The sequence below is a fragment of the Phocoena phocoena genome, chromosome 5 (genome assembly GCF_963924675.1).
Source record: "Phocoena phocoena chromosome 5, mPhoPho1.1, whole genome shotgun sequence".
Classification (NCBI taxonomy): Eukaryota; Metazoa; Chordata; class Mammalia; order Artiodactyla; family Phocoenidae; genus Phocoena; species Phocoena phocoena.
The window spans coordinates 103530232-103599944 of NC_089223.1; the positions used below are offsets into that span (position 1 = coordinate 103530232).

The following is a 69713-nucleotide window of genomic DNA, read 5'->3' on the forward strand; positions in this document are numbered from 1 at the left end:
AAAATTATCAGAAATGTTTTGTGATCGTGCCTTTGTCAAGAGCAACTGATGTCACTTTCCATCATATCGATTGAAAATGAGTGGCTAAAAGTATAAATTTTGATGAACCTAATACACAAATTTGCACAGAAGCAGCAAGGAAAATCTTATCACCAAGCTATCATGTTAATAAGCTATTATTTGTTGTATTATATACATTATGACACCAAAAGTTTATTTTTACAATTTGTAAGTGTATGCTGTTACTCATGTGTCACTATTGTTCTTATGATATTGTGTGCATAATAAAATAGTCTAAAGGGAAACACTTTAACTCTTTTAACTGCACTTTTTCCCTGTTTTTGAAACAAGGGGCCCCACATTTTTATTTTCCACTGGGCCCCACAAATTATGTAGCCAAGTGATGGGATGCAGGTGAAAAGCACTGTATAAACTGTAGTAAAACCAGAATTTAAAATGCATTCAGTTGACCCACTTAAATTTGGTGTGTTTTATTCTTGTCATTTTTATTTCTTTTTTCTGGTAATCCTTTTAACTGAATTACTAACCTGATGGAGAGTTCTACTCCTATTTAGAGACTTATACTATCTTATCTTTCTGTCATTAGGTTCATTTAATTTTTTATTATGCTTAGTTTGTATTATGACAGTAAATCCAACCTGATAGAGTTCTTTCAACTTTCCTAGGGTATTTATAAATTTACTTTGTTCTTGAAACACATAAATACTAACAAGGCATTCTATTTTATATTATTTTTGTTAAATTAACTTTGGAATAAAAAGTCATAGGAAACATCTGTAGTGAAATCATATATTTATTAACTCCTTGGTTCTGTGTAGTCTCCACATATTTGTACTTTTTAATTTTTCTCTCATGTAAGAGAATTCATTAAGAGAAGCAGGCAGGTGATGGCAAATCAACTTTTTAATGAAGTTCTAATCCTGCTAATTCCACTTTCATTTTGTTTGGATCATGGCGAGTAAGTACTTTAGGTCCCAGAATGCCAATAATCAGAGCTCCATTTGGAGCTGTGATCAAGATGGCTAGAAAAGCTATTGTCATCACATCCTTCGAATATGGTTCCAAATGGGGTGCACTGATTCTTGCTCTTTCTAGAGCCAGAGGACCTAAAACAGCCTACATTTAGAGGAGAAAAAGATGAGGCATAAAGAAAAATGTTAAATGGAGTTAACATATAATAAAAGTAAATAGCCCTGTTAAAACAAATAACACCTAGCACTAGACTACTAGAAAAAAGACAAGACAAAGTGTTGAAGAATTTTCATAAATTACTCATCAATCCTATGTTCTTCCTAGCAAATATATCTGGAAGGGGAGTGAAAAAGTGACAAACCAGTGTGCAGACATTTGGGGGCTGTTTTTGTTTTCTTGTCATCTCAGCTTTCCCCTGTTTAAATATATTTTTTGAGTGCTCACATTATTTTCAGAACCTTAGGAGTTTCACCTAAACCAGAGCTTTGCATATTTGCCTTTACCGTGTACCACTAGGTTCCTGGCTACAAGGAGACAACACAAAATGCTAAGGTTTCTTATGGTTCTTTAGGATTTTGTTGTCTGTCTTCTTGTTCTTACTACTGGGAGGCAGTGTGATACAGTAAAACTGACAAGAGGTTTGGAATCTATACACTGGGCACTGAGACGTTACAAAGTAACTTGCCTAAGGTTATAGGCAAGTAACATGGTATTCAAAATAGGCAGCCTGGTCCCAAGGACCTGCTTTTCTAACCATGACATATAGAGAGTTTTGTTGCATGGAAGCTCACAAGCTTCTGTTTTGGAATAACAATGGAGAAAATCTCAGGAAATCAAGACATTGTATTGCCAGGTTAAACAGTCTGACAATAAGTAGCAATACCTTATCACTGAATCAGAGAGCAAAACTACAAGGTCTGACTTTTCTCTCTCTTTCCTTCATTCATCATTCATTCTTGTAGGCATGCAATGCTTATTTATTGTGTACCTCCTGCATGTTAGGCACTGTGTTAAGTGCTAGGGAAAAAGAATAACAGAAAAAACAAGCACTGTTCCTATCCTTCCTATATAATCTAGCGGGGAGATTCAGTCATCAATCGAATAGTCATACAAATTAAATATATAATTAAAAATAATATATGTGCATTCATGTATGGTAGAGTGGGTGGCAGGCATAGGAAAGATATATTTTAAAAAGAATCAACGTCTCCAGTTTAAAATCATAACACTTAGCTCTACAATATTCAGCAAAATGTAAAAATTCCAATTTTCAGATATACTCTTTTTTTTAATAATCAAAAAAAGGTGTCTTTTTTTTAAGATTTAAACAATGATTCAAATATAATGCAAATCTGACACCTCACACTCTGATACCTAAAGGCAAAGCACTCCTCAGAGCATCCTACAGCCCCACAACCAGCTCCTCCCCATGCACAGATTTGCTGCTCCCTACCCCCCACCCCCAAGTTCATTCACTTTCAGGGGCTTCTTATGTGATTTTGGACTCACAAATAAGTTGTAAAAGTAATACAAAGACTTTCTATATACCCTTCATCCAGATTTCCCAAATGTTAACTCTTGTATGACCACAGTACAATAACCAAAAATCAGAAAATTAACACTGATATAATATATATTATATATATACACACACACATACACTAATCTAGAGACCTCATTCAAATTTCAACAACTGTCCAAATAATGTCCTTTTTCTTGGACCAGGAGCCAATGCCTGAACTAAATCCACTGCATTTAGTAAGTGTTTCCTTGGTCTCCTTTTATGGGAGACAGATCCTTAGTCTGTCTTTGTCTTACGTGACCTTGACACTTTTGAAGAGTACTGGTCAATTTTGCACACTGTCTCTCACTTTGCTTTTGTCTAATGTTTTCTCATGATAAGATTGACGTTATGTGTATTTGGCAGGAACGCCCAGAAGTAATGATGTGCCCTTTTCAGCGCATTCAGATATACTCTTATTTTATATCTTGGGAAAATAGAAAAATGTTTTTGTAAGTTTAGGAAGTATTTGTCATTAAAAGCACAATTTTCAATTTCAGAAAAATTGCTTTTAAAAGTGAGTTTCTTAAAGATTACATTAATTTTAATGAGTAGTTACGATCAATCAAACATTTTAAAAGTAAGGTTAATGGCCCATATTTTGTGACTGGATGTTTTTTTCATTTAGAATTTTTTTAAAAATCAACATTAAAATAATTAGAATGACTTAATATGTTCTTACTTGGACTGTAGCTTTGGGCATCCACGATAAAGCAATAAATATTTTCTCCTTAAAATTAAAACCAGCAAAAGACATCAATACAAATGTAAAAGAAATTCGAACCAATAATGCCAAACTCAGTGTAACAACACAAATGCCTACAACAGATAAAAACAAACATAAATAACACAATATTTGGGAAGTAGTGGTTCTTTATGCCTAGAGATATGATTTGTAAATGGGTTGAAAGCATTTTAGGGCTAGTGTCTCTGTATATCTTTATTTTTTTAAGTAAAAACAATAATCATAAAAATACAAATATGATTGAGGCTTCTATGTAAAGTGCAAGAGATAATATGATGTTGGAGGTATGATGAAAAATAAGATAAATTACATTTATTTAATTCTGAGCTAACAGACGTTGAACTTTTACTATAAATGAAAGTATTCAAAAGATGCTAATGGTATCCAATATTTCCCCTCAGAAAAATTTCTAATCTCCATTTCCCCAGATCACTCAGGGAAGATATTCAGGGTTGTCTTTGGTTACAAAGAGCATACAGGATAAAGGAAGAACAAATGTATGTTACACACGTACTTCTGAAGAAGGTCCTTGTAGCATTCAAAGACATGTTGTAAATAAAAATAAAAATTATTCAAAGTTTTCTTAAATATTTTCAAATCTTATATTTTTGTGCCTCTAATCATTCTTACCAATAGCATTTGATTTAAGAGATGTGACAGATACTTCCGCTCCAACCAAACCAAAAAGAAGAGGTTGAAAAATATTCCATGCAGTTCCAATAATTTTTTGGACTCTAATCTGTAGAAAAGGGTAATAACTTTTCAGTTATTGTGACACATATAAGTATTTGCATTTCAGAAGTTTAAAGTCTCTCTTAACATTTAATAAACTTAAGATATTTTATTTGTAGAAGAAATGTTAAAACAATAAAAATTAAATGAGTAGGTTAATTCTTTTATACAAACACCTAGGTAGAATTTGATTAAAAGAAATCTACAAAGCAATAAAATAAAAATATTATTTGGTAATTCTGTCATGGAACAAGTAAGGTCTTTGAAGTTCCACACATGTTCTGATGGTACAGTAAGAGTTCTACCTTGTGTTTGTAAGGCAACTGAACAGAGATAGAACTACATCATGCCTGATGAGAACATACTCAAGATCATTCAGACCTCTCAGCTCTCAAAAATGAGCTGGGAAGACCTCCACTAAAAATTATCCTGGGACCAAATCCCATGAAAGTGAATCCTGATAGGTCCTAAACAACTAGGAAAAAAATTCTGGTAATCTGTTAGGCCTGCTTCCAAAGGAGCCATATTGAAAACATCAAAGTTACTTTCTCCTTAAAACCAAACCAAAACATTTAATAGATTCTAACTTGATTGCCTGCCTGGCTTCCCTTTCTGGGAATGAATCCCCCCAGTGCTGCTTCCACAATTACATGGTTATAGGAAATGCCCCTAGTGATATAACAGTACTCTGGCTCTTTTCCAGAAATTTGGATGAAGAGATTTTAGTCTCAGTTTGGGTTTATCTTTTTTTTTACAGGTGGAGATACATAAAACTTTAATATCCTTTGTTTGAGGCATAAACTATCTTCATAACTACTCCCCTTATGACTAGGTTTTCTGGTTGCCGTTTATAAAAGTAAGTTTAAAAAAGGAAGTAACAAAAGAAAACCAATATAACTCTTTCTTCTTTGTAGCACATTATCCTAGTTGTTACTTTTAATCTTTAAAATCTATTTATTCTTTACTTTTTGATTTCCTTTATCATGTAAACAAACCAGTAGTTCTCATTTATTTGTAATTTATTATTAGTGATTTAATTTCTCTTATAATTATGAATTTATCAGAATGTTAAACAAAATGCCCATGTGATTTTTGGATAGGGAAGTTCTCAAGCTGATTCTAAAATTTATCTAAGAAAGAATATGGGCAGGAACAGCCAAGAAATAATTTAAATATAGGTATAATAAGAGGGAATCTTCTATATAGATTTTGAGACATAAAACTACAGTGATTTAAAATAGAGTGGTATTGAGCTTCCCTGGTGGCGCAGTGGTTGAGAGTCTGCCTGCCGATGCAGGGGACGTGGGTTCGTGCCCCGGTACGGGAGGATCCCACATGCCGTGGAGCGGCTGGGCCCGTGAGCCATGGCCGCTGAGCCTGCGCACCCGGAGCCTGTGCTCCACAACAGGAGAGGCCACAACAGTGAGAGGCCCGCGTACCGCCAAAAAAAAAAAAAAAAAAGAGTGGTATTGGCATAGAAATAGATAAGTTTAAATAGATTCCAGAAGTAAATTTATATATACATATATATATATAGGAGTTTAGCACATGTTAAAAGAGACACTTAAAAAGTCATTGAATAATTAATGGATTAATCAATAAATACTTTGGCAAAAATAGACGATACAATTCATATGCATATATATATTATATGTATGTATATATATATATGTATGTCTATGAATACATATATATAAACACACACATGTACATCCTTACCTCACATCATTCACAAAAATAGATTCCAGAGGGATTAAAGAACTAAATGAAACACAAAACAAATGACCAAAGTATTAGATGATAATATATAAGATGTTATAATGTTTATAATCTCATAATCTTGGATGAAAAAATTTTTCTTGAAGAAGATGCAGAACCCAAACCAAAAAGGAAAAACTGACAGATTTGACTATAGGAAATTTTACTGCCATACAAAAGACATCAAAAAAAAAGTTGAAGATAAGCAAAAATTACACGCAACATGCAGACAACAAAGAATTAGTAGCCCTAACATATAAAGAAACTCTATAAATTAGGAACAAAAAGGCTAATAAACCGATTAAAAAATGGGCAAAGAATATGAGTAAGTAGTTATAAAAGAATATATGGATAGAAGCTTACTCCACTACTAATCAGAGAAATATAAATAAAGAATAACAATGTAATATAGTTTTTTACCCATTGTTAAAAAAAAATTGATAATACCCAAGATTGTTGATGGGTTTAGGTATTAGAGACTCTCCTACACTGCTGGTAGTAAACAGTGTAAATAAAATCCTTTTTAGGTATAATTTGGCAGTACCCATCAAAATAGAAATGTACAATTTCTAAATCCAGCCATTCCACTTCTAGAAATCTATTCCTTCAGAAGTACTTATACATTTGCAAAACCACACATTAATAGGATTGTTCATGGAAGTACTGTTTGTAATAACAAAACATGGACGTGATCTGTCTACAGATAGAGGAGTGATTAGAGGAAATGATCTGGGAAGGGGATTTGATATTTGGCAATGGTGGGGGAAAGGGAGTCTTTTACATTGTATTCCATATGTGGGCCTTCTTATTGTTTTATTTATTTATTTATTTATTATTATTTTAAAAATAAATTAATTAATTTATTTATATTTGGCTGCATTGGGTCTTCCTTGCTGTGTGCGGGCTTTCTTTTAGTTGAGGTGAGCGGGTGCTACTCTTCGTTGCGGTGAGTAGGCTTATTGCGGTGGCTTCTCCTGTTGCAGAGCATAGGCTCCAGGTGCGCGGGCTTTAGTAGTTGTGGCACGCAGGCTCAGTAGTTGTGGCGCATGGGCTTTGTTGCTCAGCAGCATGTGGGATCTTCCCGGACCAGGGCTCGAATCCATGTCCCCTGCATTAGCAGAAGGATTCTTAACCACTGCACCACCAGGGAAGTCCCCTTCTTACTGTTTTAATATTTTATGAGCATATTTGCATGTATTAATTGTATAACTAAAATTTTAATAAATAAAATAATGAAATCAATAAAAGTTATATAATCCTATTGCATTAAACTTGGGAAAAAGAGAGAGGCCTGATGTGATAACTCAACTTCTGATTGCGTTGTAGTCCTTCTTCTAAATATTTTATTTCCTTGACTGATTCATTCACTGCCTTGAAGATACAAACTTATGGAACATCTTCCAACTAGAGTGCAATTTCCTAAAATGTCCATTATAGATGTAAGAAAAATGCAGTTATTTTATCTTTTAAAAAATGGTGTATTAAAAATATTCACCTTTTCTTTGGACCAACTTGTCCCTGCAATGAAACTCAATACTAGTGTGCATAATCCTCCAGCTGCATGCAAACCAACGCGATGGCTGCCTAAGACAGCAGAAACACACAGACTCAAAATAAGAAATGCTCTCTTCGCTGCAAGCTTTCCCTAGAATTTGATAGATATTTGGAAATTAATTTATGTTAAAGATATAATACAGTTATCATATTATCTATCATTTATTATTGACCCTTTGATACCATGTCTTATGTTGTATAAAATAATGTCTAAAATTTTGACTTTCTCACCACATATTTTAGCAAACTTGGTATCAAGTGACAAAATTTGCAATTACTGAGTTTCATCTTCTGCCATATCTCTGATACTAATGTCAGTAAAATGGTTATAATACTTTAACTGTAAGAGAAGAAGGAAAGAAAAGAGACCCATATAACCTGTAGTTCCATATAACATATCCAAAGAATTCTTAAAAATAAATGTCTGAATATCTTTTTAGCTAAGACAATAACTGCAGGGAAATTAAGATGGAAGTTACAGAAATCTAAGAGTAATGGGATATCCTTTAGGGCAGGAAAGGGTTGAGTTTGATAGTGTGTCCTTGGTCAAAGGGAGAGGGAGTGAATTTAAGTCAGAAAATATGCAGAGATAAATGGGAATATATTTCTCCAAAAGTGTTCAACGTAAAGTTTGAGGGAAAAAGACTTTTTTTTAAATGTCAGGAGTCAACAGGCAATTTAATGAAGAAAGGAGTGGGATGGAATGGAGAAGGTACTCTGAATTAAGTACATTTTTCTGATATTCCTTATTTGCCTAATCAGGAAGCAGGGACTTCAGTTAGGGCCACTGACCTGGATCAATCACAACTGTGCTCAGTTTTAAGCAGAGTAGGCACTGGAGGCCTCTTTTGGAGAAAGCGAACTAAATATTAAATTTATTATTTCATGGATCTTCTAAAAGTTCAAATTTTTGAAAGAAATGTCTTTTGAAAGAAATACTGTACTTCCAAACAATGGATTATTTTTTATTTACCTGATCTCTACTTGGAAAATATCGAGTAAATATTCCCAAAACAATTCCTACCAGCACACCAACAAGTATATCCCGAAAAGCAGACAGGAGGTTGCTAAGTACACCACCTGTAAGGGCACACAATAAGAAAAACATTTCATAGAGAAGTATTTTCACATACCCAACACATCGGAAAATCAAATGTAGGTGATTCATAAAGAAAGGTATGTATCATAGAATAAATATGCCAAAATGGACCTTTAATGTTCCAACACATGAAAACATATACACATCTACTTGATAAATTGAATATGTACTCTCCAATGATTTAATACGTATACACAACTCAGAAATGTTCATTGAATAAATAGAAAACAAAGAAAACAAAGCAGTAATAAGCCACAATGTGCTCCCCTTATACACCCAACCTAAAAGACCAGGTGAGGTAGAAGAACGCACAGAGACTGGCAAAGGAGAACCTCTGGCACCTAGCACATGGTTGGTAATGTTTTCCTCTGATATTCTATTATGATAAACAAATGATTTAAACATAAAAAGGACAATTTAATAACAACAACAACAACATAAAAAAAAGATTTAACCCAGGGTCAATCCTAGGAATATTCAAGGATCAACTGATTTTTCAATATAATGTCTCATGGATACATGTAGTTTGTTGTAATACGTCTGAAAAACTATCCAGAGTCACACAAAAAAGTTCAGCTATGCTCTGTGTATCCAACTCAATAAGGTATGTAAATATACATATTTTAGAACTATTTTCCCATTAAAAATAATAGAAGTGGAGGGTGACAACAGTAAGAAGGTAGAATGGGAACCCCAGAACCTTTGTCCCCTACAGAGACACCCATTTAACAACAATATACAGTCCAAAAGGCTTTCTGCTCATTTAAAAAATTATAGCAAGAGAAAAGCAACACATCATATATAAGAGAGCGCCCATAAAATTATCAGAGGCTTACACAGCAGGAACCTTATAAGAAGATAGGATGATATATTCAAAATTTTGAAAAAAAAAATGCCACCCAAGAATACTATCCCACAAAATTGTCCTTCAAGGTGAAGGCAAAATTAAGACTTCCTCAGATAAACAAAGGCTGATGGAGTTCATCACCACTAGACCTGCCTAACAAGAAATGTTAAAGGGAATCCTTAAAGTGGAAATAAAAGGATGTTAGACAGCAACACAAAAGCATTAAATATAAACCTCCAGTAAAAGTAAATAGATGAATTCAGAATCCTGTAATACCTTAATGGTGGTAAGGAAATCACTTTTAATTCTATTTTGGAATTTAAGATAAAAGCACAGGGCTTCCCTGGTGGTGCAATGGTTGAGAGTCTGCCTGCCGATGCAGGGGACGCGGGTTCGTGCCCCGGTATGGGAGGATCCCACATGCCGCAGAGCGGCTGGGCCCGTGAGCCATGGCCGCTGAGCCTGTGCGTCCGGAGCCTGTGCTCTGCAACGGGAGAGGCCACAACAGTGAGAGGCCCACGTACCGCAAAAAAAAAAAAAAAAAAAGCACAAAAGATAACTGTAAAACTATGTTAATGGATACATAATATAAAAAATGTAATTTGTGACAATGATTACATAAAGTGAGGAGGCTGAGAGGTAAAGGAGTAGAGGAGTAGAGCTTTTGTATGCAATTGAAGTTGTTATCATTTTAAAACAGATTGCTATAAACTTTAAGGACGGAAAAAGATATTCCATGCAAATGGTACCCCAAAGAGAGCAGGGGTGGTCATACTTATATCAGACAAATATACTTTAGGTCAAATACTGTCACAAGACGTAAAGAAGGACATTACATAATGGTAAAAGGGCCAATTGACCTGGAAGGTAAGGTTAGATCTCAATATCTACTATATTCCAAAATATAGATGCTTTGAAGATCTAATGTGTAAAATAAAACTTTAAAAGTCCTTAAACTTTTAAGAGACAGTTTACATAGTTATGTGGTGGAAGAGGATTTTTAAGCATGTACCTGCTTGGTTTCCATTTTTTCAGTCCTCCTCAAATTAGGTTTGGTCTCCTGTAGCATGTTCCCCTAGCATCTTATGCTATGTAATATTTATTACATCTGTAATTATTTGTTTAATATAAACCCCTTGAGACCATTGGCCACGTGGTCTTCTCTGTCTGCTGTGTCGGGAGGCAGGATAGAATAGTAGTTAAAAGTGTGGGCCTGGGGTCAGACTGCTAGGTTTGCATCTTGGTTCCCCTACTTATTAGATCTGTGACTTTGAGCACATTACTTAACCTCTGTTCCTTAGTTTCCTTATCTGCAAAATGAGCATAGCACTATTGTGACTATTGAGTCAAAACATCTACAGAACTTACAGCAAGTACAAAGCAATTACTCAATAAAAACTAATATTGCTGTTCACTGTTGATCCTCAGTGTTTGATACAGTAGCTGGTACAGTGGAAGAGGAGCACAAAAAATATTTTTTGAATGACTGATACCAGTCAAGGAAAAGGTGGCCAGATCTGACAATAAAAAATTTAGGACTTCTGAATGGCAGAAAAGAGATAAAGTTAAAAGTCAAATTACAAAAACCATAGCATATAAAACAAATGGTTATCATTCTTAATTTTGTGCAGAATCTTAACAAATCAAAAGAACAAATGATGAACACACCTATAGGATATAGGCAAAATATTTCAAGAAAAGCAATCTATTAAACATTCCAAAATGCTAATGGCCAATAAACACGAACATTTGTTTAACATCACTAGTATTCAAAGTACTTCATTTAAAGAGACCTCACTCTTCACCTGTCAAATTAGCTAAGCTAAAAAGGACTAGTAAATACCTAATTTTGAAGAAGGTGAGGAGAAACTGGCATGCTTGTGCACCCTGGTAGGACAAGATATTGTGGCAATATATTTCAAAAATCTTAGAATGTTATATACTTTTTAACTCAATAATTTCTCTTTTAAGATTAAGAAAATATTGGGACTTCCCTGGTGGCGCAGTGGTTAAGAATCTGCCTGCCAAAGCAGGGGACATGCGTCCAGTCCCTGGTCCAGGAAGATCCCACATGCTGCAGAGCAACTAAGCCCGTGTGCCACAACTACTGAGCCTTCGAGCCACAATTACTGAAGCGCAGGTGCCTAGAGCCCATGCTCTGCAACAAGAGAAGGCACCTCAATGAGAAGCCCACGCACCACAATGAAGAGTAGCCCCCACTCACCACAACTAGAGAAAAGCTTGCACATAAAAATGACCCAACACAGCAAAAAATAAAAAAATTTTTTTAAAGTATTAAAAAAGATTAAGAAAATATTAAGATTAGGTACAACTATTTAGCTGTTCAACCAAGCATTATTTTAATAGTAAATACTGGTGTCAATTTCAATTTTCAACATGTTAAGTAACCATGATGCAGCCAATCGAATACTATGCAACCATTTCAAATGTCATAGAAATATTTACTGAAAAGGACCATGTTTGCAATACACAGGTAAATGCAAAACAACTCAGGTTATAAGAAAGTATGGTTACTATTCAATAATTTTATAAGAATATTGGGAGGGAGAGAAAGAGCTAGAGATAGATGGGGATGGGGGAGAAAAGGAGAAGTCTGGGTGAATTTACATCAAAAGATTCACAATTATTATTCCTGGGGGTATAACTATTACATACTTTATTTCTATATTTTCCCTTTTTTCCTTCTTATTCATTTATATCTTATGATTTTAAGAGAAACTATATATATAACTTTTCAGCTTTAAGATGTTTTGGTGCTTTAATAATACAGAATATTGAACTTCGAACATTGGCAGATAATTAATGCATTTTTAAATGTGGAATGTTTACTTTCACAATTTCTGCCAAGTGACATTCAAGACCAAATATCACCTCGGGATTTAGAATTGTTGCAGGATCTTGTCCCATCACTACCAAAAAGACACACACTTGTCCACACTCTATATATTTAAGTTGGCTTAGTAACAGAGCAACCAGTTATTTATAATGATGGTCAGAAAGGTACATCTCCAAAATATCTATTCGATATATTAGTAGTACTAATAATACTGCTGCCTAAATTTTTCTATTGAAAACTGTGACAAAATTCCAAAGCAACAAGAGCAGATAAATGGTAATAATATGGGTTATCAAATTAATTGGAATATTTAGTTATTAAAAGGAAATCATTTGTGTTAAGTAGTGGTATCTTAACCCATTGAAATTCCTTCTCTGGTCTAGAATGAGCTGTCTATGAAGAATAAAAAGATGTTACATAGAAAAGTCTTCATTAATAAATGCAGAGGCAAAGCCACAAACCTTATTTAAAGAACCAAAAAAGCAATGAATTGTACGGTAGCTATTGTATTTTTTTGTTTACCTGAGGAGAAGACTATGCTGAAGCATGTATTGAATCCACTGATAGCCACGACATCATCCAAACTGCTGGCAGCTACTAATAAGGTTGGAATGCCTTTCTCAAAACCATATCCCTTTTCTTGCAAATGTAGCATGGAAGGGACAACAACAGCAGGAGAGACTGCACCGACTACAAAACTGAGAGAAAAATCTTTGAAAACCAACTTAAAAACATCCTTTTAACAAAAGTGTTTTATAGTAAATCGTACAACAAATGTATTAACCTTTACAAGGACTTTTTTATTGGAGTATAATTGCTTTACAATGTTGTGTTAGTTTCTGCTGTACAGCAAAGTGAATCAGCTATATGTATACATATATTCCCTCCCTCTTGGACCTCCCTCACCCCCCTTCCCACCCATCTAGGTCATCACAGAGCACCGAGCTGAGCTCCCTGTGCAACACAGCAGGTTCCCATTAGCTATCTATTTTACACATGATAGTGTATATATGTCAACCCTAATCTCCCAATTTGTCCCACCCTCCCTTTCCCCCTCTGTGTCCACATGTCTGTTCTCTATATCTGTGTCTCTATTCTTACCCTGGAAATAGGTTCATCTGTACCATTTTTCTAGATCCCACATATGTGTGTTAATATACGATATTTGTTTTTCTCTTTCTGACTTACTTCACTCTGTATGACAGACTCTAGGTCCATCCACATCTCTACAAATGACCCAGTTTCATTCCTTTTTATGGCTGAGTAATATTCCATTATATATATGTACCATATCTTCTCTTTACAATGACTTTGAATGCAAAAATTCTGCTCTTGAGTGAATGTCATTTAATGGTGGTAAAAATGTTCACACATTCTTTAGTGCTGGTTAAAACTCTGTAGAAATTTCATTCAAGATGTTGGGTCAAGCACAAATTGCAGCCTTTACCTCCATCTCAAAACCATTTGAAATGAAGACATGAAAATAATAGGAGAGGGAGGAACCAAGATGACGGAGTAGGACATGCTCTCACTCCCTCTTGTGAGAACACCAGAATCACAGCTAGCTGCTGGACAACATTGACAGGAAGACACTGGAACTCACCAAAAAAGGTACCCCACATCCAAAGACAAAGGAGAAGCCACAATGAGACGGTAGAGGGGCGCAATCACAGTAAAATCAAATCCCATAACTGCTGGGTGGGTGACTCATAGACTGGAGAACCCTTATACCACAGAAGTTCACCCACTGGAGTGAAGGTTCTAAGCCCCACGTCAGGCTTCCCAACCTGGGAGTCTGGCAACGGGAGGAGGAATTCCTAGAGAATCAGACTTTGAAGCCTAGTGGGATTTGATTGCAGGACTTCAACAGGACTGGGGGAAACAGAGACTCCATTCTTGGAGGGCACACAGAAAGTAGTGTGTGCATCGGGATCCAGGGGAAGGAGCAGTGACCTCAGGGGAGACTGAACCAGACCTACCTGCTAGTGTTGGAGGGTCTCCTGCAGAGGCAGCCGGTGGCTGTGGCTCACCGTGGGGACAAGGACACTGGCAGCAGAAGTTCTGGGAAGTACTCCTTGGTGTGAGCCCTCCCAGATTCTGTCATTAGCACCAGCAAAGAGCCCAGGTAGGCTCCAGTGTTGGGTTGCCTCAGGCCAAACAACCAACAGGGAGGGAACCCAGCCCCACCCATCAGCAGTCAAGTGGATTAAAGTTTTACTGAGCTTTGCCCACCAGAGTAACAGTCAGCTCTACCCACCACCAGTCCCTCCCATCAGGAAACTTATACAAGCCTCTTAGATAGCCTCATCCACCAGAGGGCAGAGAACAGAAGCAAGAAGAACTACAATCCTGCAGCCTGTGGAACAAAAACCACATTCACAGAAAGATAGACAAGATGAAAAGGCAGAGGGCTATGTACCAGATGAAGGAACAAGATAAGACCCCAGAAAAACAACTAAATGAAGTGGAGATAGGCAACCTTACAGAAAAAGAATTCAGAATAATGATAGTGAAGATGATCCAGGACCTCGGAAAAAGAATGGAGGCAAAGATCCAGAAGATGAAAGAAATGCTTAACAAAGACCTAGAATAATTAAACAACAAACAAACAGAGATGAACAATACAATAACTGAAATGAAAACTACATTAGAAGGAATCAATAGCAGAATAACTGAGGCAGAAGAACGGATAAGTGACCTAGAAGACAGAATGGTGGAATTCACTGCTGCAGAACAGAATCAAGAAAAAAGAATGAAAATAAATGAAGACAGCCTAAGAGACCTCTGGGACAACTTTAAATGCAACAACATTTGCATTATAGGGGTCCCAGAAGGAGAAGAGAGAGAGAAAGGACCAGAGAAAATATTTGAAGAGATTATAGTAGAAAACTTCCCTAACATGGGAAAGGAAATAGCCACCCAAGTCCAGGAAGCACAGAGAGTCCCATACAGGATAAACCCAAGGAGAAACATGCCGAGACACATAGTAATCAAATTGGCAAAAATTAAAGACAAAGAAAAATTATTGAAAGCAGCAAGGGATAAACAACAAATGACATACAAGGGAACTCCCATAAGGTTAACAGCTGATTTCTCAGCAGAAACTCTACAAGCCAGAAGGGAGTGGCATGATATACTTAAAGTGATGAAAGGGAAGAACGTACAACCAAGATTACCCTACCCGGCAAGGAACTCATTCAGATTCGATGGAGAAATCAAAAGCTTTACAGACAAGAAACAGCTAAGAAAATGCAGCACCACCAAGCCAGCTCTACAACAAATGATAAGGAACTTCTCTAAGTAGGAAACAAGAAAAGAAAAGGACCTACAAAAACAAACCCAAAACAATTAAGAAAATGGTCATAGGAACATACATATCGATAATTACCTTAAACGTGAATGGATTAAATGCTCCAACCAAAAGATACAGGCTTGCTGAATGGATACAAAAACAAGACCCATATATATACTGTCTACAAGAGACCCACTTCAGACCTAGGGATACATACAGACTGAAAGTGAGGGGATGGAAAAAGATATTCCATGCAAATGGAAATCAAAAGAAAGCTGGAGTAGCAATACTCATATCAGATAAAATAGACTTTAAAATAAAGAACGTTACAAGAGACAAGGAAGGACACTACATAATGATCAAGGGATCAATCCAAGAAGAAAACGTAACAATTATAAATATATATGCACCCAACACAGGAGCACCTCAGTACATAAGGCAACTGCTAACAGCTATAAAAGAGGAAATCGACAGTAACACAATAATAGTGGGGGACTTTAACACCTCACTTACACCAATGGACAGATCATCCAAAATGAAAATAAATAAGGAAACAGAAGCTTTAAATTACACAATAGACCAGATAGATTTAATTGATATTTATAGGACATTCCATCCAAAAACAGCAGATTACACTTTCTTCTCAAGTGCGCACGAAACATTCTCCAGGATAGATCACATCTTGGGTCACAAATCAAGCCTCAGTAAATTTAAGAAAATTGAAATCATATCAATCATCTTTTCTGACCACAACGCTATGAGATTAGAAATAGATTACAAGGAAAAAAATGTAAAAAAACACAAACACATGGAGGCTAAACAATACGTTACTAAATAACCAAGAGATCACTGAAGAAATCAAAGAGGAAATCAAAAAATACCTAGAGACAAATGACAATGAATATACGACGATCCAAAACCTATGCAATGCAGCAAAAGCAGTTCTAAGAGGGAAGTTTATAGCTATACAAGCCTACCTCAAGAAACAAGAAAAATCTCATATAAACAATCTAAACTTACACCTAAAGGAACTAGAGAAAGAAGAACAAACAAAACCCAAAGTTAGCAGAAGGAAAGAAATCATAAAGATCAGAGCAGAAATAAATGAAATAGAAACAAAGAAAACAATAGCAAAGATCAATAAAACTAAAAGCTGGTTCTTTAAGAAGATAAACAAAATTGATAAATCATTAGCCAGACTCATCAAGAAAAAGAGGGAGAGGACCCAAATCAATAAAATTAGAAATAAAAAAGGAGAAGTTACAACAGACACTGCAGAAATACAAAGCATCCTAAGGGACTACTACAAGCAATTCTATGCCAATAAAATGGACAACCTGGAAGAAATGGACAAATTCTTAGAAAGGTATAACCTTCCAAGACAGAACCAGGAAGAAATAGAAAACGTAAACAGACCAATCACAAGTAATGAAATTGAAACTGTGATTAAAAATCTTCCAACAAACAGAAGTCCAGGAGCAGATGGCCTCACAGGTGAATTCTATCAAACATTTAGAGAACAGCTAACACCCCTCCTTCTCAAACTCTTTCAAAACACTGCAGAAGAAGGAACACTCCCAAACTCATTCTATGAGGCCACCATCACCCTGATACCAAAACCAGACAAAGATACTACAAAAAAAGAAAATTACAGACCAATATCACTGATGAATATAGATGCAAAAATCCTCAACAGAATACTAGCAAACAGAATCCAACAACAGATTAAAAGGATCATACACCATGATCAAGTGGGATTTATTCCAGGGATGCAAGGATTCTTCAATATACGTAAATCAGTGTGATACACCATATTAACAAATTGAAGAATAAAAACCATATGATCATCTCAATAGATGCAGAAAAAGCTTTTGACAAAATTCAACACCCATTTATGATAAAAACTCTCCAGAAAGTGGGCACAGAGGGAACCTACCTCAACATAGTAAAGGCCATATAAGACAAACCCACAGCAAACATCATTCTCAATGGTGAAAAACTGAAAGCATTTCCTCTAAGATCAGGAACAAGACAAGAATGTCCACTGTCACCACTATGATTCAACATAGTTTTGGAAGTCCTAGCCACAGCAATCAGAGAAGAAAAAGAAATAAAAGGAATACAAATTGGAAAAGAAGAAGTAAAACTGTCACTGTTTGCAGATGACATGATAATATACATAGAGAATCCTAAAGATGCCACCAGAAAACTACTAGAGCTAATCGATGAATTTGGTAAAGTTGCAGAATACAAATTAATGCACAGAAATCTCTTGCATTCCTATACAGTAATGATGAAAAATCTGAAAGAGAAATTAAGGAAACACTCCCATTTACCATTGCAACAAAAAGAATAAAATACCTAGGAATAAACCTATCTAGGGAGACAAAAGACCTGTATGCAGAAAACTATAAGACACTGATGAAAGAAAGTAAAGATGATACCAACAGATGGAGAGATATACCATGTTCTTGGATTGGAAGAATCAATATTGTGAAAATGACTATACTACCCAAAGCAATCTACAGATTCAATGCAATCCCTATCAAATTACCAATAGCAGTTTTTATGGAACTAGAGCAAAAAATCTTAAAATTTGTATGGAGACACAAAAGGCCCCGAATAGCCAAAGCAGTCTTGAGGGGAAAAAATGGAGCTGGAGGAATCAGACTCCCTGACTTCAGACTGTACTACAAAGCTACGGTAATCAAGACAATTTGGTACTGGCACAAAAACAGAAACAGAGATCAATGGAATAAGATAGAAAGCCCAGAGAAACCCACACACCTATGGTCAACTAATCTATGACAAAGGAAGCAAGGATATACAATGGAGAAAAGACAGTCTCTTCAATAAGTGGTGCTGGGAAAACTGGACAGCTACATGTAAAAGGCTGAAATTAGAACACTCCCTAACACCATATACAAAAATAAACTCAAAATGGATTAAAGACCTAAATGTAAGGCCAGACACTATCAAGCTCTTAGAGGAAAACATAGGCAGAACACTGTATGACATAAATCACAGCAAGATCCTTTTTGACTCACTTCCTAGAGAAATGGAAATAAAAACAAAAATAAACAAGACGAAAAGACAACCCTCAGAATGGGAGAAAATATTTGCAAATGAAGCAACTGACAAAGGATTAATCCACAAAATTTACAAGCAGCTCATGCAGCTCAATAACAAAAAGACAAGCAACCCAATCCAAAAATGGGCAGAAGACCTAAAGAGACATTTCTCTGAAGAAGATATACAGATTGCCAACAAACACATGAAAGAATGCTCAACATCATTAATCATTAGAGAAATGCAAATCAAAACTACAATGAGATATCATCTCATACCGGTCAGAATGGCCATCATCAAAAAATCTAGAAACAATAAATGCTGGAGAGGGTGTGGAGAAAAGGGAACCCTCTTGCACTGTTGGTGGGAATGTAAATTGATACAGCCACTATGGAGAACAGTATGGAGGTTCCTTAAAAAACTAAAAACAGAATTACCATATGATCCAGCAATCCCACTACTGGGCATATACCCAGAGAAAACCATAATTCAAAAAGACACATGCACCCCATTGTTCATTGCAGCACTATTTACAACAGCCAGGTCATGGAAGCAACCTAAATGCCCATCGACAGATGAATGGATAAAGAAGATGTGGTACATATATACAATGGAATATTACTCAGCTATAAAAAGGAACAAAATTGGATCATTTGTTGAGACATGGATGGATCTAGAGACTCATACAGAGTGAAGTAAGTCATAAAGAAAAAACCAAATATCGTATATTAACGTATGTATGTGGAACCTAGAAAAATGGCACAGATGAACCGGTTTGCAGGGCAGAAGTTGAGACACAGATGTAGAGAACAAACGTATGGACACTAAGGGGGGAAAGCCGTGGTGGGGTGGGAAAAAAAATTCAAACTACCTCCTCATCCTCCTCTAAGTAAACATGGACTACTATTTAAGATTCAAAATTATTTCCTATTTAATGTTGTCATTTTTAATATTTAATTATTAGAATTGTGATGATATTTAATACAATTTTGAAATTCAAATCAAAAAACCCAGCATGTATGATATAACCCTAATTTTATTAAATATATATTATTTTAAAAAAAGAAAAGAAAATAATAGGAAAATCCATAACCTAGCTAGAAGACAAAAGAGGAATCCTCAATGGACGAGAAACTAAGTGTATACAGGAAGATTAGAGACAGACAGTTTAGGATTGAGAAAGGAAACCACAAGCCAAAAAGCGTATAAGATTGCTACAGAAGATATGGTGTACTCCTAAAAATGTCCCAAGCCCAGAAGGCAGATCCTGGGAATAGGAGGCACCTCTGAGGAAATCAAATGGTAATTACTTAGAGTACCACCATAAGAATGGCCAGTCAGATGTAGTCTCCACACCATTCCTACCTCTTGAACAAGTCAGTAAGGAAGACATCTGCCCAAAAGAAGGAACAATGAGTGTGGGCACCTAAGTCACAAAGGCAAATGAGAAAATTTCTGGGGTGGTTGATGACACCCCTGAGGAATGGGGAAATTCCTGCTCAGAATACCTTCTGTTCGTATATCCCATCCAGAAACTTGCCTTGTCTCTTCCACATTCACCTTCTAAATGCTGCAGCAGTGATGCGCGTGGTCCCCACCAGAACCCATTTGCCAGGCCAGTGTACGTGTGCCCCAGCTGCTGCTTGTTGCCTGCTAACCACTGACAACTGCAGCTTTCTGGGAGCCTTGCTCTGATAACAAGAGCTTACCTGTGGATGCTAAGGAGGTTCACCACTTCCCACTTCCAGACAGCTCCTGCCAATGACTGACTGATGTGAGGGTCTAACAGTTTAGCTTCTTTGCCTCTGGCTGTACAACCTCTCTGGTGCAGTTTATAATCAAGATTTCCCTAGGGACTCAAGAAGAACCTAGAATTCTCTGAAAACACGTATTTGCCCAGTTCAGTGGTTCCTGAACTTTACGGCACATTGGAACCACCTATTTATCTGCTGCTGCTTAACAAATCATGCCCAAATTTAGAAGCTTAAAACAACACACATCTATTATCTCACAACCTCTGTGGGTCAGGAGTCTGGGTATGGCTTAGCTGCATGCCTCTTCCTACCCAAGGTCTCTCATGAGGTGGATGGGAAAAGATCTGCTTTCAACTTTACTCACATGGCCGTTGATAGGTTCAGCCTCTTGCCATGAGGGCTTCTCTGCAAGGCTGCTCGCAACATGGCAGCTGTCTTCCCCCAAGACAAGCAATTAAAGAGAGTGCAAGAGAGAACAAGGAAGACAGAAGCCATTGTCTTCTTATGACCTAATCTTCTTAGAAGAAATATCCTATCACTTCTGCGGTATTCTGTCCATTAGAAGCAAGTCAGTAAGTCCAGCCCATGTTTAAACAAAAGTTTAAATATCAGAAAGCAGGGATCACGGACAGTGATCTTACCATGTACTTGGGATCTTTAAAAAATACTGATGCCTGGATTCACATTCCAAGACATTCTGATCTGATCTAGGATGAAGTTTGACCTGAATACTGGGATATTGTAAAGTTTTTTAAGTGTTGTAAAAACTACATAATATAAAATTAACTTTCTTTATTTTTAAGTGTACAGTTCAGTAGTGCAAATGATATTCACATTGTTGTGTAACATATACTTAGAACTTTTTCATCTTGCAAAACTGAAACTCTATACTCATTGAACAACACCCTTTTCCCCCTCACCCAAGCCCCTGACAACCACCATTCTACTTTCTGTTAACATGATTTTGACTACTCTAGACATATCAGTGGAATCATACAGTATTTGTCCCAGCTTATTTCACTCAACATAATGTCCTCAAGGTTTATCCATGCTGTAGAATGAGACAGGACTTCCTTCTTTTTTACAGCTGAATAATATTCCTCTGTGTGTGTGTGTGTGTGTGTGTGTGTGTGTGTGTGTGTGTATCCTACATTTTCTTTATCCATTCATTTGTCCATGGATATTTGGGCTGCCTCTACCTCTTGGCTATTGTGAATTATGTTACAGTGAACATGGGTGTGCAAATATCTCTTTGAGATCCTACTTTCAGTTGTTCTGGATATATACCCAGAAGTGGCATTATTGGATTAAATGGTAATTTTAATTTCAGTTTTTTGAGGAAACTCCAAACTATTTTCCATAGCAGCTGCCCATTTTATGTTCCCAAAAGCAGTGCACGAATGTTCCAATTTCTCCACGTCTGTGTCAACACTTGTTATTTTCTAGCTTTTTAAAAAATAGTAACTATCCTAATGGGTATGAGGTGTTATCTCATTGTGGTTTGATTTGCATTTTTCTAATGATTATAAATGTTGAGTACTTTCAGATGCTTGTTGGCCATTTGTATATGTCCTTTATAGAAATGTCTATTCAAATCCTTTGCCCATTATTTAGTTATTTTTTAAAATTTGTTGAGTTGTAGTTCTTTACATACTCTGAATATTGATCTCTTTTCAGATATATGGTTTGCAATTATTTTCTCCCATTCTGTGGGATGCCTTTTCACTTTGTTAGTTGTTTCCTTTGCTGTGCAGAAGTTTTTAAGTTTTATGCAGTCCCACTTAGTTTTGCTTTTGTTGCCTGTGCTTTTAGTGTCATATCCAAGAAATCATTGTCAAATTCAACGTCATGAAGTTTTTACATGTGGTTTGCTAGATATAGTATTCTTGGTTGGCCATTTATTTTCCTTTCAGCATTTTGGATGTATCATCCCATTCCCTTCTGGCCTGCAAGGTTTCCACTGAAAAATCCAACTATTATCTTAAGGGAGCTCTTGCTTTTCTCTTGTTGTTTTTAAGATTCTCACTTTCTGTGACTTTTGACAGCTGAGTACAATGTGTTTCAGTGTAGGTTTCTTTGGTTTTATCTTAATGGGAGTTTTTTGATCATCTTGAATTTGTATGTCCATTTCCTTCCTCAGATTTGGAGGTTTTGGCCCATTATTTCTTCAAATAGGATTTCTGACTATTTATTTCTCTCTTCTCTTTCTGAAACTCCCATAATGCATAGGTTGGCCCGTTAAATGGCATCCCACAAGTCCCTTAGGATCTCTTCACTTTCCTTGCTTTTTTTTTGCTCCACTGATTCTATAATTTCAAATAACCTGTCTTCAAGTTCACCGATTCTTTTTTTTCATCTGATCCAGTCTGCTATTGATCCCCTCTAGTCAATTTTTCAAGTTATCATATTCTACAGCTCCAGCATTTATTTTTGGTTCTTTTTTTCATAGTTTCTATATCCTTGTTGGTATTCTCACTTTGTTCATGCATCATTTTCCTGGCTTCTTTTAGATGTCTGCAACATCTTTGAGCTCACTGAGCATTTTTATGATAGTTATTTTGAATTCTTTGTTGAGTAATACATTTCCATTTGTTTAGGGTTGGTTTCTGGAATTTTATTTTGTTCCTTTGATTGAGCCCTGAGTCCCTGTTTCTTTGTATGCCTTGTTATCTTTTGTTGGAAATTGGATATTTGAAAAAACAGCCACCTCGCCTGGTCTTTATGAAATTCTTCACTAGGGAAAGACCTTCACCAATCATCCCAGCTAACGATTCTGGGAGTCTCTCAAACCTTTCTGGAATGTGCCTTCTCCAGGCTTTGGGGCATTATCTCCAGCTGGACTTTGGCTTTTTCCTACTCCAGAGTAACCCCAGGTATCTATCAGCAGTACTGCAATCAATATCTCTGGAGTAAAGCAATGCACAAGACTCGCCTTTGTTCTCAGTGGACCTCGGGCATCTAAAATGTGCCACTCTCTTTTCTGTCAATGTTCCAAGTCAGATGAGACAGAAACCAGTGCCTTGGGCAGCCTCTTTAAAAGCCAGAATATGAGACACATGTTCCAGCTTTTTCTTTTCCTCCTGAGGGAAAACTCAAAAATTGGGAGTTTCCTCCTGATTGCCCTTGCTCTGTAGGAGGGACGTGGGGTATGGTGGGTAAGTGCAATGGAATGTTCTAATTGCTCCATTGTGCCTCTTCTTGGCACTGTGCTTGCATGGAATGCTATATATAACCTCTCAAGTGGTTTCTGGAGTTACCATAAAGGTAGTCTGGTCCTCATATTGTTATGAGAGTGTCTCCATGTGGGAAAGTGAGCCTGGAGTTTCCTATTCTGCCATCTTGCTGACATCACTCCTCTAAGTTCTGGGATTTTCAAAAACTCCCCAGGTGATTTTAAGGGGTAGCAAAGTTTTGGAACCACTGACTTTTCCCACACTCCTATCTGTCTTTCTTCACTCAGAGGTTTCTACTGAGAGCTCCCTTAATAAATCATTTGCCTAAGAATCTTAGGGAATTCCCTGGGAGTCCAGTGGTTAGGACTTGGCACTTTCACTGCTGTGGCCCAGGTTCAATCTCTGGGTGGGGAACTAAGATCCCACAAGCCACGAGGTGTGGCCAAAGAAAAATCTTAATCTCAGCCTGAGCTTCTAAGGAAACTTGCTTGGTAGCATGACTGGCCTATTTCCTGCAAGAAGGCAATAGCAAACAGATAAAACAAAGCACAGGTTAATAGGAAGTTTCAATTTAAAAAATGAGTACCCATTAAAGTATCACCAAATATTTGGGGAAAGCCAACACTTTGAATTGAGGCACGATGTTCATCAAATGGAATAATTTATACCCAAGGAAAGAGATATACTAAAAAGAGAACAACAAGAACATGACTTCAGAATAACTAAATATCCTCAGAATCATGAAAGTATACTCTATCTGTTCATAGCATTTAACTATTGTTCTTAGAAATTAGCAATTAATTGCCAAAGTTAAATAAATAAATAGGTGATAGGGACATAACTGTAGAGTGAGTTAATAAGCTAGAGAACTGAGCAGAGAAAATTTTCCAGTGTGTACTGCAAAGGCAAGCAGATGAGAAATATAAAGAAAAACTTAATAGATATGGAGGGGGGAGTTACAAAAGGACATAATAAAAGAGAACTGAGGAGAGATAAAAGATATATTCAAGACCTGGACAAAAAAATGGATACACAATCCTTTGATTCAAAGATTCCACCAAATACTGAGTAGATCAAAATTTTTTTTAAAATCACCTAAGGATAATAAGAAATTGTTGTTAATTTAGTTAGAGAATGCCCTTATCTTTTAGAAATGCACATGGCATCCACTGGAATGGATAAGTGGAGGCAAAAGTTAAATGGATTGAAAAATGAAAAGAAGCTCAGGATACAGAGATAATGATTATAGACTATTATTCTGAGGAATTTGGACATGAAGGGAAATGGATGGTGGATAATAATAGTTGGGACATTGGATCTAGGAAAATAGTGTTTGCTGTTTTTTGTTATAATATCTACATCTATACAAAATATCTTTCATATATAATACATATATTATATATAATAGATACAGATTTTATATCTATGTACATACGGTATATAAGGAAGAAGTCATTAGATAGGTTAAAAATAGAGATAGATTACAGTATAGGAGGAAAAAATAAATTGATGACGTGAATTATCTTGGCATTAAGCATTTAGAGACTATGAATATTTGTTAAGGATATAGTAGATTTAGGACATGGTTCTGTTTCTGACCAACTGATTTCCAAGATTTTCTACCATTGTGAAAATAATTTTAATGATAATCTTGTCTATACAATATTCTGAATATTTCAATAATTTAAAACCATGAATTTTAACTGAATATTTTCATAGAGAAAAATGAGAAAAAGTTACCCTAATAGAAATCCCCATTGCCAGGGAAAATTCATAAGGAAGTGGGAAACAACAGCAGTTGAACATGCCTCTATGAGGCATGGACCCATAGACAATCTTAAACAAACTCCTTTCAAATGCTTCAAAGCCTGAAATATAAACATAGTCACATTTAGACAAACCTATACTGGGCAATAAGAAAATTAGTTTAAGCAAATATTGAAATACATTCCAGATGTCACATTGGGCTTTAAATGCTAATGCAGCTCATTTTATGTCATCATATATTAGATTATAAACTATTTCATAGTTTATAAAACACTTGTATTTTAATTATTAAAAATGACCTATTTCTCTGTGATTAAATAACTATTTCTACCTCCCTTAATCTTCCTAGTAAATAGTATAATGAAAGTAACCTGTAGGTTTACCTCCATCAGTTAACTTGTAGGGATGAACTGTTTGATTAGCAGTAATAATTATGCCAAAAGAGAAAATCACTTAAAAACTGCATAATTAACTGAAAGGGAAAACTTTAAAATTTTCTTATTGGTTCAAATTTTCTACTGGATAATACAATAAATTATCACTGTCTATAATTATTTATGCTCTTAAGATACTTCCACCAGTCTTATATATTTGCCACGTTTGTTATATCCTGAATAGCTGGTATATTCATGAATATCCATCTTTAAAAACCCCAATAGATTTATGATCCCTAGACAGTAATATTTTAAGAAATATTTGAAAATATTAGCTTTTACAAAAATGTAAAGATAATCAGGAAAAAGCTCTGTGGGAAAAAATCATGAAACAATAGTATTATTGAAATTCTTAATCATTCTGAGAAAACAAAACCAAAGCAATAACCTTTTACAGGATGACCTTATCCTTTGTTAACAGAAAAGTAAATAGTTCTTCACAGAAGAGCCACAACTCTAAAATGATACAAATGTTGCATAAGGAACATTTATCTCTATGTAAATAATTAAAGATTATCTCCAATAGAGATCTTATATCACAGAGATTTCTTTTCATATCAGTAATATAACCAGAAGTAGAAATTAAGGTGTCCATGTTTCTACAAAATCTTTGTTCTTTGTCTTAGTTTTGCTCTACCTGGAACAGCTGTAAGAAAAATTCTGCCTCTTTTTCTTTTCCACCAGCCTCTAATATTGAAAATAACTATACTCAAGGTATAATTGGAAATCTACCTGTGGATCGAGTCCAAGCCCAGCTTGCACTAGAATAATGGTAAGGGCAGTGTTTCTTAAAGTTGAAGACATTGTGTTACTAATATAGACGTGATCACTGAGGAATGGAACATTCCTAATGGTAAAACCAGCCAGTAACATCCCTTAGAAGAAAGAAAATAAACCATGTCTGATTCAGTTCATTTTCCCAAGAGAGAAAACAGAAATGTTTAATTTCCCTTCTTCAAACACACTATGTCTCTCGCTACTTTGGTGAAGGGCAGGTTACATGCAAGTAGAGGGAACAGCATAAATCAAGGAATGGATATAAGAAATGATATATGTCAATGGGGTGCAACAAGCAATTCAGTATTGCTGGAACATAAAGGAGTAGGATGGGAGTGGGGAATGGGCTGGAGGGGCCAGATCATGGAAAGCTACCCCTACCCTCTACCCTCCCCTGTTTTGGCAGAGTAAGGCACCATGGGAAAGTTTTAGGCAGGAAGTGAGATAATGAGTCTTGTATCTTCTATGTGATGGCCTTGGCAAATTAGATAGACATAAAACTGAAGGAGATACCAGATAGAAAGCTCTGCCATAGTCCATGGAATGGTTAGAAACAAAGAGGCTGAGCTAGGACAAAAGCGGAAGTTTTGGAGAGGAGGAAAAAAGATTCAGTAAATACTTGGGAGGTGCTGAATGGGTGTTTTGAACACAGAAAGGGTGTTAGCGTTAAGCGAGAGTGATTACCTCTATTGACAGTAACTAAATATTTGAATGTATTGAATACTTAGAAGATATAATGCACTTCTGATAGAAGTTCTTCCACTAATTTTCCTCTGCCTGGAGAATTATAATAATGGTGATGAAGAAATAGGGGGTACCATTGTTTAGGCAGGTGATGCATTGATGAATATACATAGTGGAGATGCTCAAACAGCTCACCCAAAACTATAAAACCTTTTGGTGCCCTAGTCACTATAACATTTGAATCTTGTAATTGTATTTGAATTAGGTTATCTACAGAAAAATTCAGTTTTTTTCAAATTTTTCCTTTTCTACAATATATGTAAAGTTAAGTAAAAAATGTCCTATTAAATGATAAAGCAACAAGAATCATATACTGAGTATATTTAAAGTATTTTAAAATATATTTCAGGAAAAATCTGTGTGTGTATAGAGAATAAATACTTCTATAAACAAGCTATATTTACACATATATAATAAGTACACATATAAAAAAGCTATATAGATCATATTACATTGAAATAGTTCTAAATTATATCTACTCTGACTAGAATATAGTCATAATTTACATGTGGTCAATGACAAAAAAATGAGAGCTAATTATTCACTTACCAAGAATAGGGGGAAGTTGAGGCACTGAAGGTATTCTAATGATTTCCAAAAGTTTCCCACCAATAACAGCACCATAAAAGATAATTAACAGTCCAAATAAACTTCCATCAGGAAGAACTTCAGGGCCTGAGAATGACCAGGTTACACACCATACCATAAAAAGTATAGCTCCTGAAATATAAAAAAGTGCATGTCTATATATCTACCTAGACATAGATATATACATATGAGAGGAATTTGATTTCATCGAATATATTAATAGCCAATCCTATATAATGATACATAATGTACACTAATGTTGCTTGCTAGTGTGGTTAAAGAAATGTCTGTTTAACATATATTCCAAAGTCCTTGTCAATCTAAAAAAAAGTATTTTTATTAAAAAATAGTTTTAAACTATATGTGAATCCTTTAAAGTGCTAAGCTTTCTCATAATATATGACATTTTTAAAATGTCATGGCAATATGAAGAGATTTACTTCATTTTATATTTTAAAGTAGATTTTTCACCAGGAATATGTTTTGTTGTGATGAGTTCTCAAATTTATTGAAGATCATAGTGGAAGTGTGCCACATTTTTTTTTAACATCTTTATTGGAGTATAATTGCTTTACAATGGTGTGTTAGTTTCTGCTTTATAACAAAGTGAATCAGTTATACATATACATATGTCCCCATATCTCTTCCCACTTGCGTCTCCCTCCCTCCTACCCTCCCTATCCCACCCCTCTAGGTGGTCACAAACAGTGTGCCACATTTTTTCATGGCAGCAGACTAAGTATTTGTATTGAAAGGATAACTCAGTTGATGTTTGGGTGTAAATTATTAAAGGGGACAAAGGCTGAGCAAAAAGTAAACCTGGTCTTTGAGAGAATGAAAAGTATCTTAGATTATGTATAGGAAGTAGAGGTGGACAGGATGAGTAATGATAAGGTAGTAGACATATTATTTCTGTCAACTAGGTACTAAGGAAAGTCCCTACTCACAGAGGGAATTCATAGGTTTCTATAAAGAACAGAAGGTGATACTGCAAACTGCCATCTGCAAATTAAATAGCTACCTTCATTTACTATGAATCATAATTTCTAATGATTTTTTTCAGGTCCTTGAAACAGCTTAAGTGTATTCTTTAGCTGTGACTCCTTTTTGGTGCACCAATCTGTCAAGGGTAAAAGAGGAGAATTTTGACAAACTCAAGACAGGAAGTTAGAAACAAGATTCTTGTCCCCTCCTCTCTGACTGTAACCACTCCACAAAATTGGAATACTTAAAGGACTGAACTCTTACTAAAAGAATGAACCAGAAATTATTATTCTACTGACAAAGGGAGAAGACAAAGCAGATTGTTTGTCTTAGCTGGTCTCTGGGTGGCAAAATCACTTCTGAGAGTTCATACAGGCCTCAACTAACTTATGTTTGGGGCTCAAATCTACATGATTTGTATGGTTTAGGAAGCCCCAAACCCTGAATTTGGAATAAAATGTATCTTCCCATGGAACTATGCCTAGGGCACTTGGTAGATGCTAGTTCAAAATATCACTAATAGACACTCCTGATTCCAGACTGCATAAAGTCTCAAAGACAAACCCCACTGAATCTGAATTTATAATAAAAACTTACAAAATAAGAAGTAATCCCCATGAACAAAAGTTGATAGATACAACAAAGAATGGGCTTAGATATCCAAAAACTTCAGCTAACAGAACCAGTAGATAGCCAATATAAAATATGTATTTTCAAAGAAACTCAAGACAATTAAAAAAATACTTAAGACATAAGAAAAGAAATACCTGGAAGCATTGTAAAAGACTCAAATACAACATTTAGAAAGAAACCATAAATAATTACTGAAATTTTAAAAATCACTAGATACCTTAAACAGCAGGCTAGATACAGCTGAAAAGAGAAATATGGTAAACTGGTAGATATGAGGAAATTACCTAGAATGTAGCATAACAAGAAAAATGAGATGGAAAATATGAGATATTTAGATTTTGGAAAAGATGTAAAATATATCTAATAGTAATTGCAGAAACAGAATAGAAAGAGTAAAAAAGAGACAATATTTGAGAAGAAAATTGGCTTAACAAATTTATAGAATTGATTAAAATCATAATCAATTCTGTATTGATTTGGACACAGGAAGTAAAATAAATTCTCACCAGGATTAAATAAAAATAAATAGATACTTAGACACAATGTTGAGAAACTACAGATCAGCAAAAACAAAAATAATGCCTTAAAGAATCTAGAGGGAAAAATATAGATTAGTCATAAAGAAATAAACATTAGAGCAGATTCTCAATTCTCAACAGCAACAACAGAAGCTGGAAGATAATGAAGTAAGGTCTTCAAAATACAGAGATAAAATATCCAATGTTGAATTCTGCAGCAAGTTAAACTATCATTCCAGAAAAGGACAAATGAAAGATATTGTCAAGCAAATATATCTAAGAATATATTCCATTTTTACTGGCAGAAAAACTATTAGAAGATATGCTTTAGGAATAAGGACATAGGACTATAAAGGAAGGAAAAATGAACAAAAAGAATTGTAAACATGTAGGTTGGTCTAAACAAGTGTTTGATTGTATAACAAATACCCAATCAAAATTGCTAAATCAGGGGACATAAAAATAAGTTGGATATAGGATTTCCAACAATGATAACATGAAGAAGTTGACAGTTTATTTCAATTAAAAAGTCTACATATAAAACTGTATAAAATAATAAAAGCAACCATTTCAGGACCTTGAAAACTGACCAAAGGCAGTTATCAAATTGAGAAGCAGTTATTCTTGAAAAAAAATGCTAGAGTTTTGGGTAGGATCACTGAGAGTCTGAGGCCTTCCTGCTTGGGATTGCTACCATTCTTCTCACCCTTCTCCCCCACTTCAGCTCAGTTGGGAAAAACTAGTTATACCAGCATGGAGTTGGAAGTAAAAACCAGCAGCTTTCCTGCCAGAGGAGGTGGAGTGGATTTGATATGGAGTGGAGGCAGAAAACCCATGACCTTGCTGGCTAAAAGTGGCAGACTGGTTTGGGAATGGACAGAGAAAACATGCAGTTTTGCTAGTTTGAGGTTGCAGTCCAAGTTGAGGCAAGTGGCAGACCAGCCAAAAATGTGACTGGGAGATATTGGATATGAAAGAGGTATTGAATGGTTGAAATAAGTTCTCTACATATCCATGGCTAGTTGGGCAAGTATGCAAATGCAGGGAAGACTCAAGGAGTATGGCAAAAAGAGAAAAATGATGTGAGATCTGAGTACTAGCAGCAACTTTAAATGCATTCTTCAACCCACCTACAGATCACCTGGCAGAGGGTGGAAGACTTATTGGCCTGAACACAATGTCTCTTGAAAATCATTAGGTGAATACTAAGCTATGCAGACAAAAGGGAAACCGCTAGGAAGATAGGCTAACAACAAAAAAATAAACAAACAAAAAACTGGTAAGAACCATTGGCTGCTACAAACCATGGGGCAGGTTAAAATCCATAGTTTAAGTACACGTGAATTACCAAAATAACAATAATAATAACAAGAAAAACCCTAAAAAATAAAACTGAATTCAAAGTTGCAATAATGTGTAATTAAAATGTTTAATTTTCAACCAAATTTACTAGATGTGCAAAGAAACATGAAAGTATGATACATACTCAGGAAAAAAGCAATCAAGAGATATTGAGTGAGTCCAGGTGTTGGATTTACAAAGTGTTCAAAACAGCTATAATAAATATGTATAAATAATTAAAATACGATAAAAAGGTGTCATTTAATAGAGAATATCAATAAAGAGATAAAATTTACTTTAAAATGAAAATGGGCATGAGAGAAATGGGTGAACTGTTTTTGTTTAAATAAATTGAATTTTAAAAATTATAAGAGATTATCTAATGCAGCTCCATAACTTTAGGCAGGCCAACTTCCATTTTTTTAATAAAAGAAAATCTAGAATTGAAACGTACAACAACTGAAATGAAAAATTCACTGGAGAGGTTCAACAGCATATTTGAGCTTGTGAAAGAAAATATCAACAAACTTGAAAATAGATCAATAGAGATTAATCAATCTGAAGAACAACAAGAAAAAAGGAATGAAGAAAAACATAAACAGAGCCTCAGATAGCAATGGAATACCATCAAGAGTATTAACATATGCATAAGGGGAGTCCCAGGAGGAGAAGAGAGAGAGATAAAGGGGGAGAAAATATTTGAAAATATAATGTCCAAATTTCCAAATTTAATGAAACCAAAGACAGCCAAAGACAAAGCAAAAATCTTGCGAGTGGCAAGAGAAATGACTCATTACATATGGGGACAATAATACAATTAATAGCAACATTTTCATCAGGAAAAACGGAGGCCAGAAGGCAGTAAAGTGACATTTCAGAAGTACAGGAAAAAAAAAAAACTGTCAATCAAGAATGCTATACCCAGTAAAACCATCCTTCAAAATGAAGCTTAAATAAAGACATTCTCAGACAAATAAATAAATAAATAAATAAATAAAGAGAACTCATCTTTGCTGTGGAAATACTAAAGAAAATCTTTAAGTTGAAAGGAAATGACACAAGGTAATTTGAACCAATAAGAAAGAATAAAGGGCACTGAAAATGATAAATAAATGTCTAAGTATAAAAGATTGTGTATATGTTTTTCTCATTTCATCTCAATTTTTTTTAAAAAAGCTTAAGATTTTTAAAAGCAATAAGAATAACAAAATATTGTTGAGTTTATAGTATATAGAGGTATATTGGCTCAAAGCTGCTATATAATACCAAATTACGTCAATATTAAACTGAAGTAGACTGTAAAAAGTTGAAGGTGATTATGGTAATTCCTAGAGAAACCATTCACACTAAAGCCTCTAAAATACAGCTAAAATATTAACAGAGAAATTAAAATAATACACTAAAAATACTTGGTTAAAACAAAAGAAGCAGTAGAGTAAGAACAGAAAAATAAAAAGACATGACAAATAAGAAATAATGCAATGGTAGACATAAGTCTAACCATATCAGTAATTATGTTAAATGTGAATGGACTAAAATCAAAAGGCAAAGATTGTCATAGTGGATTAAAAAAATATCCAACTATATGGTGTCTATAAGAAACACACTTCAGGTGAAATGAACAGGCTAAAAATAAAAGGATAAAAAATATATACCATGCAAATGGTAATCATGAATTAAAGAGGTAAACGCAAGGGGATTACAACATGTCTTAAAGTAAATAAAAATGAAAACAGAATATATCAATGTTAAAGGAATGCGATGTGTGTAGAGGGAAATTTATAGGTTTAAAAATATATTAGAAGGAAATAAATAATCTAAAATTGACAATCACAACATCTATCTTAAAAAGTTAGAAAAAGATAAGAAAGCCAAATCAAAAGTAAGCAGGATGTATGAAATTAAAAAGATTGGAGTAGAAAATAATAAAATAGAAAATAGTAAAACACTAAAGAAAATCAATGAAACAAAAAATGGATTATTTGAGAAGGCCAACAAAATGGATAAATTTTTAGCTAGAGTGACCAAGAAAAGTGAGAGAAGACACAAACCACCAAAATCAGAAATGAAAGAGGAAACATCACTATAGACCCTACAGAAATTAAAAGAATGTTAAGGAAATATTATAAACAACTTCAAGCTAAAAAATTAGACAACTTAGATGAAATAAACAAACTCCTAGAAAGACATAAATTACCAAAACTAATTCAAGAAGGAAGGAAAAATCCAAATAGACCAATATCAAATGTTTGCTATTTAAAAAATAAGAGTACTGTATACAGAACAAGTTTAGTTACTATGTTACTGGGAAGAGGGAGTAAAATAAGATGGAATTCAGTTGATTTAAGATACAAAGATTCTTTGATTTTACGGTGTCCACCCAGATTATATCTGAGGTGATAGAGAAATTTGGGCTGTAAGGTTACTCATGAAATTGCAGCTCAATTCCTGAAAGAGAAAATAAAGGGGGTATAGTACAGGAATGATCTTCTAGGAGATGGATCAAAATTTTTTTTCAGTAAAGGATCAGACAGTAAATCTTTTCAGCATTGTGAGTCATATTGGCCTCTGTTACAAATACCCAACTTTGCCATTTTAGCACAATAGAACTTTATAAAACAAGTAGGGGACTGGATTTGGTCTACGGGCTGTAGTTTCCCAGCTCCCATTTTAACAGCTGAAGTAAAAAATTATACCTGGATGTAAGTGAAGAGGAGACTGCTTCAGGCAGAAAATTACTGTAAGGGACCTATGATGATTTCTCAGGTTCTATTCTTCCTAAAATCTTTCTTCCAGCTACAAAATTTTTCTCTGCCTCATATATTTTTTCCTAAAGTTAGTAATATTTCATGAAATTTTACTAACCAGATATTTATTAGCATAAATAAGCACATTGTTTGAAATTAATCTTTTTGCTGTCTTGCCCAACACCAACCTGAGAGCTGATAAACTAAATGAATGAGAGTTTTGATTAAGTGAAGGAAGAAAAGGACATAAGAACAAAACCAAGCTAGTTCAAGATGGCAGACAGGGCATATAAAGCTTAACTGAAATAAAAGTATAGAAATATAAAAAGGAAAAAACATATCGCCATGAAGAGAATTAGGGGAGAAGAGATAGTTGTTGTCACACACATCTGGGAGGTGAAAGCAGATAGGACCAGGTTGAAGGATGGAAACAGGTAGAGAAAGCTGCAGCCTTAAATATGCGAGGTACCTACAAAAGAAATCCATTTGACAATAGAAACTGGAGGAAAATCTGAACTTAGAAATAGTATACAGCTAAAGGAGGAGTGAGAAAAGGGGCCTAAAAAAGAGAAATTAATCAAGGGTTTGTACATGGTACAACAGCATCAGTCAGCAGTTCTACTCTCTCCATTCCTGTGCTTAGAAACTGCTAACATTTATCATACTTTTAGTCATTGAATGGATTACCTAAGGGACAGCTAAAGCTTTAAGAGTGATTGTTGGAGGTCCAGAGTGAAAACAACTCATTCTGGCATGTGGAAAGTCCACAACTTCATAGTCAGCTCTATGTCCATTCACCACAAACTAAAGCCCATCAGTCAATAAAGCTTTGTCCTGCCCTGTCCCAGGCAGAAGATGGTCTCAGAGGGGGGACCTGACAACAGGTCCTACCTTCACAACAGCATAGTATATCTGCATAAGCTATTGAGACCTTCCTTCTTAAGTATCAGACAACTGAGGATCATTAACATAAAACAAAACCCAGCAGCAAGAAAAGGAAAAGTCAAGCAAAACAAACTGAAAAACTTTCCTCAGAAGAAACCGATAATTTAGGGACCAGAATGAAATAAAACAAAAATTTTAAATTATATTCTCAGAGATTTTAGAATTTACATAAAATAAGAATAGAATACCATATGAAAGGAAAAATTAGAGAACAAAAAAGGGTTCTTGGAGATAAAATAAATATGATTGCTGAAATGAAAAACTGGAAAAATGAAAAACTGAAAATGAAGTAAAGAAATCTCCTAGAATGGAAAGCAGCATAAAGTGGTGGTAAGTATGAGATAAAAACCAATCCAGGTCATCCAACGTCTGACCAGAAAAGAGAATAAAGAAAAAAAAAGGAGGGGAGGGGGGAAATTATCAAGGAAATAATATGCAACTTTCTTAGTGTTCAGGTTGAAAAGGTCAACTAAATGCTCAAGACGAAGCATGAAAAAAGAACCGTACCTACACTTATCACTGTAAAATGTTGCAAAAGCAAAGATATAGAGAAGATGCTAAAATCTTCTAGATACCTTGAAAAAAGCCATTTCCAAATGAATCATAAACAGATTTATATACTATTTCTTAGCAGCAACTCTAGATACTAGAAGACAGCAGATAAACCCTTCCAAAATTCTATGAAAAATTATTTCTAATCTAGAATTATATACCCGACTAATCAAATGTGAGAGCAGAATAAAAACATTTTCATATATGTGAGGTCTCTGAAAGTTTAGCTGCCATGTATCCTTTTTTTTTTGGCACTTACTTGAGGGTGTATGCTAGCAAAACCAGGAGGAAACCAGGAAAGATGAAGGATTTTAATCTTGGAAACAGTGGATCCAAACCAAGAGGGCATTGAAAGGAAGCTCTAGGACGACAGTCTTCCACAGACCTAGAAAACAGACACATAGGTGGAAGCAGAAAAGGATGTCTCTGGGAGGAAAGTCTCCAGGAATAAAGAGGACTTCTTAAAGTTTATAAAACTATGAAGACAGTAAAAAAAAAAAAAAAAATCAGTGATTGCCAGGGGATTCCAGGAGGAGGGAGGAATGAATAGCTAAAGCACAGGAAGTTTTTAGGGCACTGAAACTATTCTGTATGATACTGTAATGGTGGATGCATATCATTATAAATATGTCAAAACCCGCAGAACACAAAGAGTGAACCCTAATGTAATTTATGGACTTTAATAATAATGCATAATATTGGTTTATCAATTGTAACAAATATACCACACTAATGTAAGGTGTTAATGATAGGGGAGACTGTGTGTGTGTATGAGGGGGTAAAGGGTTAAATGGAAACTCTCTGTACTTACCACTCATATTTTAGGTAAATCTAAAAAAATTGCTTTAAAATGCTATTAATTTAAAAAGAAAAAACCTATGAAACAATATGAAATGGTGTGACATATGTATAATTGAAGTCCCAGAAGAAGAGGAGAGAGAGAATGGAGCAGAATAAATATTTGAAGAGAAGATGACTTTTCAAAATTGATGAAAGACAATACACAGGTCCAAAAAGTCTAGTGAAGCCCAAGCAGGATAAATACAAGGAACAGTATGCCTAGTCACATTATAATTAAACTGTAGAAATCAAAGATGAAAAGAAAAAGTTTAAATCATCCAGAAAATATAGTCAAATTACATTTAGAGGGACAACAAGAATTATGCTGGCTTGTCATTGGAAATAAAGGAAGCCAAAAGACAATGAAAGAACAGCTTTAAAGGGCTTAAAAGAAACAGGGCCTGTGAACTTGAAGTCTATACCCAACAAAAAATATACTTCAAAAATAAAGGTCAGAAAGAAGAACAAAGGAGGTATCATGTGTGCTGATTTCAAACTATATTACAAAGTTATTATAATCAAATAGTATGGTATTAGCATAAAAACAGACACATAGATCACTGGGTCATTTGTTATTCTGGAGTCCAGAAATGAACTGATATATGGTCAACTAATTTATGACAAAGGAGCCAAGAATATACAATGGGGAAAGGACAATCTTTTCAATAAATGGTATTTGGAAAATTGAACAGTCACATGCAAAAGAAGGAAGCTGGACCTCTATCTACACTATACATAAAAATTAACTCAAAATGGATTAAAGACTTGAACATAAGAACTGAAATCATAAAACTTTTGGAAGAAAACATAGGTATTAAGTGTTGATATTGGTGATGAATTTTTGGATTTGACACCAAAAGCAAAGGCAGCAAAAGTATAAAAAAAAAAAAAAAAAAAAGGGTGGGGGGTGGGGAGTGGACTACATCAAACTAAAAAGCTTCTGCACACCAAAGGAAACCATCAACAAAGTGAAAAGGCGACCTACCAAATGGAAAATATTTGCATACCATATATATGATAAGTGGTTAGTGTTCATAATATACAATGAACTCATACAACTCAATAGCAAAAAAACCCCAAACAATTCGATTAAAAATTGGGCAGAGGATCCGAATAGGCATTTTTCCAAAGAAGACATACAGATGGCAAACAGGTACATGAAAAGATGCTCAGCATCACTAATCATCAGGGAAATGCAAATCAAAACCCAATGAGGGGGGCTTCCCTGGTGGTGCAGTGGTTGAGAGTCCGCCTGCCGATGCAGGGGACACGGGTTCGTGCCCCGGTCCGGGAAGATCCCACATGCCATGAAGCGGCTAGGCTCGTGAGCCATGGCCGCTGAGCCTGCGCGTCCGGAGCCTGTGCTCCTCAACGGGAGAGGCCACAACAGTGAGAGGCCCACGGACCGCAAAAAACAAACAAACAAACAAAAAACCAGTGAGATAACACCTCACACCTGTTAGGCTATAGTCAAAAAGACCACAAGTAATAAATGTTGGCAAGGATGTGGAGAAAAAGGAACCCTCATGCACTGTCAGTGGGAATGTATATTGATGTAGCCACTATGAAAAACAGAATGGAGGTTCCTCAAAAATTAAAACTAGAACTACCATAGGATCCAGTAATTCTACTTCTGGGTATTTTTCCAAAGAAAACACTAATTCAAAAATATGTAAGCATCCCCCTGTCCATAGCAACATTATTTACAACAGCCAAGATATGGAAACATCTTAAATGTTCATCAATGAATAAATGGATTAAAAATGGTAGATACATATACATATATATATAGTACTATATATAGTATATATATGTATATATAATGAAATATTATTCAGCCATAAAAAAGGAGAAAAATCTTGACATTTGCTACAACATAGATGGACCGACCTTGAGGGCACTATGCTAAGAGAAATAAGTCAGACAGAGAAAGACAAATACCATATAATCTCTCTTTTATGTGGAATTAAAAAAAAAAACAGTCAAGTTCATGGATGTAGAGAACAGACTGACGGTTGCCAGAGGCAGAGGGTAAGAGGGTGGGTAAATGGGTGAAGGGGGTCAAAAGGTTCAAACCTGCAGTTACAAAATAAGTCATGAGGAAGTAATATACAGCATGGTGACTATAGTTAGGAACACCGTATTGTATATTTGAAAGTTGCTAAGAGTAGATCTTAAAAGCTCTCATCACAAAAAAGAATTTTTAACCATGAATGATCGACTTATTGTGGTGATCATTTTGCAATATTTACAAATATCAAATCATTATGTTATGCACCTGAAACTGTTATATGTCAAATGTACTTCAATTTTTAAAAAGGCCAAATTAGATATTTTCAGACAAATAAAAGCTGAGAGAATTAATTACTAGCACAATTACACAACAAGAAACATTAAAGGAAGTTTTTTAGGCTGAAGGGAAAGAATCCCACATGGAAGCCCAGATTGCCAGAAAGAAATGTAGAGAACTAGAGAATGTAAACATGTGAACAAATATAAGGGAATTTTTTTAAAACTTAAAACAAAGACTTTTGTTTTTTTAAAGCAAAAATAATAAGAATGTAGAAGTAAAATATATGATGAATCTAGCACAAGGGCAGAAGAGGGATAAAGAAAGTCATACTGTTGCAAGACCTCTCTATGTTATCTTGATGTGAGCGATGGTTTTCGACAAATGTATACATTTGTCTACATTCATTGAGCTGTGTACACTTAAGATCTGTGTACTTTGTGGTATGTTGACTATAATTCAATAAAGTACTATTAACAACAAAAATTTTAGGAGATGATGGAGAGTTTGGAAAAAAACAGGAGTATGATACAACAAACAGTGTAAGCACCCCCCGCCCCCAAATTTTGGCAGTTATGGACAAAACTGCTATAAACATTTGTGTGCAGGTTTTTGTGGGCATAAATTTTTAGCCCATTTGTGTAAATAATATCAAGGAGAGTGACTACCGAATCATATGGTTAGAGTATATTTAGTTTTGTAAGAAACTGCCAAACTGTCTTCCAAATTGGCTGTGCTATTTTGTATTCTTAGCAGCAATGAATGAGAGTTCCTGTTGCTCCAAATCCTCACCAGCATCTGGTGTCAGTGTTTGGGACTTCTGGCCATTCTAATGGATATGCAGTGGTACTTTGTTGTTTTAATTTGCAATTCCCTAATGACATATGATGTTGAGAACATTTTTATATGCTTATTTGCCATCTGTATATTTTCTTCAGTGAGGTGCCTTTCAAGGTCTTTTGCCCATTTTTAATCAGGTTGTCTGTTTTCTTATTGTTGAGTTCTAAAAGTTCTTGGTATATTTTGGATAGTTCTTTATCAGTTGTGTGTTTTGTAAATAGTTTCTCCCAGTTTGTGGCTTGTGTGCTCATTCTCTTGACATTGCCTTTCACAGAGTGGAAGTTTTTAATGTTAAATAAGTTCAGCTAATCAATTATTTCTTTCATGGATTGTGCCTTTCCTGTTTTGTTTTGTTTTTAAGTAATCACCATAACTAAGGTCATCTAGATTTTCTCCTATGCTAACTTCTATGAGTTTCACAGTTTTGCATTTTACACTTAGGTCTATGTCCCACTTTGAGTTAATTTTTATGAAGGGCATAAGGTCTGATCTAGATTAATTTGTTTTGCATGTGTATATCCAGTAGATCTAGCACCAGACTACCTTTCTTCCATTGGGTTGCCTTTGCTCCTTTGTCAAAGCTCAGCTGACTATGTTTATCTATTTCTGAGCTCTCTATTCTGTTCCATTAATATATTTACATCCTGTTCACCAAATTATACTCTCTTGATTATTGTAGGTTTATAGTAAGACTTGTAGGGGAGTAGTGTCAGTTCTTCAATTTTGAATTTTTCTCCTTCAATATTGTGTTAGTTATTCTTGGTCTTTGCAATATCTATATAAACTTTAGAATGAATTTGTCGACACCATGAAACAACGTGTGGGGATTTTAATTGGAGTTGCATTGAATCTATAGATCGAGTTGAGATGAACTAATTTCTTGACAATATTGAGTCTTCCATGAATGTGTAAAATCTATACACTTATTTCGTTTTTAAATTTCTTTCTTCAGAATTTTGCAGTTTTCCTCATATAGATATTGTACACATTTTGTTAGATTTATATGAAGGTATTTCATTTGGGGAGTACTAGTGTAAATGGTGATACGTTTTTCATTTCAAATTCCATTTGTTCATTATTGGTAAATAGGAAAAAAAACCCTGACTTTTGTATACTAACCTTGTATCCTGCAACCTTATTATACTCACTTTTTAGTTGTTGCAGATTTTTTCCTCTAGATTCTTTAGATTTTCTACATAGACAATCATATCATGTGTGAACAAAGGCGTTTTATATCTTCTTTCCCGGTCTGTATGCCTTTTATACCCTTTTCTTGTCTTACTATATTAGCTAGGACTTCCAGTACAATATTGAAAAGGAGTGGCGAGAGAGGGCATCATGTTCTTGTCCCTGATCTTACTGGGAAAGCTATTTCCTCACAATTAAGTACGACGGCAGCTATAGATTTTTAATTGATGTTCTTTGTCAAGTTGACAAAGAACTTGTAATTTGCTGAAGTTTTTATCATGAATGAGTATTGGATTTTGTCAAATGCTTTTCCTGCATCTGTTGATATAATCATGTGATTTTTCTTCTTTAGCTTGTTGATGTGATGGATTACATTAATTCATTTTCAAATGTGAACCAACCTTGCATATCAAGGATAAATCCCACAAGGTTGTAAAGTATACTTCTTTTTATATGTTGTTGACTTCTATTTGCTAATATAGAGAATTACAACAAATTGAGAATTTCTGCATCTATGTTCATCAGAGATTTTGGTTCGTTTTCCCCTTCTAATGTCTTTAGTTTTGGTATGAAAGTAATACTAGACTCATAAAATGAGTTGGCAAGCTACCCTCTGCTTCTATCTTCTGGAATAGATTGTAGAAAATTGATATAATTTCTTTCTTAAATAGTTAGTAGAATTCACAAGTGAAATCATCTGAGTCTGATACTTTCTGTTTTGGGAGGTTATTAATGGTTGATTCAATTTCTTTTACTGGTATAGTCTTATTCAGGTTATCTGTTTCTTCTTGTATGCATTTTGGTAGATTGGGTCTTTCAAGGAATTGGTCCACTTCTTCTAAACTATCAGATTTGTGGACATAGAGTTGTTTATGATGTTCCTTTATTATCATTTTAATGCCCATGGAATCTGTAGTGATGTTCCCTCTCTCATTTCTGATGTGTGATTTATGTTTTCTTTTTTCTTAGTTAGCCTAGCTGGAGGCAATCAATTTTACTGATCTTTTCAAAGAACAAGCTTTTGGTTTCATTGATTTTCTCTATTTCTTGTTTTCAATTTTATTGATATCTGCTCTAATTTTTATTATTTCTTTTCCTTTGCTTACTTTGAATTTATTTTGCTTCTTTTTCTAGTTTCCTAAGGTGGAAGCTTGGATAACTGATTTTATACCTTTCTTCTTTTCTAATATATGCATTCAATGCTATAATTTTCCCTCTAAGTGCTGCTTTCAGTGCATCTCACAAACTTTGATAGCTTGTATTTTTATTTTCATTTGATTCAAAATATTTAGAAATGTCTCTTGAGGTTTCTTTTTTGACCCATGTGTTATTTACAAGTATATTGTTTAATCTCCAAGTATTCGGGGATTTTCTAGCTGCCTTTCTGTTAATAAATCATACTTTTAAGTCCATTGTGGTCTGAAAGTTTATGTTGACAAATCCACAAGCTCAGATTCTTTCCTCATCTGTGCTTAGTCTCCTAATGAACCCATTGAAGGCATTCATTTCTGTTACAGTATTTCTAGCATTTTCATCTCTCTGTTTACATTACCCATCTGTTCTTACATGTTGTCTACCTTTCCACTGGAGTCTTTAGTATATTAGTCAGAGCTGTTTTAAATTCATGGTCTGATAATTCCAACTCCCTTGTCATATCTGGGTCTGGTTCTGATGCTTTCTCCGTCTCTTCAAAATGTGTTTTGTGCCTTTTAATACATTTTATATATTTTTGTTTAAAGGGGAACATGACGTGCTGGTAAAAGGACCTATGGTAATGTGAAGGTAGGTTGTAGGGGGGAAAGAAGAGTTCTATAGTCCTATGATTAGGCCTCAGTCTTTTAGTGAGACTGTGTACCCTGGGCTGTAAATTTCACAAGTTCTTTTCAGGTTTTTTTTTCTTTTTTCACCCCCTTAGGTTGTATGGTATGGTTAGAGAGGGCTGGAGTTGGGTATTTCTCTTCTCCTTAGTTGGTTAGGCTAATAAAGTCCCCACAGGTTATACACTGATAAAACAGTTTCTCTTGAGGGCAGGTTTTATTAAGGACAGGATCTCTGTTGTATTTCACAGTGGTTACCATTTCTCTCTCCCTGACAGATGGCTCTTGGAGGTACAACTCACAAAAGGATGTCCCCCAACACCATGACTGGGCTCCTCCTACAGTTTTTAACTCTCAGACTTGCCCACACTGAGCTTCCAACTAATTGACAAATTTCCTACCCTCACTACTGGTTCCCGCAGAGGTTTCTGCTCTAACTTATGATTCTCTGTATCAACCTGTCTCTAATTTGGGGGGCAGTAATTTGCCCTGTGACCTCACTTCTTCGATGGAACTAAGAAGAGTTGATGATTTTTCAGTCTGTTCAGCTCTTTATTTGTTGTAAGGATGGAGTGATGATGCTGGACCAGAAACTGGAATTGTCTGGGATATTATTTTTGAGCTCTAAACTTCCAAGACTGCTTGCTTTATGAAACTAGTGGTAAGATTTTAATGGAGAAATTTGGTTCCAAGATTATTTGAAAATCATAGTTGGATGTATAATAAAGCTTCCCTTTCATTTATTTAAAGGAAAAATAACTTAATTGAAATAAGTTAGTACCTTTATTCAAAGTAAACTAAAAAGAAACAAAAAAGGAGCAATAGCCTAAAACTTAAACTTATTGTCCTAGAGTATCCATTTCTTTGTGATTAGGGAAGCCAACCTCCAAGTAAGATATAAACAGTGTGATTAAAAGTGATGAGACTGATTTCTACATGTGGTTGAAAGTTTAGATTTCTTATTTAATTTAACCTGTGTACACTGCAGGATTGCTGAATTAAACATGACTTGTTGACAAACCGCAGCTCTATTTCTTTCTATTATCCAGAGTATACACTCTTTTAAGAGTTTGTTTAGTTTGAAAATAGGGTGTGTATGTGAGAGGGAGAGAGAGAGACAGATTGAAAAACAGAGTACAAGAATATAGACCCCCAAGATAGAAACATGAAGCTCCTTTTTCCTATGAATTTCTCTAAATTTGCAAAATCAAAAATGAAGGAAAACAAAGGGGGAAACCAGTTATAAGTATCAAAGTTTGCTGTTATAAAACTCCTCAACTAGTTTCTGAGCAAACCACAGTCCTCAACCTCAATGGATAATCTTTGGTGACCAATACATTTCCCTCTCTTCCACATGCACCGGCCCTACTTCTAACAACTGCTGTATAGAAACTGCCCCCTAAATAAAGTCATGGGGATGTGTATGTGAGACCTATGTGCAAAAGTTATATTTACAAAGGAGTCCAGTCACTTACATTGGCAGACGTTCAAGTTTACTTTAGATTCAGGGCATTAAAAATACTGATTTTAATTAAAAAGCAACTTTTGCTAAATGAATTTACTACATCAATTAATAAAATTTTCAGTTTAAAGTTAGCAAGCAGCAAAGAAAAACAATGTAAACTTCAAATACTAATGCTTCATCATATTTTAATCTAATTTTTGTTTTCTGTGAGATCTGTACTTCTAGAAGTCAAACTCTCTCTCAAATTTAATCATCTAGAAATCTAGGGGAAAATAAAACCTTCTATAAATATTTGGTGACAATGAGATGCTTTAAAATTTTAGTGGGAAAGCAAATCCTACACAACTCTTTAAGACAGCATAAAATCTGGGGCTTAATTTAAATAAGAACCTTAATATTGGCAGAAGTATAATGTCCCTTCTAGCTACTTAAAACTAAATGTCAAAAGTAGGTTTTAAATAAAAATCTTTCTATCACTTCTGTTTCTAATTTCCAAAATTTAACATAAAAAGTCATGAAAAACATTAAAATATAGATCTGTTAAGCAATTATTATTTTTGACAGATTTAAGGAACTATTTCCTCTTTGTCCACCTATTGCTTGTAAATAGGGCTGCTCATCTGATCTGGAGTGTATAGATTAAGCAGTGTCTTTGTTGGCTTGTATTTTAATACTTATCAAATATATCTCTCATTTTCTATCCATTTACATATCTTATTTCACATACCACTTGTAATAGTTTTATTCAGTGTTCCTTGTGGAGGACAAGAACGCTTCTTTTCCATCTGTGGTTTTGTTTCCTCTGTGTTTGACAAGACAGTTTCCTTAGTTTCTTCATGTTCATTAGTATCACTAGCTTTGAGGATCTGAAGTAAAAACAAGAAAGTCTTTTAAGAAATATACTTGTACAATTTTATGAATGTAAGAGACAACCAAATTTCATAATTAAATTCATATTATTACTGTGAACATGGAGAATTATACATACAAAATAATATTCATGCTCTATATCAATAGGTATTTGGGGAGGTAACAACGGTGTATTTTGTAGGGCACCTTGATTTAGCCTTTTGTAGACCTGTCTCCCTGCCATATTCATTTGTGATTTATGTATACTGAATAAGTACGCCTGTAGTGCAGGCAGAATAATTAAAACTGTCCCTACTTAGTCTAACTCCCAAACATCATTCAGAAAAACTTTTGTAGAATTAAAATGCAACTAAATTGGAAAGGAGGTGAAATATAATTTAACTTGGATTCATTTCATTTAAAAATTTATATAACAAAGAAAAATGAGAAAAAAACAGATCAAGCTTTCAGAAATTCAATGTTCATGCTTTTTTCACTACTATTTATAGATAACATATTTAGATGGTTTATGGGTATACCTCAATCTTCCAGTATTTAATGGTAATTAGTCTAATAATGAAACTGCTGATTTAGGGGGAAAAAAGACACCTTTAGTTTGTGAGACTATTGAAAGGCTTCTCCCAAGGTAAAACCCAAACCAAAACAGAAGATTAAAAAGAAACAGAACAGAATAGTTAACCATGGAATAGCGATATTCAAACATCCTTGCTGTTATCATGATGCATGTGTGTGTGCATATGCATGTACGTGTGTGGACATGCAGGCCAATGCTTTGAGTGTATTGATAATATTTTTGAGTGCAGTGGAGAGAGAACATCACATTGTCACAAGAAATGGTAACAAAGGCTAGAGAGCTTGGACAGAATAAGGAAAGGAAGAGGAAGCATTTAATGACTAGGGAGACAGAGGCACCATAGCAGCTGGTGTAAACGAATTATGTAGCTCTTTAAAATCAAAGTTCTTTAAACCGGATCATGATTAATCTGTTGGAGTTCTGATATAGAGACCTTTTTCTGGAAAGTCTGTCACTATACAAAAGGTTCAGGGTAAAGACACAAAGGTGAGTTTTGATTAGGGTGGGTGAAAGGTCACATACAATAAAACCATATTATTTTAAGTTTTATTATTTCAGAATTTATAATAAATTTACATAGAGTAAGATGAAGTCTTTACAGATAAAGTAATTAGGATCAATGGTGAATATTTTAAACATTTTTTCAAAAGGACTTTTTTGGCCCTTAAGAACTGTAGAAACCTCTATTTAAAAAATAAACAATTTAGGGGCCTCCGTGGTGGCGCAGTGGTTGGGAGTCCACCTGCCGATGCAGGGGGCGCGGGTTCTTGCCCCGGTCTGAGTGGATCCCACATGCCGCGGAGCGGCTGGTACCGTGAGCCGTGGCCGCTGGGCCTGCGTGTCCGGAGACTGGGCTCCGCAGCGGGAGAGGCCACGGCATTGGGAGGCCCGTGTACCGCAAAAAAAAAGAGAAAAAATAAACAATTTATAATTCTAATTATGAGCAATTAATATTTAGTAAAACTAGGTCAACAAAAGGTCTAATGACTTACTCTACATACTTGCAAAAATAAAAACCTGGGTCTGCTTCGAATGTACAGCACAACATTTTAATTAATTTAGATTTTTCTTTACCTCTTTTACTCTAAACTACTAACTTTATTCTGGACATGGCAAGAAATAGTAAGCCAAATTTTCATTATTCCTAAAATCTGCCTCTTTGGTTCCAAAATAATCTATAGTCACCCCTTCCATGTTTCCATTCCTTTTGCCCATTTCTTGGGACATATTAAAACTAGTTATTTTTAAATGACCACTTTTTTTTTTTTTTTTAGCCTGAATCATTTATTTTTTAAATATCCAGATAACACATGATCATGTTAGAAAAACAAAAAATATAGATAAACAGAAAAAAATAAAGTCATTCCAAATCCCACTATTCAGAGTTAACCATTGCTAACATATTGATATATATTTATCTAGAAATGTGTGCGTGTATGTAAAAGAGAGAGGGAGACTGAGAAAGGGAGAGAGAACATGTGTGTTATTTATTAATAAAAATGTAAATATACTAGTGTTCCATAACCTGCTTTTTTACTTAACAATATATCATGGATATCTTTCACATTCAATAAGTATAGGGCTATGAATTCATTTTCTATGGTTTCATAGTATAAAATGACCACTTCTCACTTTTAAACCAAACATATAAAAAAACCTATTAAACTTTAAAAATAAATTTTAGCATCAGATTGTTTTCATGTCATATGTTACAATATAGTTTTAATATTTTACCTGAGGAGTTGTAGATGATTGGATGTTTTTATCCTCCAAATGTTCATTTTTTGGATCTGTGGTGTACATGCTAATGTTTAAAAGTAATTTGAAAGAAAGAAAAAAAAAGGACTATAAGTCCATCTGAAAACAAACACGGTTAAGTGGGATTAATTTTTAAATAATTTTTTAGCATAACGTTTCACCACAGTCAAGTCAGATATCTTTATAGTAAAAACAGTCCAAATATTCATTTTAAAGTTATTAACCAAAGTCATGTGCATAAATTTTAAAAATCATTATCACAAAACAATTTAATACTTCTCAGTAGTTCATAATCCTGGGCCGTATCTTAAAAGCATATATCAAAAAACTTAGTTCTTTATTTCATGCACTGAAATAATATGTTTGAGCTAATTTCCATCATTGATTTACTCTAGTCAGTCAACTCCTGCATGAGACTCCAAAAAAACTTTAAATGAAATGTGATCAACTACATTAAGACCTACATCTATAAGCATGCTGTCTTTATACATGGTCCATTAGAAAGGTCTGTGGGTTCAACATCAAGTAAAATAAAATAGGTTTTATTCTGAATAAGAACGAACTAGGAAAAAACAGTGAACTAGAACCATATCAAGAGGAGAATTAGTTCTGGAAACATTTATTTTAAAATATCTGTTGTTTCTACCTTCTCTGTGGTCTTTGCTGCCTTTGAGTAGAGGGAGAGTATCTTTGCCTTAAAAATATCTTTCAATTCTTGAGTTACTGTTGAAGACAAAATTAAAGATTTCAAGTTTTAATTTTTAAGTACTTGATAATAATGTGCTTCAAGTATCTATATTTTTTTAAAGGCAAGCAATTTTAATAATGAAAGTTTTTAATGAAAAGGTACATTAACATCTGAGTACCTACCATATGCTGGGTGCTTACATATATTGTCTCACTTTATGAAGTAAAATATTACTGTGTAAAATCCTATAAGGAATCATAACTGAATTTATGATATTAAAACAGAAAATAAGTTATTTTTAAAAATTTGATGAAAAAATGAGATCTCTAAGTCCTTTTAAAGTAAAACTCCATGTTAGTTAAAGGGAATATCAGAATTATTAGAATGACTACATGTTAGCTGTTAGACCAGAAGCTAAGTATTAGTAAGCCCTATGAACAAGGAATGTGGGTGAATCATGTAAGTTGTTTCAGGTTCTGAAGGGACAGGCTGAGGGTTAGCACCATTAAAAAATCTGAACTCCAGTACACAAGAGTCAGGGCACAAAGTTCACCCACTCAGTAAGTTCTGAATGCCTACTCTTCTGGACTCTGAAGATAAAAGCAGCAAAACAAAATGGGAATATAGGTTTCTACTCTCATGGAGCTTATATTCTTGTAGCGGGGGAGGGAAAGACAATAAACAATATTTTCAGACTGCAATTAAATACTGAAGAAAATAAACCAGCATGATGTCACAGTGGTCAAGGGGACATTTCAACTGCGACTTGAATGAGGACAAATTGTGAGTCATAACTAGGCAGATGGACTAGGAGCATGCAAACGTAACATCAAGAATCATACAAGGGGCTTTCCTGGTGGTGCAGTGGTTGAGAGTTCGCCTGCCGATGCAGGGGACACGGGTTCGTGCCCCGGTCTGGGAAGATCCCACATGCCGCGGAGCGGCTGGGCCCGTGAGCCATGGCTGCTGAGCCTGCGCATCCGGAGCTTGTGCTTCGCAACGGGAGAGGCCACAACAGTGAGGGGCCCGCGTACCGCAAAAAAAAAAAAAGAATCATACAAGGAGAGATATCAAGAAACCAGGCAGCTTATTTTAAGATCTGCAACTATGTCATGATTAGGATGGCAGGACTTGGGATCCAGGGGAGCAAACAGTGCATTAGAGCTTGAAAATCTAGATAAGAGGTCTGAATAATAAATTTAATAGGTTAGGAGCTATAAGAGAAGCTTGATACTGTGTCAAGCAGTATTTGTGCCTGGCAATTACTCAAAACTCTCTTTACATATTTGCCAAAAGTGGAATTGGTAGGTGGTAACTACCAATTAGCATAGTAACTAAAAGCAAGAACTTTGAAGCCGAGATAGAAGTGATTTACTTCCCTAGGCCTCAATTTCCTTATCTGTAAAATAATGATATAATATTGCTTAATTTATTGGTTATTGTGAGGATTAAATGATATAGTAACAGCTGACACAACTTGGACTGTTAAACACAACAGGAATTATCTCATTCGATTCTCACAACTCTACGAATTATTTACTATTATTATCCTTATTTTACAGATGTTGAAGCTGAGACCCAGGAATTTTAAGTAATTTTCCCAAAGTCACACAGCTGGCAAGTAGCATAGTTGGAATTTGAACCAAATACTCTTTAGTATTATTCAAATACTTATTAACCTTGGCATCATCTGTCTTTTTCCTTTTAGTTATTCTGGTGATACTGCATTATGGATTTAAGTTGCATTTTCTTGATGACAAATATATTTCATATATTTATTGGCCATTTAAATATCTTTTTTAGTAAAGTATCTGTTTAACTCTCTTGCCCATTAAAAAAAATGTATTGCCTGTATTGTTCTAATTGATTTGTTGGGAGTTCTTTATCTATTCTAGAATGGATCTTTTCTTGAATATATAAATAGCCAATATCATCTCCTGCTCTGTGGCTTGCATTTTCACTCTGATGATGTCTTTGAATGAACAGAAGTTTTTACTTTAATTTAGTCCAATTTGTTCTCTTCTTCCTTTATGGCTGGAGTTTTTATTGTTTTAGAAATCTTTGCCAACCCTGAGATCATAAAGATATCTCTTTACATATTCTTCTGGAAGCATTAGTGTTTTGCCTTTTACATTTAAGTCTATGATCCATCTGGAATTGATTTTTATGTATAGTGTGAGAAAAAGATAAAAATTGAGTTTTTTCCCATACAATATCTAATTGACTCAGCACCATTAATTTAAAAAGACCATCCTTTACCCATTGCACTTCAGGGTCACCTTTGTTGTAAATAAGGTGACCACATATATGTGAATTTACTTTTGGATTCTGTTCTGGTCCACTGGCCTATTTTTTTATCCTTATGCCAACACTACATTAGTGCTTATATAATAGGTGTTGATAGAGTTGGACTGACTCTTTGGCTTTTCGTATTTCCATATGAATTTTAGAATCAAGTTGTCAATTCACAAATACACACACACACACACACACACACACACACACAAAACCTGCTGGAATTTTGTCTGAAATTGTACTGAATCTACAGATCAATTTGGGGAGAACGTGATATCTTAATAGTATGTCAGTCCTTGAACACTGTATATCCTTCCACTTATTTAGATTTTCTTTAATAACGTTTTGTAAAACTCTAAACTGAATTTAGAGGTCTTGCACCTCTTTCATTAGGCTTATTTCTAGGTAGGCTTATTTCTAGGCATTGATGCTTTTCTGGATGTTACCAAAATAGTATCATTTTAAAAATTCATTATTTGTTTTTGCTGATATACAGAAATACAAGTAATTTTTGTTTATTTATTTTATATGCAGGCCTTAATAAGTTCACTTTATTCTAATAGTCTGTAGATTCTTTTGGATTTTCTAAGTATACAAGTTTTATTTATGCATTTAATCTCCTTTTCTTTCTGTACTGCACTGGTTGTAACCTGTCTTTATAGTTGCTCAATATCCTTGATGACCTTGGTATTGTCTGTTTTCAGTATTTCTTTTACTATAGATCTGTTGACAATAAACCCTTTCATTATTTATTTGTCTGAAATGTGCTAATTTCACCTTCACTTTTGAAGGGTATTCTCACTGGATACAGAATTCTAGTCTAGAAGTTATTTTCTGTAAGCATTTAAAAAATGTTCCATTGCATTCTGGCTCCCATAATTTCTGTTAAGAATTTACTTATCATTCTTACCATGACTCCTTTGAAGATAATATATTTTCCCTCTCTTTGACTGATATTATAGTTACTAAAAAAAATTTTCTTTTGATAAAATACGCATGACATAAAATTCACCACTTTAAAGTGTGCATTTCAGTGGTATTAAGTGCATTCACGTTGTTAAGCTACCATCACCACTGCCCATCTCCAGAACTTTTTCGTCATCCCAAACTGAAACTCTGTATCCATTAAACAATAACTCCCTATTCTCCCCTCCTGAAACTCCCTGGTAACCACCATTCTACCTTCTGTCTCTATGATTTGACTACCCCAGGTACCTCATATAAATGGAATCATACAATATTTGTCCTTTTGCATCTGGCCTATTTCACTTAGTATAATGTCTCCAAAATTCATCCATTTTGTAACATGTATCAGAATTTCCTTCCTTTTTAAGGCTGAATAATATTCCATTGATGTATATATCATATTTTGTTTACCCCCTTCATCTGTCTCTTTTTTTTAGTGGTTCACTATTAATAATTTAATGATTAAGTGAGATAATCCAGATAAAATATTCAGCATAGTCCCAAGCATGTGGTAAGCACTCCATAATGGTAACATACTCAGAAAGGAAAACAGAGTTGCCTAGCTAGTTAAAGGTAGAGAAGTCAGGAGGTCTAACCCCTGGTTGAGTGGCTTCCTTATGATTTAGATTCCCATCCAATATGTGGCATGGAGAATTCAAATGGAGAAAAGCGGTCAGTTGCAGGAAAGAATGCTGATTCTTTTATTTTTTATTTTGCTTAGAACAAGTTAGAGATTGTAAGGTTATAAGCTGGTAACACACTATAGTGTTCATTTACAATTTATTTTATATTCAGAACACATCTTGTTATTTATGTCTTTCAGATAGTTGTTGAAATCCAACAATGCTATGGAGCAATCTGCACGGTAAACATTTCTTTTAGGATTATCGCCTTTCTCTGCGCGCCCTTTTCCTCTTTTGCTTGTAACTTGTGCATTGTCCACTAGATGGCAATACACCAACATAAAATGCAAAGGAGACAGCCATACTGTAGCATCTTATTTACTCGGTTTAGTGGGAGATGATCGTTTTCCTGGAAAATTAGCCTGCAAGAAGTGGGTTAGGACTATATCCATGCTTCCTATTGTGGAATTAACACCAGTGTTGATGAATGAATAGATGCTGAATGAATAAATACAATCATATATTTAGTGCTTACAATGTACCAGACCCCAAGATAGGTACTACATACAGGATATGTGGCTGCTTTCCTCATATCACCACCCCTCCCCCCATTGAACAGATGAGGACTCTGAGGACTGGAGGGTCAGTGGCTTTCCCAGGGTGATACAACTAGAGAGAGATGAAGCCAGGACTGCTCAGTGGCAGGGGAAGATGATGAGTTTGAAGCCAGTGGTCACATCCAAGTACCAGAATGCAATGGAAACATGGAGTTCTACCTTAGGACTGGGCAAAAGCTATGAATTTAATCCCTTCATTTGTTGATGGACCTTTGGGTTGTTTTCACCTTTTGGGCTATTGTGAATAATGCTGCTATAAACATGGATGTACAAATAACTGTTCAAAGTCTGCTTTCAATTCTCATGCATATGTACAAAGGAGAACTGCTAGATCATATGGTAATTCTACGTTTAATTTTTTGAGGACCTGCGATACTGTTTTCCGCAGTGACTATACCATTTTATATTCACACCAGCCATGTGCAAAGGTTCCAATTTCCCCACACACTTGTTGACACCTGTTATTTTGGTTTTTTGTTAATAGCCATCGTAATGGGTATGAAATGGTATCTCAATGTGGTGTTTTGATTTGCATTTCCCTAATGATTAGTGATGTTGAGAATCTTTTCATGTATTTATTGGCCATTCGTATATCTCCTTTGGAGAAATGCGAATTCAAGTCCTTTGCCCATTTTAAAACTAGATTGTTTTTTGTTGTTGAGTTGTGGGGGTTCTTTAAATACTATGGCTATTAATCACTTATCTGTTTGCAAATACCTTCATTCTGTGGGTTGCCTTTCCACTCTGTTGACAGTGTCCTTCCATGAGCAAAAGTTTTTAATTTTGATGTTGTCCAATTCATCTATTTTTTCTTTTTGCCTGTACTTTGGGTGTAACATTCAAGAAATCATTGCCAAATCCAAAGTCATGAAGCTTTCCCCCTATTTTTTCTTCAAAGACATTTATAGTTTGAGGTCTTACAATCATAGCCATCTTAACATCTTCGTCTCCTAACTCAAAAATCTGGGTCATCTTTGAACATGTTTCTATTTTCAATTTTCTATCTTGGTGTGTGGTCATAAAGTATTGTCTAAAAGCTAGCATGGCTAATAATTTTATTGAAAACTTGACATGTATAAGAAATGATACAGTCTCCAAATGTTATCTTCTTCCAGAAATAAATGTGTGTGTGGGGGGGGAGTGCTAATCACTTTAAGGAAATCAGAGACTGAGCTCAGTTGAGGTAGATTTGTAACACTCAGTTTTACCTCAATTTGTTCTGGTTCCTAGGGAATAGTTCTCCAGGAATTTTGCCTTAGATGATGCCTCCGACAAATTACAATAACCTCACTCATTTTTCCCTGGTCAGAGATACATTATTTCCCCTTGGTTCACTCCCACTGTCTGTGCTTTTTCCGAGGTCACAAAGGTATAAATAAAGGAGCTGGGGCCAAAATCAGGCAGTTTGGCTCCAGAGCACACACTCTTAAAACTAAAGTGCTTATAATATATCAGACACTGTGTCAGACATAGACAAAGCTCTCACAGGGTTTAGATGCTAATGTTTAGAAAATGGCCATTATAACTTAAATCTGTTTTTAAAAAAAGAAGAGAAAATCTATCAAGTATCTATCTAACTTTTTGGTTCGTCCATTTTAGAAAAGAAAGTATTAAAAATAAGGGCCTTAGGAAAAACTTGAAAATAGGGTGTAAATAATGAATAAGTCAGAGAAAGCTAAGATTATTTAGAAATAGCTCATTGGAAATCAATTATAAAGGTGTTAAGATCCCTCTACGTGCCTCTTACCCTCCAACCCCTTTCACTGAGCACTCTGGAACTTCTGCTAGAATTATCAAACTCTCAACCTCTTCAGAGCATTCTCTCAAATTCTGTGTCCTATCTGAAACCAAGCCCTTCCCTTAAGCATACTACTTCCCCTACAGTCCTCTTTCATAAGAGCTGTTTACCAAGCCCTTCCCTTAAGCATACTACTTCCCCTACAGTCCTCTTTCATAATAGCTGTTTATTTGCTTACTTCCTTCTGACAACTGCTATTTATATACATTACTTTTTAAAAACCTTGCCCCTTTGAAACTTGTATAGTTTGGCAATACCGCTTTCTCCCTCTCCCAATCACTGTTATTTACTGACCTTATCTTGGTTCCTTTCCATTATTCACCAAAGACATGAACAGCTGACTCCCAAGTTTGTAATCCTTCTGAGTCTTAAACATACACTTGGGTGATTCATTTACTACCGTGGCTCCACATATAACCCCTCATTCTCAGTAGATAACCTTACCTCCAACTTCCATTACAAATCTTTCTCTCCCTCTTACATTAAAGGAAGTGTCCTTCCTCCTAAGGCAAGCAGAGCACTTGTATTTTGGATTATATTCCTTCTTGTATTCTCAAGAATTTTATATCATCAATGATCCTTCTCTGCCTGTTATCAACTATTCCTCCTCTCCCACTTCCTTTCAACTAGATCCCTCCCAATGACGTTTAGATGAGTTCATCTTAATAAAAGTTTCCTAGAAACCCACATCCCCATTCAGCTGCTCCTTCCCTTTACTAATAAACTTTTTGCAGAGCTGGTGGTTCTCACCACAGTCTTCTTTTCCTCACAAACCACTCACTCAGCAATATTTACCACTTGAGGTTCTACTCCTTTCACTCCACAAAGTAATTCTACTTAAGGTCATAAATAATCCACAAGTGAACATATGACATGATGAAACATTCTTCTTTTCACTCTTATTAAACCACTCTCTTACCCCACCCCCCATCTTCCTTCTTATTCCTTTCCTGTCTTCTTTGCAGACTCATTTTCTCTCATCAACTGCTAAAAGTTGGGGGTCATGAAGGTTCTGCCCTCAATCCTCACTTCAGTTCACTGGTTGAGTGCCCCAATACTCCTTACTGGCTTTAGGATAAAGACAAAAATATTTAACATGGCTGTGTTCAAACTACTACAACAAAGTACCAAATACTGGGTGGCTTATAAACAACAGAAATTTATTCCTCACAGTTCTGGAAACTGGATGTCCCAAGATCAGCGTCCCAGCATGGTTGGTGAAGGCCCTCTTTTGGGTTGCAGACTGCTGACTTCTCATTGTATCCTCATATGACAAAGAGACAGCTAGAGAGCTCTCTGGAGTCCCTTTTATAAGCGTACTAATTCCTTTTATAAGGACTCTACCATCATGACCTAATTATCTTCCAAAGGTCCCACCTCCTAATACCATCATTTTGGGGATTAAGATATCAACATATGAATAAACATCCAGTTAATTGCAATGATAATCCTACAGGATTCTGCACAATGTAGTCCATGGGTCCCTCTCAAGCCTAATTTCATACCATTCCCCATTCATTTTTTTCATTCCTAGCCACTCTGATGTTCTTACAGGTCCTTGAAATTGCTAGATTCCTTCTGCAGAGGCTTAATACTTGCTTTTCCCTCCAACTGAAATACTCTCCACCAACCTCCCCTTCATTTGGCTAACTCCTTTTTCATCCCTCAGCTCAAGGACCTCAGAGAAATATTTATGACACCACCACTGCCCATAGACTAAGTAAGGTCCAGTTTCTTATGTTCTTATAGAATGTTGATCATTTTTTTCACAGCAGTTTTCTCAGTTTGTAGTCATGTATTGATTAGAGTGACTGTTTACTGTGTTTGTCTCATTAGGCTGTAGACTCCATAATAGTGTCCCACAGGAGGTCCTTGAGGCTCTGTGCATTTTAGTTTTCAGTCTTTTTTTCACTCTGTTTTTCAGTGAGAATGATTTCTATTTACCTATCATCAAGTTCATTGATTCTTTCCTAGTTCATTTCCATTCTGCTATTGAGTCCATCCAGTGAATGTTTTATTTCAGATACTGTACTTTTTTTGTGTGTGTGTGTGTGTGTTACGCGGGCCTCTCACTGTTGTGGCCTCTCCCGTTGCGGAGCACAGGCTCCGGACGCGCAGGCTCAGCAGCCATGGCTCACGGGCCCAGCCGCTCCGCGGCATGTGGGATCTTCCCGGACCGGGGCACGAACCCGTGTCCCCTGCATCAGCAGGCGGACTCTCAACCACTGCGCCACCAGGGAAGCCCCATATATATTTTTTAAGACAATGACTAGCTGACATTACTATTTAATTAGGACAATACAAATCTGGACACTACTACTCCAATTCAAATGGACTCTGCCACTATTAAAATTATTATAGTATTTAGTATTTGTTCTCATTAATCTCATTAATAAAAATTGAATTTTTATTCTTTTCAGGTGCCTAGATTTTGTTTCCACAATAAAATGGTAAGGTATTCCACGATTCAGAGCATGTTTTATATTCTTGTCTTTTTCTTATTACCAAACACAATGGCTTTTCTCACCCATAGAATAGTTACTAACAACTTGTCCAGAATCCAAGGTTTTCCACAACATGGCATCAAACCATCTTGTCAGCTTCCTCTGTAGCTCTCTTGACCCTGTATTTCAGTCAAATTAAACTGTTAACTGCTCTCCTATGCATTATTTGTTTTCTCTTATTTGCTTGGAATACCTTCCCACTGCATCTCTTCTTTGCAAATTATATCTGTTGCTTAAGGGTATTCCAGGAAAAGCTTCCTGCAAGGTATACTCAAAACTGGAAGTCACCTTCCCTTTTGAATTCTCACATCATTCTGTCACTTGCTCTACCTTCCTTCTCCCTCTCTAGTTGTCTATCCTTGGCCTTCTTTACAAGCTTCCTTTCCTTTATCTGTCCCTTAAATGTTGAGGCTCCTTGGGATTCTGCCTTCTGCCCTTTTTTCTTGTCACTCTTTCTCTATTTTTTAAGACATTTATTTTACTCCCAATGACCAATAAGCTGATGAGCCTGGCCTAGAGAAGACCTAGAGATTCTAACTAGTATATTTACCTAAATATTGAATATCTCTACTTGATGACCTTTATAAGCATCTTAAGCTAAGCTCAATGTATGTACAACTGAACCCAGACCTTTCCCCACCAAATCTATTCCTTCTTCAGAGAATTTCCTATCTCAGAGAATGAAGCTACCAACTACCTAGTTGCTCAAATTAGAAACTGAGGAGTCATTTCTTCTCCCCCCTTTTCCTTTCCTGCTGACATCTGGTGAGTTACTAAATCATGATAACACAAGCTCCTAAATATTAAAAAATTTTGCCCGCTTTTCTCCATATAAATTGCCACTATCCCAGTCCAGGCCATAAGCACCTTTCCCTCTAAACACTATAATGGTCTTTCCAACTGTTTTCTCCACGTCCAGCCTTGGTCCTCCCCCCTGTAATTTCCATAATGCATCTTCTAAAATGTACAGTGATTACAGCAAGTTCCTGCTTAATATTCTTCAATGACATCCCATAGAAGAGAAATGTCCAAACTCCTCAAACTCAGCTTACAGAGCCCTCTGTTATAAGGGCTAACCTTGTCCTTGTGTATCTCCTCATTCTTCACTTGGCATTCTAAACTTCAACCGTACTAAACCGTAGTTCTTCAAACTTGCCATGCCTCGCATCCCCAAGACTTTACACATTCTGTATGTTGCCTCCTCACCCAACACCCCTTGCTTTTTTCCCAGCTAATTCTACATAGTTTAAGAAGTCATTCTTGTAGAAGCTCCCTTCAGTATGCATTCTTATTGCAGCATCCCCCCCAGTATGGTAAGTGCTTGTTTAACTACCATCATTCTTTTACTTGACAAATATTAATTGAGGGTGCACTATGTAACTGGTACTGTATTCTTTATATTGAATTTAGTCACTATAGGGTATTGTGGAAGCACGTGTGGTACATGAGGTCCAAGAAATGCTTCTCAGTGACTCGCCATTTCCATTTATTTTCCTGTTAGATTGAATCAGTGCTGATTTCATAATCATTTCTGGGTTCTTTGAATTACCAAACACCATAGATGGTAGATAAATACCTAATCCCATTAACTGTTGGATTTTAAACATATACAAAACGTTCTCACATTGTAAGTGGACTCCAGCCAGCCATTACTTTCTACTTAGCAGAGCTTTTCTTTGTTATCACTTTGGATATAATGGAGTGTAAAAAGTGAAGAGGCAAACTACTATAGTGAAAGATATGGGACTTATTGTCAGAACACCATGGTTAGTAATTCTGCCACTTTCTAGGTATGTGTCCTTAGTCAAGACACTTAACCTCTCTAAGCCTCAGTTTTCTCATCTGAAAAAGGTAGTTACAAGATCAGATGAGATAAAAGAAAATAAAAGCATAACATAAAATATAAAGGGATATCCAAATGTAATTACTATTATTGTTATTAGGGTGACTACAGATCAGGTCTCCCTGTTACTTGTCATCCCAGCTCTATAGGCAGCAGGAGTTCCAAATCTCATCCTTCACCTTCCCTTTACTATTTAAAAGGTAGGCTTTTGTACTTTAATAAACACATACTCATGAAAATGTTTAAAAAACAAAAACAAAAGACAAATACTATATGATTTCACTTATATGCGGAATCTAAAAAATAAAACAAGCTAGTGAATATAACAAAAAAGAAACAAACTCACAGATAGAGAGAACAAACTAGTGGCTACCAGTGGTGAGAGGGAAGGGGGGCCAGTATAGGGGTGGGAGATTAAGAGGTACAAACTACTATGTATAAAATAAATAAGCTACAAAAATATATTGTACTGCACAGGGAATATAGCCAATATTTTACCATAGCTATAAATAGAGTATAACCTTTAAAAATTGTGACTATGTTGTACACCTGAAGCTTATGTAATATTGTATATCAACTATACCTCACTTAAAAAAAAAGTCAGATAACAAGTGTTGACAAGGATTTGGAGAAATGGGACCCTAATATACTGCTGGTGATAATGTAACATGGTACAGCCACTTTGGAAAACAGGCTGACAGTTTCTCAAATGATTTAACATAGTTACCATATGACCCAGCAATTCTACTCTTAGGTATATTCTCAAGAAAACATATGTCCACACAGAAATTTGTACACAAATATTTATAGTAGCATTATTCATAATAGCCAAAACGTGGAAACAACCCAAATATTCATCAACGGATGAATGGATAAGCAAAATGTGGTATATCCATACAATGGAATATTATTCAGCCATAAAAAGAATGAAGTACTGATACATGCTATGATAAACCTTGAAAACATAATGCTAAGTGAAAAAAGTCAATCACAAAAGATCACATACTATATGCTTCCATTTATGTGAAAGTACAGTATAGGGAAATCTATAGAGACAGAAAGTAGATTAGTGGTTGCTTAGGGTAAGGGGTGGGGAGGACATAAGGGTGTTAACTCCAAGGTATGGGGTTTCTTTTTGAGATGATGAAAATATTCTAAAACTGTAGTGATGGTTATATATATCTGTGAATATACTGAAAGCACTGAACTGTATACTTTAAATAGGTGAATTTGGTATATATGGTATGGTATGTGAATTATATCTCAAAAAATCTGAGTTAAAACAAAAACAAAACACACACACACACACACACACACACAAACAGCCAAAATATTTAACAACTAAATATTAAAGGAACAAGAGAGTCAGAAACACCAGCCTATGAAAGTCTAGAATTTAAATGTATTGGCCAAAACCCATCAGACCACAATTTTTTTTAAAAATGTTAACTGGAAGGGTAGGTGGCACAAAATAGTAATGATCTGAACCATTTCTCAGTAAAATAGTAACCCACTGAGCTGGAAAGTCAGGGTATCTGGGTTCAAGGACTAGTTTAGCTACTAACTTAATCACTTATACCCAGGTAGTCTACCCACCCACCACTTTGGTCTTTCAGTTCCTTGATCTCCTTGGCTCCTTTGATCTTTTTTCCACCCTATCTCAGCTACTCACTCACAAGGCCACAAATATGAAATGGCCACTCAATTCTGCCCAGCTATGCTACTATGTTTCTCTAGTATTGCTACAGACTGAATATTTGTATCTCCTCAAATTCCATATGTGGATATCTTAACCCCCAATGTGATGGTATTAGAAGGTGGGCCTTTGGTAGGTGATTAGTTCATGAGGGCAGAGCACTCACGAATGGGATTAGTGCCCTTATATGAGACCCAGAGAGCTCTCTTGCCTCTTTTGGCCATCTATAAACCAAGAACTGGGCCCTCACCAGAAACTGAATCTGCTGGCACCTTGATATTGGACTTCCCAGCCTCTTTAACTAGGAGAAAAAAAAATCTGTTTATAAGACCCCCAGACTATGTTTTTTTATTGGTTATAGCAGCCTGAATGGACTAAGACAAGTATGACTGCCTTCTACCTTCGAAATGACTATTTTATGTCTTTTCTTCACCCCTTAAACCTCTTATCCAAACATTCCACCTCTCTTCTACTGATCCTGCCTCATACTTTCTTTATGCTCATTGAGAAAAAGAGAATTAACTTCAGGCAGAAACTCTCTCATCTTCTGATCACTGAATCTACTCATGTATCTGCATCTCTACCTATACTCTCTTTCTTCCCATTACTATAAATGTTATGTTCATGTTCTTGAGCCAGCATATATTTCTACATATTCCCTGGATCCCATCCCCTCTCACTTTCTCAAAGACTCCACTCCTAAGATATACGTTTTCTCTCTTATACGATATTTTTCCCCTCTATACTGGGTCATTCCCATTAGGCTAAAAACATACTTAAGTATCCCCATCTTTAAGAATCCTACTTCGACCCCATATATATTCGTCTATAACCTCCATTTCTCAGTTCTTCTTCATAGTGAAATATCTTGAGATGTCTACAGTGCTATGTCCACTTCTTCACATCACATTTACTCTTCATTATGCTTGTCAAAATTCAAGTCAGATTTCTTTATTTTACCTCACCTCTCATCACATTTCAGTACCACTGGCCATGCTTTGTAGTCTTGGCTTTTCAAGTCACCACACACTTCGGACTTTCTTCCTACTTCACTGGCTACTCTTTCTCCATCTCCTCTGCTTGCTTCTTTTCCTCTGCTTTACCTTTAATCATTGGAGTGCTTTCTATGAACACATTATCCCTAGGTAGTTTTATCTGCATCCTGATGCCTCTCAACTTTATATCTTTGGTTCCATACACAGAACTCAAGACTCAGAACTTACTTTAGATTTTTAGTAAGCAGACCAAACATAAGGTGAGCAAAATAAAAACAGTCCCCCCTCTACACATTTTCTTCTCCAGTCTTTTCCATTTGGTAAATGGCAAAACCATCTACTAGGAGCTTCTCTCTTTTTCTCACTCCTATATTTAAAACATCACCAAGTCTGTAGGCTCTGCCACCAAATATATCTCACATCCATCCATGTTCATACCACTTTAGCCAAAACTATGGTCATTCCTTCCTGGATTACCACAAGGGTCTTCTCCTAATGCTGCTTTCCATTCCCTATGACCCATTCACCATGTAACAGGTGGAATAAACCTTTATACAATAAATCAGATTATATAAAAATCTTTATATTATAAAGATATATTTTATATATATTTATATTTTTTGTAAATATTTAAAAAATCTTTATATTATATTATAAAGATTATATAATCTTTATTTTATATTATAAAAAACCCCTTCTGGTTTCTTATCATACTTTAAATAAATTCCTAACCTGTCCCATGGGTAAAGCCCCATGGCCGATTCAAAGCCCTTTGGCCCCTACCTATGCTTTGGCTCCTAACTATCTCTCCAAGCTCATCTTGTCCCACTTTCTCTATATCCCAGCTACAGCATTCTTTATGATATTCTTTGAAAGAGTCAAGTTCTTTCCTACCTTGGGCTTCTGTAGTTGAAGTTTCCTTTACCTGCATTGCTCCGGTCCCAAATATTTCCATGGCTGGTTATTTGATATCACTGAGGTCTCAGCACAAATGTCAGCTCTTCAGGGAGGCCTTCCCTAACCAATCAATCTCAAGTAACCCCTCCCTGAGATCCTCTCACCTCACACTGTTTTACTTCTTCACTGCAGTCACCATTATCCAAAATTTCTTTGTTCACATATTGTTTACCTGTTTATTTTCTATCTTCATTACAATTTAAGCTCCATGAGAACAGGAATCTTGCGTCTTTTTGACCATCGTATTCACAGTGTCTGGCAAAACAGTAGATGCCCTAAAAGTATGTGATGCATTCCTGTCCCTGAGTGAGTCACTTGACCTCTCTAACCCACATTTGTGGGCTTACTGTTGCCAGACTTACCTCTGGGTTTGGAGAATACAAAAGTGAATAAGACATGGCTTCTTGGGGCTTCCCTGGTGGCGCAGTAGTTGAGAGTCCGCCTGCCGATGCAGGGGACACGGGTTCGTGCCCCGGTTGAGGAAGATCCCACATGCCGCGGAGCGGCTGGGTCCGTGAGCCATGGCCACTGAGCCTGCGCGTCCGGAGCCTGTGCCTGTGCTCCGCAACGGGAGAGGCCACAACAGTGAGAGGCCCGCGTACCGCAAAAAAAAAAAAAAAAAAAAAAAAAAAAAAAATGGCTTCTTGAAAATCTCATCCATTTATCCCTTTCCTCATATTTACTGAATGTATATTGTACTATGTTCCACATACTGCTCAATCTCAGTGCTTAGTTCCTTCTTCAGTAAAATGGAGTTTTGTTAACCAACTCTATCTCATAGGCTATATAAACAGGATGAGTATGAAAATGATATACAAAATGAGAAGTGCTATAAAATATTACTTTATATATTGCTATTGTTACACCTGCCTCTTTCCTTTTGTCTGGTACTGGCCAGGAGTTTATGACAATAGAGTCAACTGACAAAACCAGTAGTATAAATTCTAGTACTCACAGAAGGTAATAAATATGAATATCCATTTCATAGGCAGATAGTGTCTAAAATGTCTGGTGCATGAATTCTTAAATGTGATAGTAATAAGTGTCACTTTCCCACACTTCTGTTGCAGAATAACAATAGCAAATAACAATACTATTTACAGAGTGAGGTGTGACCTCTCTCGGTGCCACCCAAGCCAATCTTCCCTCTCCATCACCCCATCTGATCTTTCATAGACTACAGGACACACACAGAGGGGCATCAGTGACCAGTTATGGGCCTGCAGAGCTCTTATAAGGACTCCTACATGATATGCCTGACACGTGGTACCTGTGCAACAACTGTCCTTAATCCTTCAAAAGCACTGATCTAAAGGGCTTGTCCACTGTGATAGAACAGGCGGAGTGAGGGGCGTGGGAGGAGGGAGGTGAGCCTTCCCAGGATCAGCAACCAATCCTGGAACACATCTCCAATCACAGGAGCTTACGAACGTTCATTTGCAGATACGCACCATCTGTACAATAGTCTGCGCTTAATAAAATTAATTTTTCAGTCAGTCCTGACTGACAGACATTTTCTTACTTGCGAGTACCTGTAAAATGAAAGAAACGCAGGAGGAAGGGAGAGAATAAAGAAGAGAGATGTGGGATGAGGGAGTAAAGACACGAGTCAGGGAGAGGAAGAGAAAGAGGTCTGTGACTGTTTCCCCAGCGCCGGGCAAAGAAGCCCCCTAGAACTACGCTCCCTAGAACTGAAGGGGACGGAAAGGCGTTCCTGGGGGCTACCAGAGAGGAAAGACCGCGGGAGACAGGGGACTAGTGCCAAAGGGGAGAATAAAGACAAATAGGCCGTACATACAATTCCTTTAGCATCCGCCGCTGCCGCGGGAGCAGCCCTGGCGCCCAGCAACCGCCGCAAAGCCCACGCGCAGCTCTGGGGTACGGTTGGCTGCACCTCGGTGAGCGCAGTGGGCTGCGGGACAGCGGCCTCTGGGCGGGGCTGACGACGGCGGGGCGGGGCTAATGGCAACGAGTGGGCTGGCGGCGGCGGGGCGGGGCTGACGCGTCTAAGTGGCGTCATGGTCTCCCCAGGCCCCGGCACCGGAGGGTTCTGGTGTTCTCCGCGACCGCCCGGTGTGTTTTCAGTCTATTCAACCCTTTCCTTTCCATGTCTCAGAACACTGACCTATTGTGTTGTAAAAGTCAAGGGACGGAGTTGACTTCGGAGGGGCATTAGCCAAAAAGCAGCGCCAGGGGCTGCGCATGCCAGAAGTAACTTGTCAAACTCAGATCATATTTCCTCTTACGTCAACTTAAATATAGTGCAGTCTTAAAATAACATAGTCTCTGGGGTCAGGACTGCGCTCAAATTTCAGCACTGCCACTTTGTAGCTTTGGGATCACAGGCAAATACATAATCTCCCTGAGTTTTGGGTTTTCTTATCTGTAAAAGATGTGGTGGTGTTGTGAGACTAAATGAATTGATGCATGGTAAGTGTCTGAAACAGGGCTTGATACAAAGTAAACAGACGATATTCTGTTATCAGTGTAAAACCTTTGTTTTGTTTTGTCCCCGGCACCATGAAATCTTATGTGGAAATCTTCATATGAAACAATGAAAGCAGAACTGCTCTGGTTTAAGGTGGGCCCAGAAGCTTTGGGTTCTCAGTGCCGAAGGTGGACTTCAAGTTTCCTCTATGGAATCCCCAAGCTTCCTAGTATATAGACGAAAACAACTGTTATTGGAGAAAGTCTAAACTTCTTAGAAAGACAAACTGACCTTTCCTGTTTTTTTTTCCTGATACTCCAAACAACTTTTTCTCCTGCACACGCTGTATTCCTTTTTGACCCCATGTTTTTTCTAAAGTCATTCCGTCTATGCGGAGTGTTCCCTCTCTCCTTTTCTTATTTATCATTTAAGATCTCATTCAAATTATAACTCTTTTTGGGGCGACTGAGTAAAAATTCTCTTTTTATTGTAACCCCTTCCCACTTTCAGCATGGTGTAGACAGCTCAGCAAGGATTTAAAGTCATTTTCTTCCTTGTTTTAGGAGAGTAGACAAGGTCTTTTGTGATCATAGGGTTAAGGAAATGCTTTGTTCTCATGGTAGGGAAGGGAAAAGCAAGGAGATCCCCAAGGATACTGGGATGAAGAACAAATGGTAGAGCTGGGAAGAAGGACCTTTGAGAGGAATCTGCTGGCCTCCAGGACACTGCTCTGTGCCCCAGATGCAATGGACTGCTGGAGGTCAAATGCTTTAGGGTCAATTTAAGGAAGATGGAGAGCACATCAACAAACAGAGTTTCAGAATTCTCACCAGGTCAGAGGGCTCAGGCCATATTTAATTTGAGTTAGTCAACTAAAGCATGTGATATCACTTGCTCCCAAAATGGCACGAAGCAATTCCCATCTGTTACAGAGAACTAAATTATTCATATAGAAATATAATGTCCTGAAACATTTCAAAAATAATGTCCTTCATTTATTTAAAGACAATATAATACAAACTTAATCACTTAAAAAGCAGCTAAAGAAACATCTGAAGCTTTTTTGGTAAAAAAAGTCAATAGTAAGTTCATAGCAATTAAATTGGTTATATTTGCAACAATGCCATTAAAAGCAAAAAAAAAAACACAAAACTTTTGAGGAACAAAGAGAACCTTATTCATTACAGCAGTTTTTGCTAAATTGGGTATGAAAGTAGTTTCAAAAATATCTTCTGTATAAATGGTTCTGTACTTCTGAAAGCACTTCAATAAAAATAGGAATTTGGCCAATGATCTATTTGGTGTGATTTAAGTGCCAATTTTCTTTTCCAGTCTTACCTCTCACTAATTCCCGTTATCAACCTTAAGTGTCGGCCATTTACCCCAGGCTTTACTGTTTTCACACTTGGCTAATATGCCAGCCCTGTACCTAGCTGTTCCCTTCTTCGCTTTACTCCCTAATATCAACTCATCAATCCAAATCATATCCTTTCTTCAAAGTCCGGTTCAAGTATCACCTCCTTTAAGAAGTTTTCCTCACTGAGAACAGTTTTGAATCATTCATTTGGGTTACAGCTATTTGTACACATCTTGCTTCCTTGTAAGGTTCTTGAAGGCAAGTATCTTATTCACATTTGTATTCCCCTCAGAGTCAATCTCCCACTAGAATTCAAGTTCCATTAAACAGAACCCTTGAATATCTTCTTCATCACTGTATTCCCCAGCACCTAGCAAAACTGGCACATAGTAGCCAAGTTACAAGTGTATTCTGAGTGAGTGAATGAATGGATTTTAGAACATAACTCCATAAAGGCAGGGATTTATCTGTTTTATTCATTGCAAAATGAATATCTAAATATTACCAGGTGAATAAATTATTTTTTGGAAGGCTTAGGATTCATCATATACAACAAAAATTCTTCAATCTATATGCCTTCCCAGAGGTCAAATGTATTTATGTTGGCTTTCACCCAACGAATTTGGTGGATGATATATCGTTCTGAAAATAAGACAACCCCCAGAACTGCAAGAGTAAAATTTAAAAGAATCAAAATAAAATGGATGTTTACATTAAGAGTAAAATTTAAAAGAATCAAAATAAAATGGGTGTTTACATTAGTTTCAGTTTTCTTTCTTGTTCTTTTCTGTGTTCTAAATTTTCTGCAATGAAAATGTATTATTTTGTAATCAGACAAAAATAATCAGTACCATTTTTAAAGAATGTAATGGCTGAGATCACTTGCAAACATAAGACTGAGGACATTTTGAGAACATTAAAGTCCAATCGATGTTATGGAGTTAATACCAGAGAGAAAAACACTGGACTGTGAAAATAACTTGAAGAGCTGAAGCCTAATCGGTCTGCCTAAAGACAAACAAACAGACAATAAACAAACACTTCTCAAAGGGGAGATTGATGGCACCAACCCTAGGAAAAATAGGCATCTTGAAGAACATGAATTTATAGTGTTTCTTTAGCACTGTCCTTGGAAGTATGACACCTTTGCTGTGCACTGAATTGTATCCCCCCACCAAATTCATAAGTTGAAGCCATAACCCCCCAATGTGATGGCATTTGGAGATGGGGACTTTAAGAGGTAATTAGATTGGATAAGATCATGAGGGTAGAGCCCTCATGGTGGGATTAGTGCCTTTATAAGAAGAGGCACCAGGGAGCTTGCACACTCTCTTCCATCCCCATTTTTTCACCCCACCCTGTGAGGACCCAGCGAGAAGGAGGTTATTAGCATGCTACGAAGAGAGCCCTCATTAGAGCCTGATCATGCTGGCAACTTTCACGTTTGACTTCCAGCCTCCAGAACTGTGAGAAAATAAATATCTGTTGTTTAAGCCACTCAGTCTATGGTATTTTGTTGTAGTAGCCCAAGCAGACTAAGAAGACTAACATCTAAACTGTTATGTGGCAGGTAGTTTTCTGATACTGAAAGAGAATCTCCTCACTGACTCAGTTAATAAAAATTTACTAAATGCCCACTGTGCTCCATGCCCTGTGCAAACTGCTGAGGATTCAGAGATGACCAAGATAAGGTTCCCACCCCTCAGGGGTTAATTTAATAGGAGACAAACATATAAACAAACTGAAAAAAGGACTATAAGTACTATGACAGAAGTATGTATAGGGTACGTACACCGTTCTTCCAGGCACCCAGAGGTTAGAGTAATGGCTCCTGTCTGTGGTTGGGTGGGTGGAGTAAGTTTGGTTGGCTTGAGTCAACACTGTATCAAATTAACTCTGAGTTCACCAGCCAAGTCAAGAGCTGTGACTTACAATGTGGTGACAAACCTGAGACTTCATGGTGAGCCCTGCAGAGACCAATACTGGACAGAGAGCCATAGAGATTTGGGTGTAGAGTAGAGGGAGGAAGTAGCTGCATGCTCTGAAAATGGCATAGGCTACGGCAGTGGCTTACTGTGCTCTTCAACTATTTCTACATTCTGTAAATTTCCATTTCTAATTCTTCTTTGGGGCCTGGAATATTTATAACAACATTCTCACTTACTTATACTAACTGTATTTTGTATTAGTTAAAAAGTATTCAAAGCCTGTTACATGGAGAAGAGCTACTGGTGAACACGGGAACCAGCACTGACTGCAGCACCCCTGGGCCTCACGTGCCTTTTGCTAAGTCCTAATCACCCCCATGTCCTAACCCTAGTCCTACTTTCTCTGGAGGCTGTGTTTAAACTGCACCTCCCCCTGGATTGATAAGGTGCTCCTGCTACGAGCTCCCTGGCGCCCCTCTACTTCCTGCATCATGGCACGTATCGTACTGTTTTGCAATCTCTTGTTTAGTGGTTGCTCTCCTCTATCAGACGGTCAGATCCTTAAAGATGGAAACAATATTAGTCTTCATGATGTGCCTGGGTCACCAAAGGCTTTCAGTAAGTATTTGTTGGATGAATCTAGTTCCAGAGCTTGTGAAAGTAGAGGACCAGGTGAGCATTACGTTTATGGTGCTACCACCAAGGTGCACCTGGCCAAGGAAGTTCATCCATCTGAACTTTGGTATACATTAATCCAGTCCAAACTGAGAACATAAACACTAAGGGAATACAGTCCCAGAAAGCAACCAGAGTCAGGCTGACATAAAAATGAAGATTCTATGGCTTCGTAGTATGTTAGCTTAATAAAAATTAAGCTAGTTTTGAACAGAGGTGAATGTCATGGTGGAAGGGGCTGGAACAGTAGTCTAATGATAAGATTAGTTCAATATGAGATGTTAGTCTAACAACTAAATGAAGGGTGTATGTACCCTATTCGCACTTCTGTCAGAGCACTTATATCCCTTTTTACAGTTTGTTCATATGTTTGTCTGCTAATAAATCAGACCCTTAGGTAGTCTAATGACATGTTTATTTAAACATGATTATTCTAACAACTAGGCAGGAGTTGACCTAGAGTAGAGGAACTTAATGGGTGACACACAAAAGCAGAGACGTTCTGTTGATTAAGTGGGATAAAATGTGACTTTTGCAGATAAGCCTTTCTTCTTATCTTCTCTACTAGCATGTTGGCAATCCCTGAAATTCCTGCCACAGAAGTCACTCTTTTGGTTAAAGTTACTAACTTTAGATAGTCCTTGTTAACCTGCAAGAAGATGCTATTAGGTGATGGCAACACCCAACACAATGGTACTTCTGGCTCTCCAATCTGATCTGCCCATCGCCCAGGATGTGAATGCTTAGTGAGAGACACTTTCTCAGCCTCCTCACAGCGGGGTGTGGGCTTCACTAACATTATGTAAGAGGAGAGATGTGTCCAACTCCACAGCACGTCCTTAAAAATAAACTGCTTGCCTTGGACTTTCTTCTTTCCTTCTTCCCGAGGATTAGAAAGGGGACAGACATCTTTAACCTTTGTCCTAAGCTAGGGCATGGCACAGCCTCAAGACAGAAGGACATGGGTCTCTGAGTAGACTGCATGAGCAGAGTAACACTGTCAGCTGGTTTCATAAGAGGGAAATAAATTTCTCTATGTAAGTATTTCATTTTCCGTTTCTTCATTATAGCAGCTTACCTTACCCTGATTAATATGATATTCATGAGGCTGGTGTAGAGATTGATAGAAATTGATGAGGGATTGTGGTATGGTATTTTAAAAAAAGAAAAGAGGAGCCCAAAGTAATTCAAGGCATGAGAGGCCAGGTGACCATGAACCGTGAAACTGTGATGGTAA

At 36.1% G+C, this 69713-nt stretch overlaps 1 protein-coding gene across 1 annotated transcript; it reads right to left on the reverse strand.

The window, feature by feature from the left end:
* Window positions 1–924: 924 nt before the first annotated feature.
* On the reverse strand, window positions 925–47151 carry SLC9B1 (solute carrier family 9 member B1). The gene is made up of 11 exons (XM_065877460.1): window positions 47083–47151; window positions 44632–44770; window positions 27706–27876; window positions 26368–26510; window positions 25175–25302; window positions 12669–12844; window positions 8317–8423; window positions 7285–7434; window positions 3930–4038; window positions 3237–3373; window positions 925–1137 (listed from the first exon to the last, which is right to left on the reverse strand). The coding sequence occupies exons 1-11, from the start codon at window positions 47149–47151 to the stop codon at window positions 925–927; spliced, it is 1542 nt and encodes a 513-aa protein (XP_065733532.1).
* Between the last annotated feature and the right edge of the window lie 22562 nt (window positions 47152–69713).

Bases quoted from the DNA above. Each gene is read 5' to 3' on its own strand.
- SLC9B1 (XM_065877460.1), bottom strand. From the start codon at position 47,151: ATGTACACCACAGATCCAAAAAATGAACATTTGGAGGATAAAAACATC. The intron at 26,511-27,705 runs GTAAGTGAATAA...CTTTCTTCTAAG, and splicing joins TCAACTTCCCCCTATTCTTG to GGATGTTACTGGCTGGTTTT. The intron at 3,374-3,929 runs GTAAGAATGATT...TATCTGTTGTAG, and splicing joins TCTTAAATCAAATGCTATTG to GCATTTGTGTTGTTACACTG.